This window comes from Anabrus simplex, chromosome 5 (assembly GCF_040414725.1).
Source record: "Anabrus simplex isolate iqAnaSimp1 chromosome 5, ASM4041472v1, whole genome shotgun sequence".
In the NCBI taxonomy this organism is placed as follows: Eukaryota; Metazoa; Arthropoda; class Insecta; order Orthoptera; family Tettigoniidae; genus Anabrus; species Anabrus simplex.
Genome location: NC_090269.1, coordinates 297365723 through 297437811, shown reverse-complemented (window position 1 = coordinate 297437811; position 72089 = coordinate 297365723). Strand labels below are relative to the sequence as shown.

At 41.2% G+C, this 72089-nt stretch overlaps 1 protein-coding gene across 1 annotated transcript; it reads left to right on the top strand.

Annotated features, from left to right (window-relative positions):
• The first annotated feature begins 12696 nt into the window (after window positions 1–12696).
• On the top strand, window positions 12697–67349 carry LOC136874503 (phenoloxidase-activating factor 2). Its single transcript, XM_068227819.1, has 5 exons — window positions 12697–12899; window positions 20964–21233; window positions 43484–43749; window positions 59919–60082; window positions 66891–67349. The coding sequence occupies exons 1-5, from the start codon at window positions 12697–12699 to the stop codon at window positions 67107–67109; spliced, it is 1122 nt and encodes a 373-aa protein (XP_068083920.1). The 3' UTR covers window positions 67110–67349.
• Window positions 67350–72089: the final 4740 nt, after the last annotated feature.

Genomic DNA, 72089 nt, shown 5'->3' with positions numbered 1-72089 from the left:
TATTTATTGAAAATGTGGAATCCTTATTTCTAATTTTTGTAAAAGTTAAACATTAGTGAAATTAATTACACCTGGTCTAGCAGACGACTACGAAAAGTTCTGTGAGAGTAACCTACCACTTGGACATCACACTCTTCGGAGGGAAAGGTTTCGCAGATTTCGCTGATCACCCTAAGACCGACTTTTGGATCTATCTGTTAGATCAGCCCAGAGACTGCAAATGGCACCACCAAAGGTTATGCAGTTATAGGAAAAACCACAAAAACCAATTACAGGAAGAGGAGTGAGGTAGATTGCTATTGCTTTCCTCACCGGGCCAGATAGTGCTGTTGTAGCATGACTGAACCTATGAGCGACACCTCTCAAAACCCTCAGATGTATTGGTCGTGCTCCGAATGTCATTACTCAGCACTGCCCATACCCTAGCAGTTTCCATATTGTCACAGCCATGAATGAGCCTGGGACTTTGGTAGAAGCTACAATTTTCTCCGGCCTGTGCCAAGAGATGGATGCGAAAGTACTTCATCCATCAAGAAATGACAGCAGGTAAACCTTTTGGGTAATAGCCATAAAATATACATACATACTGTACTAGGAACAAGTGTGTTTAGCCGCTGATACTAGCTTGAAGAGCATGGAGTGTTTCCAAGGGGTAAGCATTGGAGTTGGTACAGAGAGGGGTATTAGTTCATTGAATTGATATTCTTTTGAAAATCTGGTTTTATTTTTCATTTCAACCAAATTCATATAACCTTTTACACAAGTTGAGTTGACGCGTTGTAGCAGGCTGGAACCTACGGACTCCGGGACGATTAATGGGCTCAGTCTAGAGAGGGACCAAGCCCGTCCATGATGTGAAGTTCTGGACGTTAGAATATTTCTCGAATTTCTGGAGGATCTGGAAGTTCCAGCTGCACACGTTGTGGGGTTCGATCTCACACGAGAATACTGAGAGGTGAGTGGTGACAATCACACAAGTCCCCCGTATGGTATTCAGCTCACTTGTATCACTGTCGAATAAATTAATGTTCGCTTTAAATACTGCATAGATTCATTGTAAGTGGGATACGTTAAATGCTAATGAAATTGACACTTGAATCTTTGACTGAAACACCTCGTTGAATCACAAGTTTCAACAAATTGACACTTGAAAAGAAAACAGTTGAACTGTGTAACTGATCACCCGTTGCATGTCAGCCGAATTGATACTTGGGAAATGTATGTACAAATTTACAATGTCAAGTTCGCGACGGAAGTCCACTGATATTAGCACGACAGTCTGAAATATTCTATTAGTTCGCTAACCTGTATTATCACTGCTTTTACCTGACTGCGTCGTCATTTTCATGATTGAAACACAATTTGAACGTAATATTTACAGTTCGTGCAAGTTCAGGACATATTAGCTTGTCTAATGGCACTCGGAGAATGTTCAACACTGTCTATAAATAATTATTGAAGTATATATAAGTATGTATATAAATACTGATTAAAGTTAAACTGCACTTGAAGAATGATTGACACCGTCTGTGATTAATTATTAAGAAGAATAAACTATAAACTTAAATGTGGTACTGAAAATTCTATGTTCTCTCGGAACTTCACGAGAAGAAAACACAAGTTCAAATATGACATTTGCATTATATGTTCCAACAGTCAAAACACAAGTTCAAATGTAACACTCGGAGGAAATATTCTCTGTTCCCACAGTCTGTAAAGAAAACAAAATTTCAGTATGACACTTGGAGAAATTGTAACACTTGGAAAAATACTATGTTAGTAGAGGAGCTACAGCGTTCCCACAGCGGGCCAATCAGAGGCCGCGGAGCGTTTCACTTGACTACTGACGTCATAGCGCGGGAAATTGGAATATTGGCGTAAAATTTGAATTTTGGCGGGAGATTTGAATTTTGGCGCGAAATTTGAATTTATACACAAAGCCACGTGCTTTTTGACAGCTGTCATCCTCCATCTTTAAACAACAACTCATCGCTAACCTCAGTACTGCCATATTAACGGCACTAAACCTCATAGTTGCCACCTTAGGCACGTGGAGGAGGTCAATTTGAAAAATTCCTCGTGGTCTTGACAGCTGTCAACGACCATCTTTAAACCAAGCCACGTGCTCTTCAAAGCCACGTCCTTTTTTGACAGCGGCCATCTTGCATCGCTACCCTCAGTGCTGCCATCTTTGCGGCACTAAACCTCATCCTTATGCACGTGGTGGCGGGCAATTTGAAAAATTCCACGTGCTCTGGTTTGTAAACAAAGAAACGTGATTTGACAGCTGTCATCCGCCATCTTGCATCGCTAACCTCAGTGCTGCTATCTTGACGGGGCAAAATTCTCATGGATGCCACCTTAGGCACGTGGGAGCGCGAAATGTTGAAATTCCACGGCTCTTATATTAGGTTAACCTAAGTAAATGGTTATGCTTCATTGACTTCGGGGGAGTACTCCTCTCTCCTTAGAGGTCTACCGCCGTAGCGATGTCTCCTCTACAAAAAAGATTGCCTTGGGGGGCCAGGGCACGGCCGCCTCTTACGAGGCAAGCAAGGATGCATTGTCTTACACTCGTATTTATACCTAGAGAATGCTTAGATAAACATGTGCGTGCGCACCTCCTACTCTCTACTGAGGCGAGCAGTGGGAAATGAGTCAACATATTTTTTGCAGAGTCAGCACCCGAGGTCTAGTAGTGTAGCAGTGCAGGATCCAATGCAAGATCACTGAACTCTATTGCAGTAGGTGAGCAATGTCGATTTTTGGATTTTGCATAAGAGCGCGAGCCTATCCTTACAGTCATCATCTTGAGGGGCGTAACCTCACTTTAACGGCTAGTTGCCATTCCCGACGCCTAAGAGAGCAAGCCTAACCTCACATCCGCCATATCGAAGGTGCTATCCTTAGTTTTACGGCAAGATGCCCTTCCCGACGCCAATTGCACAAGATGGCGGCTATTCACAGCTCCTTATGAGACGGCCTAGGGACGCTTGCACAAGAAGGCTGCTGCTCTTATGAGACTCCCTAGGGACACTTGCACAAGATGGCGGCTATACACAGGCTTATATGGGGAAAGCTAGCCTAGAGGCTACTGCACAAGATGGCGGCTGCTCTTATGAGACGGCTTAAGGGCGCTTGCGCAAGATGGCTGCCAGCCAAGCTCATTGACTACGTAACATCGCCACGTGCTCTTATTTGTAAACAAAGCCACGTGCTTTTTGGACAGCCACGTGGTTTTTTGACAGCTGTCATCCGACATCTTGCAAGGGTGCTTGCGAAAGATGGCTGCTTCTCTTATGAGACGCTCTAGGGACGCTTGCGCAAGATGGCGGCTATACACAGGCTTATACGAAGCTAGCTTAGAGGCTACTGCACAAGATAGCGGCTGCTGTTATGAAAATCCTTATGCATGCGCTGAAGGGCAATTTGAAAAATTCCACGTGCTCTTGTTTGTAAACAATGCCATGTGCTTTTGACAGCGGCCATCTTTAATCAACAGTGCATCGTTCTGCCATCTTTAGCTACTAACTTAGGTACGTCGTGTTGGGCAATTTGAAAAATTCCACGTGCTTTTTGTTAGCGGCCATCTTTATTCAACAGAACACCATGCTGCCATCTTTAGCTACTACCTTTGAAATGTGGTGACGGGCAATTTGAAAAATTCCACGTGCTTTTTTTGACAGCGACCATCTTTAAACACAACTTCAGTGCTGGCAGGGGATAAATCCACATGCCTACAAACTTAGGCATGTATTGGCGGGCAATTTGAAAAAAGCCACGTGCTATGTGACAGCTGTCAGTCACTATCTTTAACTACACGCACATGGCTTACTGCTATCTTGACGGAAATAAACTTTATAGCGCGGGACTTAGCCACGCCGCAAGCAAGCAAGCAAGCTGCCCTTCTCAACTTACTGCGATCTTATAGCAAGCTACCCTTCTCAACATACTATTAACTTAGTTTTTAAAACCAAGATTGTGTTAGAAATGCCTGCTATGGGCGATTGCACAAGATGGCGGCTATACATGAGCTCGTATGAGACGGCCTAGGGGGCGATTGTGCAAGATTGCGGATCCTCCTCCTCCTCAGCCTCCGTCAAGGCATAGCTCTATCGAACAAGTTTAAACATGCATCGCACAGGCAAGAGTGTGCATGTGTTTTAACCTGCAGTGATGACGTCATCATAGATATGCACGTTTAAACCTGTTCTTTGGCAAGATTGTGCACGTGTTGTAGCGATGACGTCATCAGAGTTGTGCATGTTTAGACTTGCAGATCACAAAAGACGTGATTGAAACACAACACGACTAGAATCGAACACTGTAGTCGATGTCGTTCTCCTCCTCCTCCTCCTCCTCCTCCTCCTCCTCCTCCTCCTCCTCCTCCTCCTCCTCCTCCTACTCCTCCTCCTACAGAACGCTAGTGCTATAAGAAATACATTGCTTACATTTAAGTCCCTAGCAGTCAACCAAATTATCGGGTAAACATGTAACTTGAAAATTTACTTCGGAAAAATACTATTTCAATCTGCTAGCATGGGTTTAGCTCATTCGGAAAGTGAAATTAAACAGAACGCCTAGTGCCATAAGAAATACATTGGTTACATTTAAGCCCCTAGCATGTAAGATCTATTTTGATTACAATTGCAAACATATTTCGTAACCCCCCTGTTGCATCCTCGTTGATGTTCGCAATGCAGAATTCTGTGGTTAAAAAAATGGCTGCATGTACAATACTCTTTACGTCTGTAAACGTGAGTATCTTTTTCTCTGTATCCCCTACTTCTTTTGCTGTTTGCATATTCATTTGAATTCCATGTTATGTTAATAAACCTATTTTTTATTGTGAGTATATGCCTTTTCTACTTCCTTTCATAAGTTTAAGAGGCACGAATTCAGTTCCTGGTAGTCTCTGGCCTGTTCCGACCGGTCGACGAGGTAAGTATTTTGTGTGCGTTAGGGTTGGGTGGCGGTGTAGATTTGAGCCCCCTTCACAGTCTCTTCACTTCTCTGTTGTAATATAGAATCTCTTTGCCTTTCCTTGCCACATTTAAAGGTACATACCTGTTTTCACATTCCTCAACAAGTCCTTTAACCTCATTCCACATACTGGTTACATTTACATTTTTATTTACCATTTTCACTGATTATAATCATCTTTTTAAAACTCCCTCATGCCTGTTTTATCAACCATATAATACCACCTAATAGTCCTACCGGTACTTTTACAACTTTCCTTTTCATCCCATTTATTTTTAACAATGACAAAAACAGATTTATAGTCAATTATGCCATCTGTTACTTCAGTTTATAGAGCCATTGGTATCTGGTTTCACCAGCACCACGTTCAGAGTATTCTTCCTTCTAGTTGGTTCCATCACTTTCTGATTCAGCTGTCCTTCCCAGATTAATTTATTTATCATTATTGGCCATGCTTCCTGTCATTCAGATTAGCTTCCCAATTGACATTTGGTAAACCGAGGTCACCTGCTACAATCACGTTCCTATCCGTGTCGTTTCCCACATAACTGATTGCCGGTATACTGTCCTGTGATGGTTTCATTGCCACCATTCTGTATACCATAGTTTTCTAGGATGGCTTTTGCATCCTGAAACAGGATCTGGCATTATTTTTTCCTTCATCACATAATATTTATTTAAAAATCCTATATTCTTTAAAAATCGAATATTTCTTCTTTTATGCACATACACCAATCCATACATACATTGTTTTGTTAGGAGAAGTGTTGCCTTGAATAAGTTTTCTAAATTTGTTTATTAATGCAAACTCCTGGCAACTCTGCATAATCACACTGACAGCTTAGAGTTGAGAACACTGCACAACACGGCAGGTTTTGCTGATTATCTCCAAACTGTTGCAGTGCTTTGTGCACTTCAGTCGGCGTATTAACCGTATATATCCATGGGAGCTGTGGCGGTGGGCTCTCAGGAGCACATGAGCACGTGAACACCAACTTCTAATGCATATTCACGCATTCATGGATAATTCAAAATTGTTTCCTTTGTTTCTGCCTGATTTCATCAATCGATCGAAAGTATTCGACTTTTATCGAAGCTCCGTTACACTGATAGCTATTCGCCTCTACTGACAATGCAGCGAGCACATTGGAGATTTTGCTACGAGCCTGAAGACTATACGCATGCGCATGGAGACGACCTCATAGTTTATACACAGATATCTGTGAGTGACAGAGGTGTGAGTGACCTCAATAGGAACAAGGCGCCTGGAATTGATAATATTCCCTCTGAATTACTGACTGCCTTAGGAGAAACCAGCATGGCAAGGTTATTTCATTTAGTGTGCAAGATGTATGAGACAGGAGAAGTCCCATCCGATTTTCGGCAGAATGTTGTTATACCTATTCCCAAGAAAGCCGGTGCTGACAGGTGTGAAAACTACCGCACCATTAGTTTAGTATCTCATGCCTGCAAAATTTTAACACGTATTATTTACAGAAGAATGGAAAAACAAGTTGAAGCTGAGTTGGGAGAAGATCAATTTGGCTTCAGAAGAAATTTAGGAACACGTGAAGCAATCTTGACTTTACGTCTGATCTTAGAGGATCGAATCAAGAAGGACAAGCCCACGTAGATGGCATTCGTAGATCTAGAAAAGGCATTCGATAATGTTGATTGGACCACGCTATTTATGATTCTGAAGATGATAGGGATCAGATACCGAGAACGAAGAATTATCTACAACCTGTATAAAAATCAGTTTGCAGTGATAAGAATCGAGGGCTTGAAAAAGAAGCAGCAATCCAGAAAGGAGTGAGGCAAGGCTGCAGTTTGTTCCCTCTCCTTTTCAATGTTTACATAGAACAGGCAATAAAGGAAATCGAAGAGAAATTTGGAAAGGGAATCACAGTCCAAGGAGAGGAAATCAAAACCTTGAGATTTGCCGATGATATTGTTATTTTATCTGAGACTGCAGAAGATCTCGAGAAGTTGCTGAATGGCATGGATGAAGTCTTGTTTAAGGAGTACAAGATGAAAATAAATAAGTCCAAAACAAAAGTAATGGAGTGCAGTCGAACGAAGGCAGGTGATGTAGGAAATATTAGATTATGAAATGAAGTCTTAAAGGAAGTACATGAATATTGTTACTTGGGTAGTAAAATAACTAACGATGGCAGAAGTAAGGAAGACATAAAATTTAGATTAGCACAAGCAAGGAAGAGCTTTCTTAAGAAAAGAAATTTGCTCACTTCAAACATTGATATCGGAATTAGAAAGATATTGCTGAAGAATTTCGTGTGGAGGGTGGCATTGTATGGAAGTGAAACATGGACGATAACTAGCTCAGAAAGAAAAAGAATAGAAGCTTTTGAAATGTGGTGTTACAGAAGAATGCTGAAGGTGAGATGGATAGATCGAATCACGAATGAAGAGATACTGAATCGAATTGGTGAGAGGAGATCGATTTGGCTAAATTTGACGAGAAGAAGTGATAGAATGATAGGACACAACTTAAGACACCCAGGACTTGTTCAGTTGGTTTTTGAAGGAAGTGTAGGTGGTAAGAACGGTAGGGGTAGACCAAGGTATGAATATGACAAGCAGATTAGAGCAGATGTAGGATGCCATAGTTACGTAGAAATGAAAAGGTTAGCACAGGATAGGGTGGCATGGAGAGCTGCATCAAACCAGTCTATGGACTGATGAGTCAAACAACAACATCTCCATAAGCGAGGAGCACGGTAAGGTATGTGCCTTTCAGTCTACAATTAGCCTCAAACAAGTGATAGTATTACAGTTGACCACAAGGGTCCGCCACCTCCCCTGTTACTGTTGGCTACAGCTCTCAGAAGTTACTATTGCATTACATCGCTGGAAGATTTCGCTAGTAGGTAATTCTGAATACACGGGAAGAAGTTTGCTTTACATTGTGGGTGGAGAACCGTTTCAATTTGAGTACTGGTAAATGTGGTAATTGCACGCACTATTTTTATGCTTGTTGTCATACTTAGGTGAACTTCGTGCTATGTAAATGCAAGAATAGTGTTCGCATCTTTTAATATTCGCTACAATACAGCATTGTAGCAGAGTTGCTGTGGATTTTACTTTTACCGAGCTAAGTATTGAACCTGCCAACTTCTTCTTATTCTTCTTCTTCTGCTTCTAATTATTTTATCGTCCAGGGTTGGCTTTTCCCTCGGACTTAGCGAGGGATCCCACCTCTACCGCCTCAAGGGCAGTGTCCTGGAGCTTCGGGTCGGGGGATACAGCTGGGGAGAATGACCAGTACCTCGCCCAGGCGGCCTCACCTGCTATACTGAACAGGGGCCTTGGTGGGGGATGGGAAGATTGGAAGGGATAGACAAGGAAGAGGGAAGGAAGCGGCCGTGGCCTTAAGGTAGGTACCATCCCGGCATTTGCCTGGAGGAGAAGTGGGAAACCACGGAAAACCACTTCCAGGATGGCTGAGGTGGGAATCGAACCCACCTCTACTCAGTTGACCTCCCGAGGCTGAGTGGACCCCGTTCTAGCCCTCGTACCACTTTTCAAATTTCGTGGCAGAGCCGCGAATCGAACCCGGACCTCCGGGAGTGGCAGCTAATCACGCTAACCACCACACAACAGAGGCGGGCACCTGCCAACTTGGGGTCAGAAATCCGTCTGAGCCACTCATTCCGGCAGTAGTAATTTTAGTTTTGTTGTGCACTCACTGACTAGTCTCGGAATAATGTATCCTCGGTTGTAGGGGTTCTACCAAATTATGAGTTGAGAAGCAACCATACAAGGAACTTTTAGTGAAATGATTTAAGTTATTTTGTACTGATTTCCATTTTACTTTGGTATATTTGAGACGTGAACACACATTTTGTTCTGAACCCCCTGAAAATTTTGTCACGAGCCGCCATGCATGAGAGTCTTACGTATTCAGTTCGATTTTGCAAGGAAACCTGATGTGACACAGGGAATCTGACTTCGGTTCCGGATTCAGCATGCCTGAAATATACATAATTGATCACAATTTGAACTTTACGCAATGATCAGAAAGTTTAAATTTGCAGGCTAGTGTTCTCTAATCAAATACTTCCACATCAGAGTCAGTGCTACCCTTTCTAGGTCTGTACACCTCAAAACTGTTAAGTTGCCTATTATCTTTAGAGATGAGTCTTACACTAAGAATTTCATGCCTCTCATCCTTAACTTGTTCGTGGCTTACAAATTGTTCTTTCTGAATACCCCCTCCCCACTACCCCTCTTATCCTGTCTACGAAAAACACTCCAGTTCGGCAAGAACATTTTTACATTCATAATATCACTTCTCAGCCATGGTAAATATATTTCTTAGATTAGTTTTTTATCAGTTATAATTGTTTTATGTGGCTATTACTAGCCTGGTGCAGTTCTTGTTTGGAAGACCGTCTGATGAGTGTGGGCGGTGCCTGCCGTGTAAGCCTATAGGAGATTTTCTTTGTTTGTTACTGTTTTAATGTTGCACCGAATAAGTCAGGTCTTGTTGAGACGATGGGAAGGAACCTTCTGTGGCCTTAATTATAGTGCCTGGTATGAAAATGGTGAAACCATGGAAAACCATCTTCAAGGCTGCCAATGGTGGAGCTCGAACCCATTATCTCGTGAAAAGATTGTTGGTTACAAGGATAATGTCGAGATAGAGGAAGAGACTAAGGCCAAAGAAGTAATAAAATGTACATATGATAACAATGACATTTACAATAAGACACAAAAGTTGAAAACTAGAAAAGCGGCTGGAATTGATCAGATTTCTGGGGATATACTAAAGACAATGGGTTGGAATATAGTACCATATCTGAAGTACTTATTTGATTATTGTTTGGTCGAAGGAGCTATACCAGATGAATGGAGAGTTGCTATAGTAGCCCCTGTGTATAAAGGCAAGGGTGATAGACATAAAGCTGAAAATTACAGGCCAGTAAGTTTGACATGCATTGTATGTAAGCTTTAGGAAGGCATTCTTTCTGATTATATTAGACATGTTTGTGAAATTAATAACTGGTTCGATAGAAGGCAATTCGGTTTTAGGAAAGGTTATTCCACTGAAGCTCAACTTGTAGGATTCCAGCAAGATATAGCAGATATCTTGGATTCTGGAGGTCAGATGGACTGTATCGCGATTGACATGTCTAAAGCATTTGATAGGGTGGATCATGGGAGACTACTGGCAAAAATGAGTGCAATTGGACTAGACAAAAGAGTGACTGAATGGGTTGCTATATTTCTAGAAAATAGATCTCAGAGAGTTAGAGTAGGTGAAGCTTTGTCTGACCCTGTAATAGTTGAGAGGGGTGTTCCTCAGGGCAGTGTTATCGGACCTTTATGTTTTCTTATATATATAAATGATATGAGTAAAGGAGTGGAATCGGAGGTAAGGCTTTTTGCGGATGATGTTATTCTCTATAGAGTGATAAATAAGTTACAAGATTGTGAGCAACTGCAACGTGACCTCGAAAATGTTGTGAGATGGACAGCAGGCAATGGTATGTTGATAAACGGGGTTAAAAGTCAGGTTGTGAGTTTCACAAATAGGAAAAGACCTCTCAGTTTTAATTACTGCGTTGATGGGGTGAAAGTTCCTTTTGGGGATCGTTGTAAGTATCTAGGTGTTAATATAAGGAAAGATCTTCACTGGGGTAATCACATAAATGGGATTGTAAATAAAGGGTATCGATCTCTGCACATGGTTATGAGGGTGTTTAGGGGTTGTAGTAAGGATGTAAAGGAGAGTGCATATAAGTCTCTGGTAAGACCCCAACTAGAGTATGGTTCCAGTGTATGGGACCCTCACCAGGATTACCTGATTCAAGAACTGGAAAAAATCCAAAGAAAAGCAGCTCGATTTGTTCTGGGTGATTTCCGACAAAAGAGTAGCGTTACAAAAATGTTGCAATGTTTGGGTTGGGAAGAATTGAGAGAAAGAAGAAGAGCTGCTCGACTAAGTGGTATGTTCCGAGCTGTCAGCGGAGAGATGGCGTGGAATGACATTAGTAGACGAATAGGTTTGAATGGCGTTTATAAAAGTAGGAAAGATCACAATATGAAGATAAAGTTGGAATTCAAGAGGACAAACTGGGGCAAATATTCATTTATAGGAAGGGGAGTTAGGGATTGGAATAATTTACCAAGGGAGATGTTCAATAAATTTCCAGTTTCTTTGAAATCATTTCGGAAAAGGCTAGGAAAGCAACAGATAGGGAATCTGCCACCTGGGCGACTGCCCTAAATGCAGGTCAGTATTGATTGATTGTGAATGCAAGTTCACAGCTACGTGACTCGAATAATGTGTAGCTAGCTCACTTGGTGTATACGAGACCGTATGTAAGTGTAAAGGACGGTAGATCTGTGTGTGCATTTCAGGAAAGTTGTGAAAATACGCTGTCTCCGAGCCACGGGAATTAACCGTTTACAATTAAAATCACATGACTAGCCGTAAATCGAACAAGGGAAACTGAGTCCCGAAACCCAAGACACTGAGCAGTCACCCACGGAGCCGGACATGATGATGATGATGATGATGTGGTGGTGGTAAGAAACATATCATAAAGTGACGTTGGTGGCAAATGATATGGCCAAATAGCGTGAATCCTCAGGGGCTCTTGTTGAACTAGTCACTGCTTCCACTGACTTGTGTAAGTAAAAAATTTCTTATCCTCTCCCTCTCTCTTGATTAACTTGTGTTCTCCTCCAGTTCCAATGATATTAAGTTTACAAGGCTTCATTTTCATGCCCATAGTGACCTTTAACAGACACTTTCATTTTTCAAAAGTTCTCGCATTTTCGGTTTTGATCAGAGTCAAGAGGAGATGGTTATCTAATTGTACCTTCCCTTAAAATTACAATACTACTACTACTACTACTACTACTACAGATCGGTTGAAGGGGTGTGTGTTATAGTTACAAAATGACGATGGAACACAATGAAGGTGCTTGTGCGTGTATGGTACGCGCATTCAGGACTCGTCATTATAAGGGCACTGATGAAAGTGAATTATTTTGTTGATATTCAAATTGCAGAACACTACAAGGTCTTATCTTAAAATACAGATCAAGAACAAAACGATCAAGGCCAATAGCGAATGGTATGTTCAGTTTACAATCTAAAATCCAACTTTCGAGGCTTCTTGGAAAATAGATTCAACAGGACTCTTCGTTCTAGTCTCTGAATGCTTATTGTTTATTGTGAGATTGTTTATTTTTTTTTTGTAAAATTTCCAGGGGGGGGGGCGTTGTAACCCCCAGTAAGCTCCCGTTGGCTACGCCCCTGAATAACTACCACCTCAGTAGCGTCATATGTTCTCTGTAACTAGTTCGATCCATGCTGAGATCTGTTGCATATGGAAAGTGTTCTAAAAGCGACAATTCTGAGCCGCTGACGTCCGCTGCGATAAAGAACTTCTGTAAAGTATACTGTAATTCTGACACAATGACGTATTTAAAGTCTATAGCAAGTGAAGAGATGTTAGTCAAAATATTATTTTCACGACAGTAAAAATGATCTTCCTCTCGGTTTAATACTCATTCTTATTAGTATCAATATTTTCGTGGCTATACTTCTTGTAAGCTTGAAGCTTCCGCTTCCATGCTCGGTTTAGGTATCTTATCTCGGTTTGTAAGGCGATAGCCACTAATTAAAATATCCTGCAATAATGACAGCCCGATATTACAGTACAGTATTACAGAATGATGACTAGTAATCGGCAGTGGTACGTGTTTTTCCTGATCTCAATCAAACTAATCTTGGCCCAGCCACCGGCAGATCTCAGAGACACCTCCAGCTATAGCCGTTGTGAGTGTCCGAGACCGACAAAAGGGCGGTGTGAATGTGTCGAGCCTGGACTGTGTAATGAAGATGGTGTCCTCATCACCAAGGGCTTCATCCAGTGGAGGTAATGGTCGCCATCCAGCCCAGAACATATTTCATATTTCTACTGGTATGTAAGCCTGTCTTCGACAGCAGTAGCGTACGCAGAATTTCGTCGGTTGGGGGAGGGGTCATTTTTAAGTCTAGTTATTTCAGTGCAATTCACGGATATTTTAATTAGGTTTCGGAATGTATATTTACAGCTTATGCCCATCTGTGGAGTGCGATAGAAATTTAGCTTATGTTGATATTTTCCTTCTCCCAAACTCTCTTCATCTGGGCACTGAACATTTCCTCCGTTCTTCATTCCATGATTTATTAGTCCTGGTATTTATTTTCTCAGCAAAATGATCGTCATTGACAGATTTTTTTGAACTGGAGTCAATCTTGAACAATTTCTTGTGGGATGCCAATTTCCTGACGGTCTTTTTTAATTTCACTAAGCCAATTGTTCTTGACTTTCATTGAGAGAGCAAGGTCGAGAATCCTTTTGGTGAGCATGTTATTGTTCATTCTGAGATTGTGGTCAGAGAACTTTAACCGCCTTTTACTCATGGTGTTGGTGATCTTTTACTCATGGTGTTGGTGATCTTTTACTCATGGTGTTGGTGATCTTTTACTCATGGTGTTGGTGATCTTTTACTCATGGTGTTGGTGATCTTTTACTCATGGTGTTGGTGATCTTTTCGGAATGCTGATAAAGCTCCCGAGACTTCCGTTTCATTCAGATTCCCTCTGAGTAGTCTGGACCAAAGAATTTTCTCAATATTTTCCTCTCCTGTTTCTCTATGTTTTTAATAAGTGATCTGCCTCCAATCATCAAGGTTTCGGAGGCGCATAGTGCTTCAAGTTTGATACTTGAATTGTATTGTCTTAGCTTTCGCAATGTAAAACTATAAAAAATATTATTATTATTATTATTATTATTATTATTATTATTATTATTATTATTATTATTATACTTTTGTTATCCCTATTACATAAAGCCAGAAGGCTAACTGATTCACTCATTTACTGAGAGTAATGTTTACCCACTTCTAGAAACTTGAAATTCGGCCAACTAATAATTATTACTTAATTATTGGCTAAGGAAAAATTCCAAAAAGTTGAAATTATAAATAAACAAAAATTATCGGGCGCAAACTTTTAGATGTGCTAGAAAATTGAAATTTGGCAAAATTATAGCTTTTAGCCTGTAACCGAAGGAGAAATTCCAATATGTTCAAATGTTTAACTTTTTACCTCCGAAAAATATAGACATGTTGATGAAATTTTCATGACTGTGCAGACCATAGTTTCAAGGCATTTTGTGACTAAACGGTAATTTGTATCGCAAAACGGACAACAGATTCGCTATCCATCATGAAGAGATCTACAACTTTGTTCCTATGACTTTTAGTTGTATCTCGATCCCTTATGCCTTAGATAGAGTTGTATTTTCCGATTTAACGTCAATTTTGTACATGATTAATTTTACTGTTTGGCATTGACTTATATGACTGATAGAATCATGAAATTCGGCAGGCTCATTGGCACGTTCCTGGGCCTATGCAAGCCAAATTTCATGATTGTAGCTGCCGTATATGCATGGAGAATTAAAGTAATATGTGGAAACTGTACTCAGATTTCAGCCAAATCTAAGATTCTAAACCAATCTAAGGTGTACCCGATGGAGATAATACAAAACGTCAACGAACTAAAATTGTAGACCGTTTCATCCTCGATATACCTCCCATTGGGTGAGGAAAGTAATTTCTTGTGAAACTTGTGGTAAACGTGCGACATGTACCCCAGATCGAAACGTTTACCCCCATCAATGCTATAAATCACCAACATGCGAGAAAATGTCGTAGGACCAAACACGTAGGTCATTAAAAGGGCCATCTGGTGGCGCAGTCCGTTTGTTGATACGACGCACAGTGTGTCGAATCCCATATCTAGGTGGAAAAAATTCACTGTCGCAAATCAAAGCGAAACCTGGCTCATTCGATAGTGAATAAACCAGATGGTGACCTTCAGTCTTTCTTTCCGCTTTCTGGTGCGTACGAGGGTGGGGACAGGTGCTGAAACGTCTTCCTGGCAGTTATCAACTCAGTTGATAGGAGGTGTCAGAGTGAACCGAACGTTGTGTTTCTAGTGATTTCAAGGAGGTGTTGTATTCTGTGGCTCATGGAATAGTAAAAAGAGGTATGTGTTCTCACTTTCAAACATAATACAAGCGTTCTGCACTAAATAAATTATTTACAGTGCGTTGTAAAAGGAAGTAGTTGTAGAAAATTAGATTGTTTTTAGGATTTGCTCAAAAAAAAACTTTATGAGTGCCTCATAGAGCCACTTTACTTTAAACGTCATTCGATGGGAAATTTAATGTAGATTCAGGATCTGTAGTGGTTTGGTTGCGCACGAATGTGCATGATGGTTTATTTTCTTATTTTCAGTGACTATGTGAGCGTTACCGCGAGAAGAATATTTCAACGCGTGGCGGTCATGTCGTAAAGAGGGGCTTTCCGAAGTCATATTTCAATATGTTATGGATAAATTAGAGCCTACAACTCTTACTGATAATCAATTTCAGGAGCTAAGAAACAAAATTAAATTGATATCCCGTAATATTAACAAAACTGGGAGAGTGCACGAGAGAAATTCGGTGATTGGTTTAATGTGACGGATTTCATCGTGTTAAGTGAACAAGAACACATTGATCCAGCGCATGATCCGAAAACAAGTTGTGTCCCTAACAAAGCCGGCCGTCACTCTAAGGAATTTAAGGACTCTTCCGTAAACACGAAGAAGCAAAATGTTTGTGATATTACCGAATCGCGTAGTTTGGACGAAGTCGCGTTTGCTGCTGAAGATTATTTTCGATCAAGCGGGAAAAGATGAAGGCTTAATAAAAAGATATCATGTATTACTAGCTGCTCTTTCTTCTGGCTCTGAAATAAATGTGAATATATTCAAAGAATTTGGTGCGCAAACTGCGGTTTTGTGTGTTAAACTATATCCATGGTATTATATGCCCGTAACTGCATAACATTTTAGTACACATTACTCAAGTAATTAAACATTTTCTTGTGCCAATAGGAACTTTATCTGAAGAAGCTCAAGAAGCTAGAAATAAAGATTGTCGGAGGTTTCGTGAACTTCATACTCAAAAATATAGCAGGAATTCAACGAATAGAGACTTGCTTAAGATGTTGTTGATTACATCAAATCCCTTAATAAACAAGTACCGAACAATGCCACGTAAAACTTCTGATAATCTACCTATGGAAGCTATTGAGTTACTTACTGACTCCCAAGATCCTTTCACATCAAATGAAGAAGACCAGTATAGCAACGACTACGATTTTCTGGACTCTACAGACGAATCAGGGGACGAATGAACATTGGACATGTTGTTATTATGAACGGGATGAGATTGATGAGACAATTACTTGTAAATACTGTAATATGATCCTTTCACGTCTTCTACGAAATGTTTCTGAGTATAATGTTGACTTTTCATATAGAAATATTATATATATCTATAGATATATATATAATATTGTTTTCGTGTGTAAGGTGTGTTTCACTAAAACAACGTCATTAACAGGACTCGAAAATGAAATTTTGTTATAAAGAAATACTCTTATGGTTTTGACGAATATATTTTTATTTAAAAAATATATGTTATTTTTTGTTCATATTTCGTTGTTCTATGTTTAATACCAATTTAAAATACGTTTTCAATCTGGAAGAATTTACATACAGTGCCTTCGTATATTCCCTCAAATAAGGTGTAACAAGAATACTGGACTGAAATTCTCATTGTTATTCATATAATATCCAGTTTTAAATAGTATGTTTACCACTGTTATAAACTATAATATACACATATAAATCGTATTTTTTCTCCCGTAAATGGACGATTCTTTTGTTGCTTTCGGTCATTTTTTAAACCTCCCCTTGCCCCTCACCCCTATATATTTACCCCCGAACATCGTACACTTTAGACGATGCCAGATATGAATTCAGCGACCTCGAAAACGGTATAGTGCCAACTTTTAATAGGATCCCAACACTATTAACGACGTTGTTAATTTTTTCCACCTAGAACGGGGATTCGGCACACTGTGCGACGTACCGTTTCCCGCCGGGAAAGGTGTTGAACAACAACATAATAAACCTCACCATCTTGTTTCTATAACGAATTGTTTAACAATTGATTCACCTACTCAATTAGGGAATTCTAAATAACTTCTTAGGATGGCGATCTGACTATACAGAAACATTAATTTTTGATCTTATAATCCTCCTAAAGAATGATTTGTTTTACAAATTTTGGCATAGCAAAGTCTTTTTACATTTTTTTTCCTTAACGTCGCACCGTCGTATTTCGAGGATGGGATAGGAAAGGACTCGAAGTTTGAAGGAAGTGACCAAGGCCTTAATTAAGGTACAGCTCCAGCATTAGCCTGGTGTGAAAATGGGAGACTAAGGAAACCATCTTCAGGGCTGCCAGCAGTGGGGCTCGAACCCACTACCTCCCAAATGCAAGCTGATAGCTACGTGACCCAAACCGTGTGACCACTTGCTCAGTATGTCAAAGTCTATATAATTAAGGTACACTTCCGGCCAAAAGTTTCCGGACAAAACATATGTACCCGCACGAATATGTTTAATGATTGTGTAATGAAATGAAATGGCGTATGGCTTTAGTGCCGGGAGTGTGCGAGGACATGTTCGGCTCGCCAGGTGCAGGTCTTTTGATTCGACTCCCGTAGGCGACCTGCACATCGTGATGAGGAAGAAACGATAATGAAGACGACACATACACCCAGCCCTCGAGCCAGCGAAATTAACCAATGATGGTTAAAATTCCCGACCCTGCCGGAAATCGAACCCGGGACCGCTGTGACCAAAGGCCAGCACGCTAACCATTTAGCCATGGAGCTGGACATTGTGTGATGACAGAATGCATTACTGTAACCAAGTTTCGAAGGTTTTCGGGCAACGGCGAGGAGTATATATTCGGAGTTCACCATCGGAAAGGATGTATCCTGCTGTATAACACCTACAGGGAAACATGGAGGGGCTCTGTGATGGTTTGGGGTTGTTTCACATTCAGTGGAGTTGGTAGACTCCAGCGAATTCAAGGAACACTGGACAAAAACGGCTACCATTCAGTCCTATCTCGTTATGCTCTTCCGCCTGGACAGCAACGTGGGTTTGTGCTCCAACAAGACAATGACCCTAGACACACGTCTCGCTATTGCATGAATTATCTGCAAAACAAACAAAACTCTGGGAATTGTTTTTAAAGGAATGCCCTCCCCAGTTCCCGGACTTAAAACCAATTGAGCTGCTGTATGAGGAGTTGGATCGGCAAGTCCGGAAAGAGTGTCCTTCTTCATCGGAAAAGCTGTGGGACATCTTGCAGAATGCATGGCAAAGTATACCTTCATCAGTGTTAGAAAAACTTGTTCTGAGAATGCCGAGAATAGTTAACAGTGTACTTGCAGCAAAACGGGGTTTCTTTGATGAGAAGGGAGTTTGATGTGTTCTGGTGATCTGTATTGTCTATTTCTTGCTCAGATGTAATGTAAAACATAGTTTTATTGCAAAATATTACTTTTAGGTTATATATTTTTCAATTCCTTACGTTCGTATATTTTTTCCTTTTAATCTCATTCGGTTCTTTTACAGTTCAGAGCTTGACCGGAAACTTTCTTTTTTGCTGGTGGCTTTACGTCGCACCGACACAGATAAGTCTTATGGCGACGATGGGATAGGAAAGGGCTAGGAACTGGAAGGAAGCGGCCGTTGCCTTAATTAAGGTGTGAAAATGGGAAACCACGGGAAACCATCTTCAGGGCTGCCGACAGTGGGATTCGAACCCACTATCTCTCGGATGCAAACTCACAGCTGCGCGCCCCCAACCGCACGGCTAACTCGCCCGTTGCCGTAAACTATTTTCTTTTTGCTATTTGCTTTACGTCGCACCGACACAGATCGGTCTTATGGCGACGATGGGACAGGAACGGCCTAGGAATGGGAAAGAAGCGGCCGTGGCCTTAATTAAGGTACAACCCCAGCATTTGCCTGGTATTAGAATGGGAAACCACGGAAAACCATCACCAGGGCTGCCGACAGTGGGATTCGAGCCCACTATCTCTCGCATGCTAGGTCACAGCCCATAAACTTTCCTTGTTTTGCTATTTGCTTTACATCGCACCGACACAGATCGGTCTTATGGCGACGATGGGACAGGAACGGCCTAGGAATGGGAAAGAAGCGGCCGTGGCCTTAATTAAGGTACAGTCCCATCATTTGCCTGGTGTGAAAATGGGAAACCACGAAAAACAATCTTCAGGGCTGCCGACAGTGGGATTCGAACCCACTATCTCCCGGATGCGAGCTCACATCTGCGCGCCCCTAACCGCACGGGCAACTCGCCCGGTCCCAAAACTTTTGGCTGGCAGGGTACATACATTCGAGTATTCGTGTATTGAAATCACTTGTTCACATTCGGGTTTACAGCTCCGGAAGTAAAGTGGGATCCAAATGGTTGAGGTACTCTTTGGTTGGAAATGGGCGATAAGCGAGAAAATATGACACTCGATGGGCCTCATTTAATACGCGGAGCGGAAGTAGGCATAAAATGAAAAGACTATTTTGAGATATATGATTTGATTTGTGGTTAATAACTCCATTCAACAGCAAAGGAGGTTCGTACAGAGTCATGCCTTCCACACCTAAGTGATCGTTACAACATTCCATCGGCAACAGTGGCCTTAATTAAGGTATAGCCCCAGTATTTGCCTGGTGTGAAAATGGTAAAGCACTGAAAACCATCTTCAGGGCTACCGACAGTGGGGTTTGAACCTACTATCTCCCGGATGCGAGCTCACAGCTGCGCGCCCCTAACCGCACGGTCAACTCGCCCGGTGGACCCAGCTGTATATACAGTCAAACTCGGCGACGTAGAAGTGAGGGGTCTCAAGATCGGTATAAGAGGGACAGTCTCCAAGAAGACGATAGAACTGATGAAGACCTTCAACATCACGACCAAGGAGTTCATCGACTGGGGGCTGAAAGCGCTCAGGGGTTCTCTTTTGATACTCAGACACCACTTACATTCGCCAGACTGAGATATAATTTACGTATTTTTTATCTTTAAACGGAAATGTTTGTGTATTCTTTATCTTAGACAGCCTCCGAGTGGAGGAAGATTTTGAAAATAAAAATAAAATATCACTTATAGTTTGCTAGAAACAGTCTACGATACACCGGCACAGTCACCTCTGTACAGGCCATGAAGGGGTGGCAGGTAAAGGCTTCCACTATCCGTAACCTCGGCACATGATGGGGTAGAGTGGTTAGTTCTACGCCCGGCCGCCTTTGCCCCCAGGAATTAATCTGGTACTCCTTTCTGGTGTGGACTGAGTGAACCTCAGGGCCATTAGCACCTCCGGAAGTGGAAATATCGTTTCTTAAATGTTTCGACTTCTTGACGGGGAATCGAACCCACGTCCTTTCGGGTGAACCAAGCACGCCTTTACCGCTTCGGCCAGGCAGCCCCTGAAAGACATCCTAGGCCTCGCAAAAAATATTCTTGACCAATGCAGGTATAATAACAATGATGAAAGAGGAACCGGGTACAAGTGAGTAGTCTATAAGCACTGCTACAGTTGCTTACCCCATGGTTGCCACCCACGTTACCAAATTAAAAACCCTCTTAGTCTCCTGTTACGACTGGCGTTAAATATCATGTTTCAGTTCACAGTGAAAGGCAGATCTGACGAGGATCTAGTCAACATTCGGGTTGAGAACTCAGTCAACAATTCAACCAAGCAACACACAAACACACAACATCTACTTCTTTACAGTTTTAATGATCTACAAATAATTTCACTGGAACGTTTTCAACCATCTTTTTATTGGTCGTCTTCACAAATTGAACTTACAACTTGAGTTCACGGGCAAGGAACCCTTAAATGTTCCTGAACCGCAAGTCAGTTGCTGAGAATGACTGTTCAAAAACGGTTGAAAGCGCTCCAACAATGTAATATGTGTAATAATTCTTTAATACATTATATGTGTTTCACAGGTCTTTGGAAAGACCGACAACTTGTCCTCTTAACGAGGTATGCTGTAAAGTTCCTGACGATGACTATGACGAAATTCGATCACCCGTTGCTCAGTGCGGTCAGAAGGGGCCATTCCTGAGGGCACTTCTGAACAAAGAAACGACGCAGGAAGGCGAGTACCCCTGGATGGCTGCCATCTTCACGCTTCAAGATGGCAACTGGACGTTCAGGTGTGGAGCTTCCATAGTGCACAGACGGTTGGTTCTGACAGCAGCCCAATGCGTAAATGAGTAAGTACTATAATGCCGCATTTGGTTATACGCCTAATATTATAAGTCAGATGGCAATTTGCATCAGTAGGGACATCACTCGGGTTCTGAGGGCAGGACTATGAACCCACACGTGCCTGCCTGCATGGCTGTCAGTTTGATTAGGTTGACTTATCAACCTCAAAAGTAAATGTGTAATTTTTTAAAATCATTTTGCAAATGTTGGAGTGCACTCAGCATCAATTGTGCGCGTTAAATCCTGTGTTTATGTCTATTTTTATGAAGGTTAAGTTTCCTAAATTAATATAAATAATTTTATGTTTAATGCTATTTTAAGGAACCTGAATGTTTTGCTCAAGCGTGTATCACCAAATTATGTTCCCAGCAAGGTTTTCCAGCACCTTCACATCCTGTTGTCCATCTGTTCATATTACCTTTAGTAGTCCTTGTTTTGGGTATTTTGTTTACCGTTTTATCTTTTATTGTTTTTATGTGTATGATGTTACCACACGGGACAAGAGAGAAGAGAAATCCACAGCAACAGATGACGCAAACCTTTGACGTAATAACGCAATGCTAGAAATCGCACAGGAATATACATCAGAGGACATTAATAATGCCAATGATACAGGCATATTTTATCATCTTCTTCCTAAGAAAACCTTAGCCTTGAAAGGAGAGAAATGTAGCGGTGGCAAAGAAACCAAACAACGTTTGACTGTTCTTCTTCGCGTTAACCAGACAGGAACTCAGAAACTCGGACCCTTGGTTCTAGGAAGTCTAAAAACGTAGGTGCTTCTAGAAGTGTTTAAAGATATATTTCAAGCATGTGAAAATATAAAATTATTTAACATTTCTGCCTACAGAGCTAAGCCTAAAAATCTGTTATCAGCCCGGAAGCTGGTAGTATCCTCAAATGTTATGCGGTTATAGAGAAACGGAAGAAACTGATGGTGGCGTCAAAATGAGGCGTACTAGACAAGGCGAGGAATGAGGTAGTTTGTTATTACTTTCCACTCTGGGCCAGAAAGTGCTATTGCAGTACAACCGGTCCTATGAGTAACATCCGGACGCACTTGTCGTGCTTCATATGTCATTACTAAGGTTCAGATGTTAAAGAAAAGTCACATTTTTTTCCTGAGCTCATTTTATCCGAAATCTGAAAAATAACTGTGAATGACGGGTTCCTGATCCCGTTCAAAGCAATTTTATGTTGCATATAAATGCATACTCCGGCCATTTTTATTGCTTTGGTTATATTTTTTCTCATTTTAGTGATAGAAGATCATGTTTGGTCATATTTTTCTCATTTTAGTGATAGAGGATCATGTTTGGTCATATTTTGAGCGTTTTAGTGATAGAGGATCATGTTTGGTCATATTTTTCTGATTTTAGTGATAGAAGATCATGTTTGGTCATATTTTTCTCATTTTAGTGATAGAGGATCATGTTTGGTCATATTTTTCTCATTTTAGTGATAGAGGATCATGTTTGGTCATATTTTTCTCAGTTTAGTGATAGAAGATCATTTTTGGTCATATTTTTTCATTTTAGTGATAGAGGATCATGTTTGGTTATATTTTTCTCATTTTAGTGATAGAGGATCATATTTGGTCATATTTTTCTGATTTTAGTGATAGAAGATCATGTTTGGTCATATTTTTCTCAGTTTAGTGATAGAAGATCATGTTTGGTCATATTTTTCTGATTTTAGTGATAGAAGATCATGTTTGGTCATATTTTTCTCATTTTAGTCATAGAAGATTATGTTTGTCATATTTTTCTCATTTTAGTGATAGAAGATCATGTTTGTCATATTTTTCTCATTTTAGTGATAGAAGATCATGGGTTGGTTATATTTTGAGCATTTTTGTTTAAAATGAGGTGTTGTTTTTAACAATGTCCATGTTATCTGCGTCGATTTTCGAACGCAGCATTTTGAAGTACTGTAGTAGGTTTTTTTCTTTTACTTTTTTTCCGAAATAAATTGCTATCAGGTTTAGAAGACATGATTTCAAGAAAGATATTCTGCACACACGCACGCCGACAGATACCAAAAAGCATGTTTATACTCCGTTTTCTTGGTTCCTTTTTAGGAAAAAACAGTGAGAACTGCGACTCAGGGCTACGATACTCAATGAATGTTTTCAGTTTTAAATTACGTACTGTAGCTCTGTCAGTCTGCAAGATTAAACGTGTCTGTATTATTATCGCTAATCACTTTTTGACACGCTTAAAGATAGCAATACTCTAATACACGCTGCCTATGCCTACAATGTTTAAATCATATTTTAGCTTTCTAGGTCATATTTATCAAGTTTTTAGGGCATATTTAGTTGGTTTTTATGTCACATTTAGCTAGTTTTTAGGTCATTTTAGCTCGTTTTAAGGGCATATTTAGCTAATTTTTGGGCATAGTTATCTAGTTTTTTGGGCATATTTGCTTGCATCTTTTGTACTCCTCACCCTAGTCATTACTCAGTATGACCTATACCTCAGCTGCTTCCACATTGTCACAGCCATAAATGAGACTGAGACTTCGGTGGAAGCTATATTTTGCTCTGGTTTTTAATTAATTTACGTCACACCAACAGATATTTGTCTTATGCCGACGATGAGACAGGAAAGGGCTTGAAGTGGGAAGGAAGCGGCCGTGGCTTTAATTAAGTACATCCCTAGCATTTGCCTGGTGTGAAAATGGGAAACTACAGAAAACCATCTTAAGGGCTGCCGACAGTGGGGTTCGAACCCACTATCTCCCGAATACAAGCTCACAGTTGCTCGACCCTAACCGCACGGTCAACTTGCTCGGTGAAAGTTTTAATATTTATGCTCATACAGAATCTGAAGATAATCGTGAGAAATATGTGCCACGACTAAAGACTGAAGAATAATCTCAGTTGTCTCATTTCTTAAACACAAGATGGAGAACGGAATTTTAGTGACCACTATGTTTGTTTTTCTGCGCGGAAGGAGGTGGTTTCGACTCCCTGTCGGGCAGTCGAAAAAGCTGGAAACGAGATTTCCACTTCTAGAAAGGCTCATGACGCTGAGGTTCACTCAGCCGACAATAAAACTGAGTACCAGATTAATTCCTGCGGCAACGGCCCAAGCATAGAGCTAATCACTGCCAAGGTTGCAGAAAATGGAATCCTTTACCTTCCACTCCTTCAAGGTCATTCGTGGTCTCTTCGGAGATGGCTTAGCCTTATTTGATGTTTGAGGTTATGCCGACTCGTTATTTGCACGATGCCAATCCCGTATTGTACGGATAGCGTGCCTGCCTCTTACCCGAAGACCCTGGGATCGATTCCCGACCAGTTAAGAATGTTCACTCTGGACTGAAGGCTTAGGCCCACGAGAACACTTGAGCAGTTGTCTGATACGAGAGGCAGCGGCCCAATAATCAAAGTTAACGAATCTGGCTAACGATGCTGTCACGCTGACCAAGTACCATGTCTGTCCTCTTCTTTAATAAGCACCGAGATAGCGATAAAAAGCCCAGGCCCCTCTACATTTTTCTCAATCGTTTGGAAAGTTTGATGTGAATCCTTTACGTTGAGTTCGAACCTTACTGTCGGCAGCCCTAAAGGTAGTTTCCCGTGGTTTCCATTTTCACGTCAGGCAAATGCTCAGACTGTACCTTATTAAGGCCTCGGTCGCTTCCTTCCAACTCTTAGCCCTCTGCTATGCCATCGTCGCGATAAGACCTATCTGTGTCGGTGCGACGTAAACCAAAAAATACAAAAATCTTTACGTTGCAAGCTTAAGTCTATATCTGATCAACCTCCACTAGAATTAACGTTGTTATTACAATCAAATAATATATAAGTCATTCAAACTGAAATAAAAATTTAATTTATACATCAATTTCGAAAATATTATGACCCTCAATTAGCAATCTACAGTGAGCTGGACAGGAGTTTTGATATTCAGATGATATATCATCATCATCATCATCTGTTTACCCTCCAGGTTCGGCTTTTCCCTCGGACTCAGCGAGGGATCCCACCTCTACCGCCGCAAGGGCAGTGTCCCGGAGCTTCAGACTCTTGGTCGGGGGATACAACTGGGGAGAATGACCAGTACCTCGCCCAGGCGGCCTCACCTGCTATGCTGAACAGTGGCCTTGTGGAGGGATGGGAAGATTGGAAGGGATAGGCAAGGAAGAGGGAAGGAAACGGCCGTGGCCTTAAGTTAGGTACCATCCCGGCATTCGCCTGGAGGAGAAGTGGGAAACCACGGAAAACCACTTCCAGGATGGCTGAGGTGGGAATCGAACCCACCTCTACTCAGTTGACCTCCCGAGGCTGAGTGGACCCCGTTCCAGCCCTCGTACCACTTTTCAAATTTCGTGGCAGAGCCGGGAATCGAACCCGGACCTCCGGGGATGGCAGCTAATCACGCTAACCACTACACCACAGAGACGGACCAGATGATATATGCAAATAAGAAATAGTATTATCGGATTAACAATTCTTTGGTTTAAAGGTAAAAGTCACTAAGTGCACTTCTTTCTTTTTACAAGTTGCTTTACATCGCACCGGCACAGATAGGTCTTATAGCGACGATAGGACGGTAAAAGGCTAGGAGTGGGAAGGAAGCAGCCGTGGCCTTAATTAAGGTACAGCCCCAGCATTTGCCTCGCGTGAAAATTGGAAACTACGAAAAACCAGGCCTGCCGACAGTGGGGTTCGAACCCACTATCTCCCGAATACTGGATACTGGCTGCACTTAAGCGACTGCAGCTATCGAGCTCGTTGAAGTGCACTTTTAGCTGAAGTTGAGTTATATTATGTGGTTTCAGATCAAACTATCATCAAGAGGCCACCAAATATATAGGAAGGCCCCAACACACTTTTTTTTTTATTTTAGAAGAAATCACCAACTGCATTTCTGGTTCAGTTATGGCCATGAAAGTCTATTTATTTCAGGACTATGAAAATATCACTTAGTGAGTTTTATCTCTAAAAGAACAAAATAGTCATATTTAAATCCTTTAGCGCAACTATATAATAATAATAATAATAATAATAATAATAATAATAATAATAATAATAATAATAATAATAATAATAATAATAATAATTCATACCGGGCCGATCGTGTCAGGAGCAAATTTGGATCCTAAAGGTAATACGTCAGCACCCGAGGTCTAGTAGTGTAGCAATGCAGGTTCCAATGCAAGGTCATTGACCCCTACTATAGTAGGTGAGCAATGTCGAATTGCGGATTTGTGTAAGAGAGCGAGCCTAACCTGACAGTCGCTGTCATGAGGGACCTAACCTTACTTTAACGGCTAATTGCCCTTCCCGACACCTAAGAGAGCGAGCCTAACCTCACATCCGCCATCTTGAAGGGACTGTCCTTAGTTTTACGGCAAGATGCCCTTCCCGACGCCAATTGCACAAGATGGCGGCTATACACAGCTCCTCTGTGTCGGTGTGACGCAAAACAAATAGAGATAAGTAGTAATCTGTATGTCCTATCACACCACTAAATCTTGTGTAGCACACTTCAAAGACAAATATTCAGAATTCGCGAAATTTAGGCAAAATACCAATTCTCGGGAAATGATGCCGGACCTCCCCCGAAATTACGTTACTAGATACGTGTCTGGTAGTTGGTCGTAGGGAGTGTTGGTGGTGGTGGTGATAATTATTGTTTTAAGAAGAAGTACAACTAGGCAACTATTCTCTATATAACACTAATCAGAGGAAAAATGGAAGGCATTCGACACTTCAAAAAATGAAGGTATCGGCCATAGTAAGACAAGGGCCACGAATGGGGTGAACTTGAAAGACTCCCTAGGCCTCCAATGCTCTAATACCGTCGGAGTCGGAAAAGAACAAGAGTTGACCAAGTGAGGTCGGATAGGTTAGATGAAAGTGAGGAGCCTGGCACAAGTAAGTGGAAGCAATGTCAGGACTCAGCTAACGGTCCCGTGGTCACCAACCCACGTTCCCAAGTTCAGAGCCCCTGGGGCCCCTTTTTTAGGGGATACTGTCGGTATTATTCTATTTCCCCCACCCTCAGGGTGTTTGGTCGTAGGGAGCCACATTCAGCGATGCAAATATTCCTACAGTTAGGCAGACATGTAGCACTGGTGAAAGGGAGTGTTGTAGTGATGACAAATCAAAATGTTAACGTAATAACGAGAAAAATCCATACATGCTTACCTAACAGAATACCATAATCGTTCTGGACCATTCGCAAATAATTCTTGTAATCGTCCGGTTCATTTTCTCCCAGGTGTTGTATCAGGCGCATATGACTAAAGCTGTCTCGCTCTCTTATCCATTATTTCATCCATTTCGATTGTTTTTTTTTTTTGCACGATTTAACATGCAGCGAAATGCACATTCCAACAAACGCAACAGCAAATTTCCTTTTCCTCTGGACACTTTCTGCTTCGATGTCCATCGCACAGTTCTAAACACGGCAGATCCGATCGGCAAGGATTTCAAACTAGTTTGAAAGGCCAACGGATGAGGCTTGGTCTGCCGAGAAGTCACGGATCATTCAATTAACGGGAGGGTCTGGACTGTTCACAGATCATGTTGCACAACATGACAGGCTTGGCGTCACAGTTGATGACTAGCAGCAGGCTTGCCTGGTTTCTGAAGGTCTAGCCTGACAGGCGGCCCATCGGACCTGGCCCCTAAGGCGAGGTCTGCCAAAAAATCCTTCCGTTTATGGTCAGCGAATGTCGCATGCGAGGAATCGGTTCCATGATGACGTCATCAGAGTGCTGGACGCACTCACTAGAGTGAGTCGTCTGTGTATAAGCGGGGTGAATTCGAACGTGCAATATTTACTATTTCTTTTGTATGCGGTATAATATGATATAACACCCATTTAAATTAAATGTCATATTGGTTGTTATCAATGAATTATGCCACATAATAATGAAATAACAATTTAACCTGATAGTCTGGAAATAACATTACACATTCGACACTGGGTGTAGCAATCGACGTTGTTATTTATGCTTATACTGTGTTCTGCTTCTAATACAGTTCTCAAATATCGCTAGTATAAACGTATAAATCTATTAAATGAAGTCACATTTCTAATACGTGCACAACTTGTTTGGGAGCGAAGCTGTCCTCCGTTACATTTAATTTGCAACGAACATTTCATACTACTACTACTAAATATTATGAGAAACTGTTAGAATTACTATTTTTGTTTTCATAACTGCTTAACACTATCTAAGGTTGTCTCTTTAGTACAGTTGTATTTTGTTGAATTACTAGTATTACGGTGTATTATGTCATATTCCTCGTACAAGTTTTGATTTATTGACAATCGATACCATTTGATTCATTTCAAACAGAGAATCATATATCCTGATTAAATTACTTGTTTGTAAAACAAAATGCACTCACATTACAGAACATATTCGTGTTGCATGTCTTTACGTATCTGCATCGTAGATGGTACTACTAGTTCCACGGAATCGATTCCGGAATCGCGTACCCGATTCCCCAGGCATATGGAATCGACTCTTCGCGATTCCAGTCGCAACCCATCACTAGAGTGTTGAAGTGTGCACGTTTTCAAATGTAGCACGGTCAGGAGTTAATAGCCCGAATGTTAAGAAGACGAGGGCTAACGTGTGATTCATACCTCATGTGATTACATCGGGGAGAGTGAACATATGAACAATCTTTGACGCTTCACCCTCACTATAGTTCAACGTTGACATCAGATGTGAGGGTCAAATGTATACCCACTGAACAAAAAGAAAGAAAACCGAGCTCAATAGCTGCAGTCGCTTAAGTGCGGCCAGTATCCAGTATTCGGGAGATAGTAGGTTCGAACCCCACTGTCGGCAGCCCTGAAAATGGTTTTCCGTGGTTTCCCATTTTCACACCAGGCAAATGCTGGGGCTGTACCTTAATTAAGGCCACGGCCGCTTCCTTCCAACTCCTAGCCTTTCCTGTCCCATCGTCACCGTAAGACCTATCTGTGTCGGTGCGACGTAAAGCAACTAGCAAGAAAAAAAGAAAAAAGAAAGAAAAAATGAGCGCATGGTATTTTACGTTCCCCATATTTAATATTCATCAGCCTTAATTTTAATTTTTATCAAAATATAATTCCCCCCCCCCCCCCCCCCAAGTAGAGACAAACCTTGTGGATACCGCAACAGGTATTGTATAAAGAGGTTCAATAGTTTCTGAAAAACTGTACTTGTGAGTAACTATAACATAATATCCGCTCATACTTTTTTTGAGTCGCTATACGATTGTACACCGATCTAGAAAACCAACGGATAACGGGCGAGAGGATTCGTTGTGCCCACCACACGACACCTTGTAATCTGCAGACCTTCGGGCTAAACAGCGGACGCTTGGCAGGCCATGGCCATGGGATTTCAGGGTTTATACGATTGTACAAACCCCTTACTTAGTTCTGTACAACATAGTGGAGGACATGTTGCAGAATATGTCTCGAGAAACCCCAGTGAGATATCAGTCATATGCAGACCTTGTCTTCTCGACCTTCCGGATACTAATTCCTAAAGGCACCACATTTGAAAACGTACACCGCGTATGGACAAACCCCGAACAACTTAGTAAGTAACCCGCAAAGCCAACAGACATCACGTGGTTTGGAACAAACCTGTAGATGAAGGCACAGATGGACATTGAATGCCGTGACGACTGCTGACCACCGAAGTTGGACGAATTAATACTGATTTCCCGCAGTGCCATATTTTGGAGTTTGTGCGAAGGTCGTTTCATGAACAAGTAAAAAGCCAATGCATGATGTACACACTTCAATACTCCTTTTCGCCAGTGATACATGTCTGACTGTGGAAATAATTGCACGGCTGAATGTGCTTACCTACGATCAACTATGTATGCGACGAAAATGGAAGTAGTTCCAATTCAACAAAGCAACTTAGTGCCGCTGCTTTTGTGCTCATTAAATAATAGCTGCAAGTCTTTCTATGACAGGAGAAAATGCTTACGTTCGCACCTCTTCAAGGGTATGAATTACAAAAACCGTCGACGTTTTCTGGATGTACCGTATTAAGTACGTAACCAGAATTATAAAGGTTAAGAGCTCACTTTATGTGACAGTATCATCTTCAAGAGAATGAATACTAAAAAGTGTCAAGATTCAGTTCTCTATGTACGTAACCAGAACTACTAAAAGTAACAGCCTTAAACTCAGTCGACGTCAGTAGGGCAAGAAGAATTTATACTGCTAGGTTCCAAGCTGCTTCCTTCACCAGGATTACTTGATTCAAGGACTGGGAAAAATCCAAAGAAAAGCAGCTCGATTTGTTCTGGGTGGTTGCCGACAAAAGAGTAGGGTAACAAATATATTGCGAAGTTTGGTCTGGGAAGGCTTGGGAGAAAGAAGACGAACTGCTCGACTAAGTGGTATATTCCAAGCTGTCAGCGGTGAGATGGCGTGGAATGACATTGGTAGACGAATACGTGTGAGTGGTGTCTTTAAAAGTAGGAAAGATCACAATATGAACATAAAGTTGGAATTCGAGAGGACAAATTGGGGCTAATATTCATTTATAGGAAGCGGAGTTAGGGATTGGATTAACCTACCAAGGGAGATGGTCAATAAATTTCCAATTTCTTTGAAATCATTTAAGGCAAGACTAGGAAAGCAACAGATAGGGGATCTGCCACCAGGGTGACTGCCCTAAATGCAGATCAGTATTGATTGATTGTTAACCATCTGATAGAGAAGAGCGTTCACATTACCTGAATTTTTAGGGGAAAGGTAAGAAGGCAAGCCTACTGTATGTGCTTGTGTGCAAGCGAGACGGACTGAGTAGATTATGAGAGACAGAAATATATTGTTACGTGCCCGCCTTGTGGTAGCCCCTTTCGGTTCTTTCTAGAAGCGGCTAGTGATTCACACGACCGGGGAGCTCCCAGCTGGGCTGGGGTGCGGGGCCAACCTTATCGTGTAATGTTCTCTTCGGCCGGTTAACTCGTGAGTTTCTCGGATGTGTAACGAGAATATTCCCTCTGTAGCCACATCACGAATATTGCCGTCCACATCACCCGAGCTATAAAAAGGAGACTAACGGCGGACAGTCAGTGTGGGACTCGGTGGTGGAGTCAGTGTGGGACTCAGGGTTGGAGTCAATGTTGGACACGGTGTTGGAGTCGGAGTTGGAATCGGTGTGTTGGGGTTCGGTGGCTGGGCTGCGGCGACGGGGTGTTGGCTGTCGCCAGTGTTCCAGCGAGGTTTGAATGAGCGGTTGGTTGTTACGGCGAAGTGTAATTGGGACAGCGTTAATGGTCATTTTGTGAGGAGTAATGCCATGCTCTTTAGCATTGTTTAACTGTTGCTTTGTAGTTCTTCACGTATGGACTGTAAATTACTGGATACAAACCAAGAAACGGTGATCGTGTGTTGTGTGGCCTGGTGTTCAAACCCAGCTGTCTGCACGCACCTGCAGTTGGGGGTAACTGGACTGGTGAGCGCAACTGAAAGGCCTGTCAATCTGACTTATAGCATCCTTCAGATGAAGACTCTCCAGCTGGAGTCCTGCTGTGAGGGACTTATAAATAGGCAGCAATTAGTGAGTGTGGTCATTCATGGTTGAATAATTGTCTGGACATTTATTGGGCCATCCTGAAATAAATTAGAGTAATAAAATAACATATATATTGTGCCCTTTTCAAGGCAACAACTGCGGTGAACTTCTTCCTTCTTCTGTGCGCCGGCTGCTCCTGTAATAAATGACATTTAAATGATACTCACCGCTGCATGTAGACTCTTCTTCCTCAGTCGCGGACCGTCCGATGGTATCCCCGAAGATAGGCCACACGTCGATCAGGGAGTGAGGAAATGAAAAGATGGGGTAAACTAACTATAAATGACTGTACCCAAAGACTGAATCAAAATTTAAATAACAAACTGATTTATTGAATAAAGTGCAGAGTGCCAAAATGAAAGTAAACTAAACTGGTGAAAGAAAAGTAAAGTGAAATTAAATTAAAATTGAGAAAATTAACGATCTGCCTTACAATAACTCAATTCACTGCTTAATAAAGCTGACTGAAGGTCAATTAAAATTCTTATATTCCAAATTCCGTTGACACAGTCTTCAAGTTGATAACGTGAATAAATTCAAAACACTGGTCAGAAAATACCATCTTATTTGAAATACAGAATTGTACTACGTAGAAAATGTCTCTCAAAATAAAATTAATGTAGTTGAATAATTAATTAATTAATTAGTTACGTCATCAAATCAACACTGACTCAGAGGTGTTTATCAAACATTTAACACATGTGACACAGTTGGGAAACACCCAACTTTAAAAAAAATATGGACTGCACTAACCAAGTGTAACAAATAAGGAATAATTCAAAGAAAACAGCCATGGACATCGTACTTCATTTACCACGTAACCACTATCACATTCAAACTACTCGTGGTTGAAAAGGAAATTATTGACACATGAACCTGAGTGTTACAATCACTCATTTAATTATTTAAACTTCACTTGCATGACTGTGATAGCCTGGACCTCTTTAAAAAAGGTAAAATAATGATTAGGCCAAGTGCCTCATGTTTACATTTCAAATGAAAGAGATCCTTGTACATTAAAATTTACTTAATTTGCCGCTGACTGCATTTCATTATGAACTCATTATTTGTGGTACCACCACTAGATGGAGGCAGATGCAATCTTATTTTACCTCATTCATTGCGGCAGTTATTATACAACTGGTTTATTAAAGATCGCTTCATTTCCTTAATTTAAAATGTAGTGGATTTTCAAGGTTTGGTAATTACTGAATGCCTGGTATGAGCATACCACTACTATGGTTTTGACTGTGACCTAATCGATGATCTCTTATCCTAACACATGAAATCTTATTTACATAATTAAATCTGTTAATGGAGAAACACTACTCCAACAAAAGAAAACACAGAAATCAAAACTAGCCTAACAACCTATCTATTTACATCAAATCAAATATAAATAATTCACATTCGATCACATCCTATAAATAAACGGTAATAAAAGGTACACTCAGAAAGAAAAACAAATAAACAAAACTAGATCCCAACATCGCTGCCTACTGAAAATTAATAAGGATAAAATGCGCAAAATATCAGAATCTACAGAAAATTATACCCCGCTACGAGTAGCAAAATATTGTGAATTTGACGGCAATCTCTAACCTCAGACGATAAATGTCTGGCCACGACACTATTTAACCATTATGGACAATAATTACTGCTATTCCATGTCATTCATGACACTACATGACTATCAAAATACACATTGACTCGTCGCTCTGCTCACATGTACTACGGCTAGCATATTTGCCGAGCATCTACTTTCCCTGGAATTATTTGAAACACAATACAGGCTTCTGCCTACAATCATAACCCATGTCGTAACGTATTTAACACTCTTGGTTAAATTATTCATCTGTCAATTCTATTTACTCATCATTAATCTCGACGTAGTACCTCATAATGCAGCCTCGCTCGTATCCGGCGGGCGAAATATCTGTCGTGCACATTTCTATTTCTTACGACAGTTCATGACATGGTCCAAATATCACATTTCCATTATTAACGTAGCTCATCAGGGATATTACTCACTTAGCTCGATCTCTAGATCATTCTCTGCTTCACATATCACAAAATATCAGAGCTGACTCATCAATGGCTTCCTGGGACTACCTGTTTACTAAAATGACGAGATTGCTCCTCAAAACACAGTTATTGAAAGATGTGTAACCGCAACTACACAGAAACAAGTACTCGCGTCCACCAACATCGTCGCAAAATACACGGGATAAGAACTACCGGAAACGGTCATCTGAAGGATGATTCCACAACATACAACAAACTGAATGCGCAAAATAGCAAAATAAGCATTAAAATCAACAAGGCGGCGTCTACAAGATCACAACTCCAACAGAAATGTCGCTCAAAACTAAAGTTATAATAACATGATTATTATTATAATTATAAATCGGCATTACACTCATTGAGATCAAATAATATAGCATCCTAAACTGTCAAAGTGACATACTACAGAATAGTCCATAACAATACGCAAACACATCTACATAAAGGAAGTGCGCAAATAACCCTAGCTGAAAGTGCAACATTATTATTATTATTATTATTATTATTATTATTATTGTTATTATTATTATTATAATGATTATTAAAATGTGAATTATTTACAATCCTACCTAACAGTCTAAGCTACATTTGATCATCGATTAGGCACGGTCCTACACATTTATTTACATTATTTTATTGATGCTCATACCTGGGTGATGGAGGCATGTTGGATCACCCTCCGGGCTCCGTCATGGTGAATTAGAATTCCATCTTGAAGCTGATGTGGTATTCCAAATTTTCACACACGCAAACTTGATACATTTTTATCATGGCGTTACACACGCTTACATTAACATAAACACTCGCATTTTCTCGCACTCCAGTGAAGATTAGACGATGGCACTGCATAGACTCCTGACGTGAAGTCGAAAGTTTCCTCTCCGCTACCTGCCTGAAAGAACACCTGCTAATCTCCACACCGCTCTCTCAGTTGTTTACTTACAGCTTACCGATCGTTCACCCCTTCGGAACATAACAGTTTGCTCAAGGTCTTTACTATTGCGGCCTTCATTAAAGAAAAGTCATTCTCCTCCCTGTCTGCTTTAACTAGTTTCTCCCCGCAAACATTCGCTTGCCAAAACAGTTTATTGTAAGTGGTAAAAGGAAGCTAAAGTACAGTTTCCAATCTTGTGGAGAAATTTATGCTGATCGTCCTTCAAAATGAAGAATAAAATAGCTTTCCAACAAATGTCAAACTACACGTGGATTAGAAAGGTTTTATGCAGCTACGCTGAAACATGGACTTGTCCCTCTCGATTCGTAGTGTGAGTTCATTTAAGCCAAGTGTTGAAAGTGTAGCTATTGCCTGTTATCTCTGCATAAATTCAAAGTAAAGGAAAGTTTGTTAAAGTGTTCATTTCTGAAATGTTACTCTCCCAAGTAAAAATACATGGCTCACTCAGAATGCCAACAAGTGTCTCTGATCGCTTTCTTACCAGCCAAAAGTAAAGTTCAAAGCTGACTAACTGAATTAGCTGACACACTCTAAACACACTGAAGATTCAACTAACCCACGAACACAGGATACACAGTGAAACACACAGTCACACCGTCACACACACTGAAGATTCACCACCCTGCTCGCTGGTTATGTAATGAGTTCTCCCCCCACCTTGAAAATAGTTCTGTGGAAGGGATGTGGCGTAGTGATCTAGCACTTGGGAGCGCTTTATCATACATCCGTAGGTTAAAGTTTCAAAATTTATGTACAAAATCTTCCTAGTTACGGTCTGACTTACTTGTTATATTGCGCCGTGGGTTACGATCACAGGATAATCCACACGACGGCGCGCGTCACCGGCGTTATTTTCTTCCAGCGAATGGCTCCTTCCCGCCATGACTGTTCATTTCCTGGGCGATACTACTCTTCCGTGTGAAGTTAAAATTTTATTAATTAGGCACTAATTAACCACACCTTCGCACTGATAAATTTTCAAATATTATTAGGAAGTCAGGACACTGTTTTTCACCACTACTCCGGGCTTCAAATAGCGAAATACTGACTATAGATTCCCGCTATGACAGAACATTCAAATTTAGAAATTTGTGATTGGCTGAGACTTTCGCGCTCTTCGTAGCGTGGATGCTTCCATTTCCTCCCAAGGGTTGGTGGGTGTTATCGTTGTCTCTTTGTCCTTCTAAGTAGGTCAGGCCTCAACGCGTGATTTTCTCGTGAGAACCAAGTAGAAAGTTGTCACTCCTAGGCGGTACCATAAAATTTATTGGATGCAGTACTCAGGGCGGTTTACAAGTTGCTCGTGCTCTAAGAAGAGTTTCGAGGATTTTCCTTGCCGACAGACTGGCGCCAGGAAGTTCCTTTGTGACTGCTAGCTCTCACAGCCTACTGTAGTATTCGATATGCGAAATATTCAACTTTTAATTTGTAAATTAATTACGTAAATTCGCTTATGGGTGCAATATGCGAATTTTCTTATTATTTAAATAATTTCTGTAAATCTTTCGGCTATTTCATGATATTTAAACAGAACTACATTCAAGATCGAATAAGTATGCACAATTTGGACTTCCAAGCTCATCGGGAAGTTAGTAAAAATCCTTGGACAGAAAGCATAATGGATTTTATATAGATGGACTGGGACACATATTCGACATTATAACGATCTCCTTATTTTTATTCACCTATTCACCTATTTAGGTGAAAACCACATATCGTTATCCTGAACTGGTCAGAAAACATTTGAAGTAAAAATCATAGGTGGGCATTCAGTCTGCACAAACACCTAACTCGAATTTGAAGTCCAATTCCATGACTAAGTGGTCAAAGTCTCGGCCTTAAGGCCTCGGGCACCAATTTTCGATTCCCAGCTCGGTTGTGGGACTTTAATTTCAAACAGTTAATTCCTTGGACTCGGAGACTAGTGTTAGTGCTGTCCTTAACATTCCTGTAACCCTAACATGCAACACTATCTTCCTCCACAATAACACGTAGTTTCATATACACGCCTGAGGCTACCCATCCTTATCCGAGGGCCTGCCTTACAAGGCTGTGACAGCCATATGCAATTATTATTATTATTATTATTATTATTATTATTATTATTATTATTATTATTATTATTATCCTGATCACAGCCACGGGTCTTTCAGGTTTATGTGGAACAAGGACGTAACTTTACATTTCAAAAATTCTACATTTATTAGTCAGAATTCGAGCTGTGGCCAACTTAATGAGAATTCAGTAACAATCTCATTCAGCTATCATGCCCCAGTTATTTTTCTTCTTAATATTATTGAAGGTGCTCAAATACGTCGGCGTCGTGTCGGTTAATTTACAGGCACGTAAATGAACTCCTGTGGTACAGAGTTCCGGCACCTGAAATCTCCAAAAGAAACGTAAAATTAGTTAGTGGGACGTAAAAAACCACGAGCAATATTATTGTTATTATGATTATTATTATTTATTTATTTATTTATTTATTTATTTATTTATTTATTTCTTAAACTTTTTACCCTCCAAGGTTGGTTTCCCCTCGGACTCGGTGAAGGATCCCACCTCTACCGTCTCAAGGGCAGTGTCCTGGAGCGTGAGACTTTGGGTCGAAAGGATAAAACTGGGGAGGAGGACCAGTACCCCGCCCAGTAGGCCTCTCCTCCGGTGGGTGGCAGCTAATCACGCTAACCACTACACCACAGAGGTGGACTATTATTATTATTATTATTATTATTATTATTATTATTATTATTATTATTATTATTATTATTATTATTATTATTATTATCGGCCCCATTTAGCACACTTCAATACGTACAATCAACCGCATCTAATTTGGCTGTCGCAGAAGAGGACTTTCTTTCAAAATCCTTTTGTTTGAAATGCGATGAACATATTGTACAGGTGGTAGGATTCCAAGTATCATCTCAATCCTCTAGATTCAACCCCCCTAAAGACCATTTAAAAAATTAATATAAGCATAGCAGTATATTTCCAAAGATGAGTTCGAGCGGTCGATGAAATTTTGAGTTTCAAAACTCTGCAAGTTACATAGAACGAGGTACTTGAAAATCGCTTTTAAATTCAAAATCCTCTATATCCACCACCAGTTACTTTCAAAAGCCTCCATGTATATCAATCAATGAGAAATTCGAGATATATTGGGAAGTAACGATGACGTCACTTGTTTATCAGTGCAGCCAACACTTGCGATCTTCTCTTACCATAGATTTTCGTATACTAATGGACCCGAATGAAGACAAAACAATATGATTGTCAGACGATAAATTGAAAGTATTCGCGGGGATTTTGATTAAAGGAGAAAGGACACATTTTCCGTTCCTTTTACCTAGGTCAAGAGAATTCTGAAGCAGTATGTTGGCAACATGCGTTACTCTGATAGTAGGTGGCTTCCTAGTGCATTAAGGAGAAAGTGATTCGTTGTCCATTTCCTTGGCATCATTTATTGAAAAGTGAGTGACGAAACTTTTCTTGTTGCTAAAGCAGCTCCAGGAAGAGGGCGAAAAAGATTGCGGCAGGTGGATACTTGGAAAAGATCTAGTAAAAAGCGAGAATGGTGAGTGATGTTTAGCGATTTTAGAGCTTATGAGCGGCAGTTTTTCTGTTGATCTCACAATTAACAGTTTGTTGTTCTGTATAAAGTGGAATAATATCTCATATTAATATGGAGTATTATTATTTCTTTCAGATACAGTGTCAGTTTTCCACCTGAAAACCCAAAATGCTAGCACAATAGCAAAGCATTAGAGTGTTCTACGCTGCAGATTGAGGGTGTCAGAGAATTTAATCGTGCATTTTACATACCACAAAATAAATTAGAGCAGGGCAATTTCATAATCAAGCACTGCACTACTTAAAAACCAAAGAGGAGGAGAATTTCAGAAGATTCAAAACGAACCCTACCGTTCACGTACCATGTGCGGAAGAAAACTTGTGGTTCACTCATTCCTGTGCCTCGTTACGCATTTATCAACATTTTGGGGTTGAAAAAGGATCGTGTTCAAGGTGTTATTAGGAGATCACATATTAGTGGAGGTCAAGTTGCAAGGGAAAACAGGGGAGGGGACAGAAGAAGTGTTAAAAGTACAAGTCATAGAGAAGCTGTAGGCAAATACATAGAGTCCATGAAGTACAGAGCCTCACTAATGCCGGAACAGGGAAAGTGATTGTAAGTTATATTTGTCCCCAGAATAAAATATTTAAAATCTTTGGCGAATTTACAACACAGCTGTTGAAAGTGAACCTAAGGTTAAGGAGTGTTTTTCCGTCAAGTAATCTGTACAAATTACAATACTGGTTTTGGAAGTCCCAGAACATATGTTTGTTCTGTGTGCCTGGAATTGGGAGAAATACTGCAGGTAGAAACAAATACTAGTGAAAAGCAAAAACTTATGACACAGAAAAGAATTCATAAATTGAAAGCAAGTTCATTCAATGATAAGTTACGCGAGTAAAGACAGAGACTTTCGATTGCCTCTTATGACTGTCAAAATAATATGTTACCGCCGAAACTACCTGATCAGGCTGCTTATTTTAGCAGACAGTATAATTTTTACAATTTTACTATTGTAAGTGGCAGTTCTAAGATTCCTTTATCAAAAAAGAACGTCCATTGCTACTGTTGGAATGAGAGTGATCGTCCGAAAGGTTTGAATGAAATAGCTAGGTGTATTTATCATAGACTTAAACATATAGACATACAGGGAATAGATACAGTTAGGTTAGTAGCAGATGGCTGCGGAGAGCAAAATAAAAATTCAATGTAATTGCTATGGCTAGCAAATGGTTCTATTCGGACTCTCGTTATAATTTAGCCATTGTAGAAATTATTTTTCCGGTTGTTGGACATTCGTTCATTCCCCTAGATAGGATCTTTGGACGAATAGAAAAGTATTAAAGAAGAAAGAAGTTGTTGTGGAGCCCACCACCCATGAGAACATTATCAGTGATCGTGGTACCCTGCACAAGCTAGGAAGTGATGATGTGTAAGTGGAAGTCAGAAGCAACTGAATGTTTCAAAACCACACGATCTTGACACTTCAAATTCAACCAGTCTAAAAGATTCTACATACCAAAAACAGGAACGATATCAAAATTTGAAGAGGGTATGCATATAAAATAGATCTGGGTGTTTCTAAATATACAGGGTGTTAGGTGTATACGTGCAGATATTTCTTGTAGCAATAGAGAACGATGTGACGAACCACTATATATCAAACTTTTAGTAATCCGCGGAAGTTATTTTCGAGAGCAAAGGGATACGATGTTTTTAGAATAGGTAGTATGCCTTGTTCTGTGAATGAATAGCTTTCCGTTGATAACAGGCAAGTCACGCGCCATCCGTGCCAAACCGGTTTCTGTTTATGTTTCAGAGCAAATATATACTACTGTAACAGCTGAACGCTAATGCAATGCCACGAGATGTTACGTAATATACTTGCCAAACTGGTTTTATGTTTACGAGCAACTGAACTACGATAACAGCTGAAGGCTGCTACCGGTGTACGTACCTACATTTCGTGCTTCCTGCCGAGCTGTATGGCTCAGACGGTTGAGGTGCTGGCCTTTTGACTCCAACCTCCCAGGTTCGAACCTGGCCCAGTCCGGTGGTATTTAAATGTGCTCAAATACGTCACACTCATGCCGGTAGATTTAGTGACACGTAAATAGAACCCCTGCGGGGCTAAATTCCGGCACCTCATCATCTCCGAAAACCGTAAACGTAACGCAAATACCATTATTATCATTATTATTATTATTATTGACTACTCGCCAATAATGTCTGCCCAGAAAATACTTCTCATCGTTTATAACTATGGATCTCGTCAGTTGTATAATGTCCTAAATATGATGATTTTCAAAATTGGCTTTACGTCGCACCGTCACAGATAGGTCTTATGGTGACGATGGGAAAGAAAAGGTGTAGACGTGAGAAGGAAGCGTTCGTGGCCTTAATAAGGGTTCAGCTCCAGCATTTTCCTGATGTGAAAATGGGAAACCACGGAGAACCATCTTCAGGGCTCTCGACAGTGGAGTTTGAACCCAGTATCTCCCCAATGATAGTTCACAATTTCGCGCCCCTAAACGCACGACCAACGTATTCCAAGCTCTAATGCTGGGCTGAGTACCTCGGACGATAGGGCGCTGGTATTCTGATCCCATCTTGGCAGGTTCGATGGAGGCTCAGTTCGGTGGTATTTGAAGATGCTAAAATACGCCTGTCTCGTGTCTGTAGGTTTATTTCCATTAAAAACGTACCGCGGTAAAAAAATCTGGTATTTCAGCGTCTCCGAAAACCGTGAAAATTAGTTAGTACAACGTAAAAACATTATTATTATTATGATGTTGATGATTATTATTATTATTAGTAGTAGTAATATTATTATTACGGAAGTTCTAATTAAACGGGTCCATTACAGTCATCATTTTACCTATCGGCACTTACTGTCCAGTACTAAGCCTTCTGTCCGCCTCTGTGGTGTAGTGGTTAGTGTGATTAGCTGCCACCCCCGAAGGCTCGGGTTCGATTTCCAGCTCTGACACGAAATTTGAAAAGTGGTACGAGGGCTGGAAGAGGGTCCACTAAGCCTCGGGAGCTCAAATGAGTAGAGGTGGTTCGATTCCCACCTCAGCCATCATCCTGAAAGTGGTGTCCCATAGTTTCCCACTTCTCCAGGCAAATGCCGGGATGGTACCTAACTTAAGGCCACGGCCGCTTCCTTCCCTCTTCCTTGTCTATCCCTTCCAATCTTCCCATCCCCCGCAAGGCCCCTGTTCAGCATAGCAGATGAGGCCGTCTGTGTGAGGTACTGGTCATTCTCCCCAGTTGTATCCCCGACCCAATCTCTCACGCTCCAGGACACTGCCCTTGAGGCGGTAGAGGTGGGGTCCCTTGCTAAGTCCCATGAAAAACCAACCCTGGAGGGCAAACAGATTAGGAAAAAGAAGAATAAGACTTCTATTACAAATGCCCGGCGGCAATTCCACAGTAGGTCTTTTTCCTTCGAGTAATGTTCACGCATGGATGCAACTACAGTTTTTGAAATGTTTCTCTTTAATAATAATTTCACTGAATATGTATAGCCTTTTCTTTCAGTGTCCATCGTCCTTTCATTGACATAAAATATTTATGAATAAGCATAGACAACCCGCATGGTCTATCGTCAGAAATTCATCGCAGACTGTCGCAATAACAGCACAGAAATGTTGCGCCCATTTTTCATTTACTTATTAACTATTTCCTTTCATTTTGTCAGCTTGGGTCACTGATTAATGCCACTGACGTCTTATAAATCACACACAACTACACAACACTTGATTTTCATGCATGTGCTGGTACGGATCTTCGACGTCAACGTAAGGATTCTGTGTACTTTTCACACAGGCTACCCTAGACCGGTTTTCGAGCACAGCAAGTGGCCTGGCAGGTGAGTCAACCTCTCCTACTTGCCAAGCCTTTAGGGGAAGTGCACAACATGTGTTGGCCTGCGATAAGAAACAGGTTCAACAAACTCTATACTCTGCTACTGTACTTGGACTACGCGTGGACAGAATGACATCACCGGCGTATCCAGCTACGGCCGTTCAAAACACATTGGGTCCTGAAATATTTGGTTCAGTTATGGGCAAACTAATAGGACAAGGTAAAAAGTACATAGCATATATTGTGAGATGTCTTTTTCTTTGCCGACTAGCTTAATATCTGCACGTATACCCCTAACACCCTGTATAAGATAAAAGTGGAAAACTGTTACTGATATAAATCCTACTCGTATTGTCCATGGTAATATCGCACTGAACTACAACAGAGTATCAGATGTGGGCAAGCTGCTTGCAAAACACTATGGACAAAATTGGAGAGATATTGCGAGCCTCACATTCTGTAGTAAACTAGCAAGAGTTGCTCAAGAGCAGTATGCTAGCGCAGAATGTGATGAACATTGTGACTGTGAAAATTTGAATGAAGTTCCAATAATAATTGCGTAATATGCTGCTCAATTACTTCACTTCAGTTTGTAATAGACTGCAAGAAGTATTATTAATGTGCTTATAGATACATTGTTGACTGTGATTTAGAAGTCTGTATTCATGATTACTAGGCCAAGAATGAAAAACAGTTGTCTAAAATGTGATTCAGTGATCTTATATTGTTTTAACATCATTTTCACGATAAAAGCTGAAGTAAAGTAAGTTTCAAAATGCTCCATATCTAGTAGTATTCATGATCATGAGTTTCAAAATCCCCTATGTTAGTATTTGAGATTCAAAACCCCTACGTTCATGTTGATACTGATTTGAATGAGTATTATTATCTTTTAATGTATTTTTATATTACTTATAATTGTTTTTTATATTACTTATAATTGCTTCTGGATCATCTTTGCATGTTTAGATAATACACATTGTTCAATACCATTTAAATAATAACCTGTCAAAGAAAAAGTCACTTCTTGAACAATTTATGGAAGTGGATACCGGTATAGAGGATTTTGAATCTGGAGAATCCAATTCTCTTTGGCCACTGGCTATCCACACTTTACGAATAATCTCATATTTCGAGAATGTATAAAATGAAACATATTTTTGCCGGCCAATTTTATATTTCGAAGCCCATTATGTGAAGCAAATTCAATACAAAATGTATATTTGTAGATTTCAGGATAACGAGAACGGTCTTAAGGTTCGTGCTGGTCTGTGGGATCTGCAAGGCAAGAAGTTTCAGGAGGCAGAAGTCGATGAGATCATCCTCTATCCGAAGTATTCCAGCAATTATCTCATGAATGATATTGCTCTTCTGCTGACCAGCCAGACTTTCCGCATTGGTCTTCGTGTAGGCAAAGTCTGCTTGCCAAACGAGAGAGGCATGTTTCCTCCAGGAGCAAACTGTATCGCTACTGGCTGGGGCAGAAACAAATACGGTGAGTGAAGGAAATTCATCAACTTTCTTTTTCATTTGCTTCAATTTGCAATAGTTTATATTTTAATAATCTCATAACTATTTAGCTTAATTAACTGTAATCCCCACGGTATCCTCTGCCTATCATAAGAGGCGAAAAAAGGGTGTAAACGCGTCAGGGGTTGAATGGTTGCGTCCACGTGGACCGTAACTGAGTCCGGTTTTACATAGTTGTAGATCTTCCTATGGTAGGTAGCATATTGCGAGGCAATTTATTTCCATTTCCTGCTTTCTCGAGGAAGCGCTTCGACATCTTCACAGTAGAAGCTCAACATATGTTCCGCTCGAGCAACTCTTCATCGCCATGTGATCTGCTGTTTGGCGTTTGGTGAAATCCATCTCATTGCTATCTTTGGAATTCTGTTATCTTCCATGTACCCAGCCATTTGGAGTCTACTGCGTCCAACGACATTATGATGCACTTCTCCGCGGTACCTCTTTGTTGGCAACATGATCGAAATATCATCAAGATTCGACAAAGACACCAGTGTTGGAAAACCGCTAGCCGTTTAGTGATGCTTTCTGGTGCCTTCTAAGTCCCGCATGCGTAAACAGCTGTTGGAATCTCAATGGAGGTGAAAAGACAAAGTTTGATATCCAGTTATATGGACGATGAGGCCAAGATCTTGCTCATCTCCCAGAGAAAAGGCTGCCGTCTTTCCAGTATGGTACCTAAAATACACCTCTGCATCTTAATTCCGGGCTTTACGACTGTGCAGTTATGTGAATCTCTCTACTTCGTCCAGTCGCTGAGATCCGAGTAGAATTCCGAGTGCAGCAGCCATGAAGTTCACGTACATGATCTTCCACTTCTCGGCATTTATCATGAGACCCAACTTATTTACTCCTTTAACCAGAACATCCGCAGCACTTTTCAACTTCGCTTCGTCTTCTTCAAACGCCACCGGCGAAATATAAATCTGCAAGGGGGCTTGTTTTGACCACGGACACTTCCGCCGGTACGTTCCTTTGCTTGTCACATGATGTCGTGGAGGACCACAAGGAAGGAGAATGGAGATAATGGACAGCCTTCTCTGCCCCCTGTGGAAATCTTGAAAAGTCCGCGAGACTGTTGTCAGTCATCACCCAGCAACTCAATTACAGGTATAATATTGAACATGCTAATAAATCTTAGTGATGCACCGTATATATGCAGAATCTGCCAAAGAGATTCTCTATGGATAATATCAAAAAATTCGTTGAAGTCCACAAAATTGACGGCAAGTGGATGTCTGTATTCAACGCTCTGATTTTTGATGTTAGGAAAGTGAATATTTGCTCATTACGGGATCTTCCACATCGGAATCTTGCTTCTTCGTCTCGCTACCGCTGTTCAAGAGCATTTCAAAGCCGCCGAAGGAGAACAACACAAAACACATTACCGAAGACTGAGAGGAGGGAAACACCTAGCCAGCTGCTGCACTCCGAGATGTTGCCTTTCTTGGGAAGTTCGACGATGGCACTTCTTTACCAGTCTTGTGGAACTATTTCATCCTGCCAGCACCTATCGAAGAGCTTTGTTAGCTCTTTTGCGACAGGCTGATAACCACATTTTAAGATGTCTGCAGATATCTCGTCTAAGCCTGCTGCCTTGTTTGTTCTTTCGGATTTGGATCGCAACCTTTACTTCGTCAGTGGGTATTGCTTCCATTTGATTGTGCTAGACTCCGCACTTTTAAGGAGCACTCCCATACATAAGAGCAATATATGTTTTCCCTTAGGAGTTGCTCAAGGGAGGCCAATAGTTCCTTATTTTCAGGAACGGAAATGTTGATTTTCTTGGTCATTTCGACAAGAAGTTTATAAAATAATAATCGTCTTCAGACAACATTGCGGTGAGGATTAAATAGGATATGAGAGAGAGTCGACATCTCACATTGTTGAATCGCACCTAATGACATGGAACGAACGATCGATTAACAAAATATCTTCTTTCTTTCTTAATCCGTTTACCTTCCAGTGTTGGTTTTCCTTCGGGTCAGCGAGGTAGCCCACTTCTACCGCCTCAAGGGCAGTGTCCTGGAGCGTGAAACTTTGGGTCTAGGGGTACAGTTGCCCAGGGGGCCCTCACCTGTTATGCTGAACAGGGGCCTTTTGGGGGATGGGAAGATAGGAAGGGATCGAAAAGGAAGAGGGAAGGAAGCGGCCGTGGCCTTCAGTAACATCCCGGCATTTGCCTGGAGGAGAAGTGGGAAATCACGTAAAGCCACTTCCAGGATGGCTGAAGGGGGAATAGAACCTCCCTCTTCTCAGTTGACCTTCCGAGGCTGAGTGGACCCCGTTCCAGCACTCGTACCATTTTTCGAATTTCGTGGTAGAGCCGGGAATCGAACCAGGACCTCCTGGGGTGGCAGCTAATCACACTAACTACTACACAACAGAGGCGGACAACAAAATACCTACACTTCAATAATATTAGGTTAACTGGAATGTATAATTAATCATCATTCTACCTTCTCAGTTCTATGGAGTCAAATACTGGCCGGTGTCGAAACAGCACGAGCAAGCAGACACTGCACCCAAAACTGTCTCTGCACTCAGCCCAGGAAAGAGGTGGGTCCAAGGACGGCCCAGAAACGCGTGAATGAATTACCCTCACGAGGATATGCGGCCACCACGCTACAACAGCAGAATGCGTCAAATGAAGGGTGAGGTGCAGAATGGCGAAATTCGCATCCTGACGGGAAACATCGCTAAGAAGAAGAAGAAGAAGAAGAAGAAGAAGAAGATTTTACCTTTACACTTGCCTATTGTTCGTTTTATATTATTGCGGTGTACAGTGAGGAGATTTGTTCTGGCCTAGATAATGAAGTTATGTTCACACAATGAAAGGTAAATGGAAAACAGAAGAGGGTGATACCAGAACATATAATGGACCACGTGTGTTTTATTAACTGGACGGTTCTTTATTTTTTTTATCCTTGAGCCTCGTAATCAATTATAGATTTTCCATATTGCTAGTATCACATACTACTATCAGTCGTTCAACCAGTGTAATAATGAGGATACATGCCTCTTAATTATAGAGTATTATATCTTTCATCGTTCGGTCTGCAAACCCCTGTTATTTAACTATGTGTCTCTACGATACTTTATTTGAAACTGTGGCTCTCTGGTTCCGTTTAGTTCCATACCTACTATCTTATGTCCGGCTCCATGGCTCCAGGCTTGGGAATTATAACCATCATTGGTTAATTCCGCTGGCACGGGCACTGGGTTTATGTCTCGTCTTTATCATAATTTCCATCACGACGCGCAAGTCGCCTATGGGTGTCAAATCAAAAGACCTGCACCTGGCGAGCCGAACATGTTCTCGGACACTCCCGGCACGAAATGCCATACGCCATTTAATTTCATTTTATTATCTTATATTCGTTTATAGAAAGGGGAGTTATTTTTTTTTGCTAGGGGCTTTACGTCGCACCGACACAGATAGGTCTTATGGCGACAATGGGATAGGAAAGGCCTAGGAGTTGGAAGGAAGCGGCCGTGGCTTTAATTAAGGTACAGCCCCAGCATTTGCCTGGTGTGAAAATGGGAAACCACGGAAAACCATTTTCAGGGCTGCCGATAGTGGGATTCGAACCTACTATCTCCCGGATGCAAGCTCACAGCCGCGCGCCTCTACGCGTGCGGCCAACTCGCCCGGTAAAGGGGAGTTAGGGACTGGAATAACTTACCAAGGGAGATGTTCAATAAATTTCCAATTTCTTTGCAATCATTTAAGAAAAAGGCTAGCAAAACAACAGATAGGGAATCTGCAACCTGGGCGATTGCCCTAAATGCTGATCAGTAGAGATTGATTGATTGATTGATTGATTGATTGATTGATTGATTGATTGATTGATTGATTGATTGATCTTTAAATTATTAAAAACTGAGCCTAACCATTGCCATCTTGGTCTCCCTCTACTTCCACTCCTAGACTGAGTCCAATATTCTCCTCGGTAACCTACCGTCATCTATTTGCCTCACATGATCCCACCACCTAAGCCAGTTCATATACACAGTTTCATCCATCGAGTTCATTCCTTAACCTTTCGCCTCATTCCTAGTACCCTCCTGCCATTGTTTCCACCAGTTTATACCAGTTATCATTTTCGTTTTTCTCCAAATATATTACTTCCAATTTATGAATAAGATATCATTGGCCCACCCAGCATTTACTCCCCTACAGTAAAGCCACTCTGAAAAGCTACTGATGTAGAGATAGTTTCATCCGAGAGCTCCCCTGCTTCTTACAGAGTACCTTTGATCGCAACTACGAGCTAACTGTATTAGCTCTGCTGCACTTTATTTCGATCTCACTTACTATACTACACATTCTAAATATCTGAAGTGATCCGCCTGTTCTAGTTTCATATTTTCAATTGGACATTCTGTCCTCTTAGCTTTCTTCCCGACTGGCATAGCCGAAGTCCTCGAAATGCTCACTTTATTATCATACTCGCTGCACCCCTTTTCAAGCTTCAAGACCATAGATTTCAAGTTCTCAGCACAATCTTCCATTAAGACAAAGTCGTCGGCTTGGATCGAATTGCTTATCACATTTCCAATCAAGTGAATCCCTCTCTGACATTTTATAACCTTCGAGTAAATAATCCACGTAAATTCTTAGCTGTCCGCCTCTGTGGTTTAGTGGTTAGCGTGATTAGCTGCCACCCCCGGAGGCCCGGGTTCGATTCCCGGCTCTGCCACGAAATTTGAAAAGTGGTACGAGGGCTGGAACGGGGTCCACTCAGCCTCGGGAGGTCAACTGAGTAGAGGTGGGTTCGATTCCCACCTCAGCCATCCTGGAAGTGGTTTTCCGTGGTTTCCCACTTCTCCTCCAGGCGAATGCCGGGATGGTACCTAACTTAAGGCCACGGCCGCTTCCTTCCCTCTTCCTTGCCTATCCCTTCCAATCTTCCCATCCCTCCACAAGGCCCCTGTTCAGCATAGCAGGTGAGGCCGCCTGGGCGAGGTACTGGTCATACTCCCCAGTTGTATCCCCCGACCAAGAGTCTGAAGCTCCAGGACACTACCCTTGAGGCGGTAGAGGTGGGATCCCTCGCTGAGTCCGAGGGAAAAACCGAACCTGGAGGGTAAACAGATGATGATGATGATGATGAAATTCTTAGCTTGTGCATGCTGTATAAACTATATTATGGTCTTACCACATAACAAGGAACCTACTTGAGAGTGAAGTCGGCAATGCTTTGTCTGGTTATGACCACTCGGAAGCACTAGCACTAACAATGATGAGAGCAATACATTTGTTGCTAATGACTCACCATGGACATAGACAAATGACTCCAAATTAATGTAAGGGAGGTGCAGATAGCACCCATCTATGTAAGGTACTTGCTACGCTTCACACACACACAAAATCATAGACCTTTATGTTCAAAACAAATGTTTAACTTGCGCCAGGAGAAGCGAATAAAACCATGTCTCGTCACAGTGATCATAAATGTTCATACAGCAGGATCAAAGGGGAACTGTTGAGTGCTGTAAAGCGTTCGGGACGATCAGCCTGCGTAGCGTTGCGGTTAGTGTTATTAGATTCCGTCCTCGGGGCCCGGGTTCGAATCCCGATACTGGCAGAAGTTTAAGCGTGGCAGAAGAGCTGGTATGTGGTTGAATCGGTACATGCATCTCAGCTCCATTGGGGATGTGTGTGGAAAGAGCTGCACTATCTCGGGATGAGGACACGAGTTTACTTTTGCCGGCATGTATAGATAATCATATTGGTATAACATGGTGACAACAACGGATGGAAAGATATGTCATGCAATCGAGTGCGAGCCAGTCTGTTATGAAGTTTATAGTGAAAATGGTTATCATTTAAGGAATAGCTGCAGACAGTGCGGAAGAATGTTTTGTAGGCACCAAAGAAACGAACATTTACAGGCTAAATTTGCCCAGTGGTTCCATATGGGTCCGTCTCTGTGGTATAGTGGTTAGCGTGATTAGCTGCCACCCCCGGAGGGCCGGGTTCGATTCCCGCCTCTGCCATGAAATTTGAAACGTGGTACGAGGGCTGGAACGGGGTCCACTCAGCCTCGGGAGGTCAGCTGAGTAGAGGTGGGTTAGATTCCCACCTCAGCCAACCTCGAAGTGGTTTTCCGTGGTTTTTCATTTTACACCAGGCAAATGCTGGCGCTTTACCTTAATTAAGACCACGGCCACATCCTTCCCATTCCTAGGCCTTTCTTGTCCAATCGTCGCCATAAGACCTATCTGTGTCAGTGCGACGTAAAACAAATAGCAAAGGAAAACAATAATAAGGCCACGGCCAATTCCTTCCCTCTTCCTTGCCTGTCCCTTCCAATCTCCCCATTCCTCCATAAGGCCCCTGTTCAGCATAACAAGTGAGGCCGCCTGGGTGAGGTACTGGTCCTTCTGATCAGTTGTATCCCCAACCCAACGTCTCACGCTCCAGGACACTGCCCTTGAGGCGGTAGAGGTTGGATCCCTCGCTGAGTCCGAGGGAAATAACCGACCCTGGAGTGTGAACATATTAAGAAACAAAGGACGGTTCCATATGGTATCGATTTCAATATAACACGCATTGTAGGTGGAATAGCTTGCTTTAAAACGGTATAATTTTACACGCCGACCAGGAATCGAGCGTAAGCAATAGTTCTTGTCACCACTTTATACAAATATGATTATACAGTGTGATTCAACAGCGTCTTACAGTATCGTTTGCTGCAGTCCAACTAACATGCACAGGGTTCATGCAGGTTGTGGATATCCGCGAAGTTAGTGTCTTGGCGGATACACACTCTATGGCAGCGTGGAAAATTTTGCTGATAATTTCTAAATAGTGACGTTTATTGATTTTCACTCTTGTTTTTGCTTGTGCTTGGGCGACCCTTGACGTTGGTATGGGAGAATGGTGATATATGAAGAGCCTTGAGACCATAAAGCCGTAAATTCCACGTAAGTCTAAATGGCTCCTGCACGCAATTAATGGAAGAAACAAAGGTCAATACGTCAGTAGTTGTCGCAAGAGAAAATCCCTCATAAACTTGTGACTGCAGGAGTTCTGGTGCCAGGTGCTAGACCTATTGTATTATGTCAACAGATCTATCCCATTTCAATACCTTGGGTGTAATATACTGTAGTTGATTATTTAAATTATCCGCGGATAACCATTTTGCGGATGCGGATATTATTTTGTATATCCGCATAAAGGTCTAGTTATAGGGGTGCTATTCCCCCGCAGGCGTACTGTATGGTACTAATGTTCAGTGAGCACATTTAGTACACGATTTTGAACCCTAGCTATTCGATTGCATGACGTATCTTTCCATCCGTTCTTGTCATCTCGTTATACTAATATGATTATACATTCCAGCAAAATGAAACGCGTATCTTCATCCCGAGGTAGTGCAGCTCTTTTCAGGCACATCCGTTCGCAAAACATTACGCCTTTAAATCATGTAGCAACGTCCTTTTACCATGTAACTATGTTAATGTGTTGTGCCTCGTAACCGGGTGTAACGAAGAGGGGAATGAATGCATAAAACTAGGTAACAGTGCAGTAATCAATGTCTTAACACCGAACCGGATGGCGAATGTACTCTACTCTCGCCGTACTACCAGAATGTTTCCAGCAGTGTAGCGTAGAGGATGTGGTTACGCGTTCGGCTAGCAATCGACGGAATGTACCACCGGCGGTTCGAGTCCTGCATCGTTCAAATATCTTTGCATCGGTGTGATGTTTGAATACGTAAACACAGGACCACGTTTGCCACATTCAAACAGTAGAATGGCGCTGTTATTCATCTTGTGCCCTGGTCATACTCCGCTGGTTATGGCCTGAATGTACTGTAATCTCTGCTGTCATTCGGCATGCTTACACAGAGGAATACGTTGACATGCTCCTCATTTATGGGGAAGAAGATTCAAACATGTGCGAGGCACTAAGTCTGTACCTGGAATAGTATCCCGACATTCCGCCGTGTTGAAAGACGCCCAGTGCAAGGGCGACTGAACGACAGGTGAACACCAGCCAGCCGTCCGTCTGTCGAATACTGCATGAACATAAATTTTACCCATACCATCTTGAGCTGCACCAAGAGCTGCATGAGCGGGATTTTGAAGCTCGAGTGGAGTTCTGTCGGTGGCTATTAGGCATGCTGGACAATAATGCAGCATTCGTAAACGCATATCTTGTTCTCGGACGAATTGCGCTTCCACAATAATGGGAACGTCAATCGCCACAACATGCACTATTCGAGTCCGGACAATCCTCATTGGGTGCGACAAGTGGCCCACCAAGTAAGATGGGGAGTGAATGTTTGGTGTGGAACCTTGGGGGTTGCCTAATTGGACCTTATTTCTTTGAGGGCCATTGGACGGGCGCACGCTACCATTTTCGGCGTCAGGAACTCCCACTGCTGCTGGAGGATGTGTCCTTGCACGATCGTTTGACGATGTGGTTGCAACAGGATGGAGTTCCACCAGATTCGACTTTGCCCGTTCGTAACCATCTGAACGAGGAACTGCCAGAGAAATGGATACGGCGAGGACGCCCTGTTTCTTGATCCGACAGATCACTGGTTTTAACGCCGTTAGACTTCTTTTAGGGACATTTGAAGAACTGTAACTTTATTAATTGTCTGACTAATTTTACACACATATGTAAAACTACATTTAATATGGGAAATCATATTACTTGCGTTTAACATGAAAATTATGGAAATTAATATTCATTAAATAAAATACACACTCGTCTAACCTTGTACTCACACTTACTTGTTACCTGCTTACTTACACATACGTTATTTGAAGGGCGCCAGCTGTCACTCAGTACAGCAATAATAGAATGAGACTCTTGACCATCTCTAGGGTGTGGGGTAATAAGCTTACTGTTGACAACATACCATATAAGTTCTGGGAAAAGGAGATTGGCGTTCGGTTTCCCCATTAATTTTGAGGTTAAGATATTTTACTGTCAATGAAATGAAACTATGAATTCGTTTGATAGAACAATATATATTCTTTAAATAATATATCAAAAAATAGTGAGTCTTGTTGCGATAAAAGAGATGAGAATATGAAATTATGACTTTGCAACTGACAGAAACTAGGCATGAATTTGAATTCTTCTTGACCGGACATTTAACAATTTATACGAAATATTTCCCTCACTGATTCACTTGACTGTACCTTCAACACTTTGAGTGTAATTACGACGTAATCCATTGCTCTGGTGTTTACTGTAGATGTGTCACGCCTAACGTGGTGATACATCCTTGCGACTGCTTCTTCTCCATATCATCTGACTTCTTTGTAAGTCAATATGGTATGACCTCTTGGCAGGTCCAGGGTTGCCCTCTCTGACTCCTTGGTAAGCCTTGCGTCCGCGTCTTCCACTAAGTGACGGACCAACCATTTGGTCTCACTCTCTCAATGACCAATAATGGCTCACTGAGTCTTCACCATCTCTCGTTCACACTGGTTGGCTGACCAACCAAGGCCTCTTGATCTAGTAGACTACTTCACTGTACTGCATCCGTATAAGTAATGACTGACGCTACAATGTGCACCCACTTTATATAGACTTTGGTTGACACAGCTACGTAATCTCCAAAAATAACAATGACATACTCCCACCTACGCGACAGATATTACATACAGTGGTGAAATAGCCCCGCGGCGATGACACCGTGCGCGCATATTCTAAATAAATACGATGACATAGCCATGGAGTGGCGATGACTTGGCAGAATCGCCACTGGTGTCGCAATATAACAACGTCACTTCCAATCTCTGATATATACAACAATTCTCACTGTACAGGTATTGAGTGTTATACTACACATACGTATATATGTATACATCTAAGTGCAATCTTGCAAGCAACAGGCAATTGCAAAATTGAATAAAACGGATAATTACAATAATAGTACAATATCACAGATAAAATAATAATAATACTGACATAATAATAATAAATAATAATAATAATAATAATAATAATAATAATAATAAAATACAGATAAAATCATAAAAATACAGATATCATCTTGTAACGGGATTTGAACCGTTACAATTCGCCTCCCTCATAAATAAATCGAAGAACAAAGAATCGATTGATTTATGAACAAAATTATATATATAACACTGACACAGATAAACACTTTAAATGAGTATACAACAATAATTTTCTTTTTCAACATCCATACATTTTATAAAATATCACAAATATGAGAATTCTTCTCGCACATTGCCATCGTAGATAACTGTCCAGTGTCCCATTCTCTCTCTTTCTCTCATACAAATCACAAGAGTATAGCACTTGATTTAACACACACAAATAATTTTCAATCAATATACAACATTCTTCTCCTTTTTTTTAATATATCAAAATATTTTGTGAAAATTCACTTATATGAGAACTTTTCTCGCATATGGTTATCGCAGATAACTGTCCAATGTCCTGTTCTCAGTTTTGTCACACAGAACATGACAATGTAGCACTTATTCTTCCAATGCACCAATACGACACTTGGTTCACACGCTAATTCATGTATGTTAATTTTATTTTGCCAGTTTCTTACAAAAATTTAATCATCTTACTCTTATTTCAACAAATCTCACGTGAAATACTTCTTTACATATATAATACTACAAATACCGACAATATCCCCTTCCTGATCTTTTAAGGAATATGCACACTTCCCGATACGGTTCACAATAGTGAAATACCCCTGATACAAAATAATAACTTCAACATATTTCCCGCCTCTGCAGATGATGAAAATGGAACTCTGAGTAGCACTCTGTCACTCAAACTGAATCAATTTTGCCCTTATTAACTTACATATCTCAATAGATCACATCCTCCTTGGCAACAACAATTAAAGGATTAATACTATGGCTACAAGATGGTTCAATTATTCCGTAATCCAGCATAATGTTTATTTGTTCTTAAACGTCACTAGCATTTTTAAGTTGACTGGGGTACTTACCTCCCACAAACGATGAATGGTCATGTACTACAAATTTATGTTCAAATACGTGTTCTTCCTCACTAACCACTAAATACATCTCGATGCTTACCTAACATCGAACCCAATTACTCCTCCTGTAATTCACCCAAATTACCTCACGTCACTGCCTCATACCGACGATCCCTCAGATCCTGGTCGTATAGACACGTAACACACCCAACAACACATTTCCTCTCACTAGGAACAACTTCACTTACCTCTCATATATTTCAAAGAACACACGTCACCAACACACTTACCTCAGACCATCATAATTAACACGTACTTCTTTGCTAGTTTCCTCATAGAACAAACACACACTACCTAAATCAAAGTCTACTCTACTTCCATGATTTGCAACCAAGTCAGCTCCTAAAACAACTGAATACACAAGTTCTGGTACAACAAGGCATGGCTTAAACTTACAATTATCTTCAATTGACTGGTACCGCTATCATTTTATTTACTCACTTTGACTTACCCAACGGCTGTTATAAACTAGTACCTTCTTCACATCACAATTTCCATCATTGGAGTTACTACCTCACTACTTACATCATATTCTCGGTATAACAAGTACTTACATCACTTTAACAGATCACGTCTTACGTCTAACTTACTGCTACTATTAATTACTTCATTATCTACGACTACGGCACTACTTAAATATTTCACTTAACATTACTTAGGTCACAATCACACTGTACTCTTAAATCTACTTTCACTAGACAACTACTTATACTACATCCCTGTTCAACTTCTACCTTCAGCCTGTCCACTTAACTTACCCGATTCCCTGTGAATCTGAAATACTCTGGCTTGATAACGACACCTTGATAACATTCATATTGAGACTATCATAGTCTCTCTGATAACTCAAACCCGTACGCCTCCCATCTTCCGATTCTCTCTGATTACTCCCCTGACCTTCTCTCTCATAACTCAGATACATACGCCTCCCATCTTCCGATTCTCTCAGATTACTCTTCTGATCTTCTCTCTCATAACTCAAATACATACGCCTCCCATCTTCCGATTTTCTCTGATTACTCTCCTGATCTTCTCTCTCACAACTCAAATACATACGCCTCCCATCTTCCGATTCTCTCTGATTACTCTTCTGACCTTCTCTCTCATAACTCAGATTCATACGCCTCCCATCTTCCAATTCTCTCTGATTACTCTTCTGATCACTATCACCATCAACACAACTATTAATCCTCTGCGGATCATGATCACCCCCTCTCCTCTGATACACGGCTAACATTTTCCCCCTTCTCTCTACAATATTACTTTCCCTAGACATCATGCGCTCTCTCTCTCGCGCGCGTAAACATTCTTCCCAAAGCCTGTCAATGAGCACTTTAATCTCTCCTAAATTAGACATATTATTCCAGTATACTCGAAACCATATTCTACTTTCACCGACAAAAACATTCGACAAGATTTCCACCACGTATTCCCATTCATTAATGTTATTCTTCGACTTACTTGCAAATCTTTTCTCAACTACTTTTACAAACTCTATAGGATTAAACTGTTTTCCAGAAAACTTGGTTAAATCACGATCCCTACTGAACAAACCACTCACCACTATCATTTCTCCCGTCATCTCACCTGCAAATTCAAATTCCTGCCGAATCAATCCCTGGCAGTTCACAACTTCTTCTTCTTCTTCTTCTTCTTCTTCCGCTGCTCTTTCAGCATTCTCTTCCACTATTCTCACGTCTTCCTGCAATTCTTCCTCTCTCTCTCTCACCTGTTGTGATAGCATTTCCTGTTCATTCCGTAGTTCAGTGACCTCCACAAGTTTGCTTTCAATTTGTTCAATTCTACTAATCTGTTCCCTCGTATCTTCCCTAACTGCATTGTAAATTTTGTCCAATCTTTTCTCGACTACCTCATGAATTTCTTCCCGATTACTCGAAATCTTATTACTTAACAGTATGATCTTGTTTGTACATGTTCCTTTGACATGCTCAATTTGAGTATGAAAACCGCTCCGACTCAACTCCCTTTCTCCTCTAAGGTCAACACACACTTTATTAAACTTATTTTCTAACTTGTATATTTGACCCGTTACCTCTACTATCTTAGTATCTATTTTAGAATCTAGTGATTCACTTAACCTATCTAATTTCTCATTAATCGCATTAAAACGTTCGTTACAACTACTACTAATTTCTTTCATCTGTTTCATATTATTTTCACCACTAGTATCAATCTTTTCCTCCATTTTTCTACAGCTACCAATCACTTCTTCCATCTGTTTATTATTATTTTCATTACTACCAATTAATTCTTTCATCTCTTTCTTATTATTTTCACTACTACCACCAATTATTTCTTCCATTTTATTACTTAGAGAGTTAATCTGTTTATTACAATTTTCATTATTATTACTAATTAATTCTTTCATCTCTTTCTTATTCTTTTCACTACTACTACTAAAGAATTCTTTCATCTCTTCCATCTCCTTCTTATTATTTTCACTAATCTTTTCACTGAGCTTCTTATTTTCATTACTGAACTCGGTAAATCTGGCCATCAGCAAATTTAAAATATCTTGGTTCATTCCCCCCGCGATTTCTTTTTGAGTTTCAGTATGCTTCTCAATTTCTGCACTTTCCTGAATTATCTCAGAACCTTCCATCGTGCTCACCTGCTCCCTATTTTCAATCTCACCTTGGATGTCCGCAGAAGCAATGACTTCGTCGTCACATGACTTGTTATTGTCTTCCTTGTCCATCTTTGGTTCACTAGTGATAGTACGCGATCTCAAATTAATTTCCCTCTTCAAATCCCTTGACATATCCCCAAAATACAAATATATATCACAAAGTTACACTCCTAACATTTACCGGTAATAATTCCGTTGGCTTAAATTTGCATACTCCTCCCAAAATGAACCTATGATATGCTGTCATTCAGACCAAATTCTGAATTTCTTCGTGCCCCACGTTGGGCGCCAATTTGTAACTTTCCTAATTGTCTGACTAATTTTACACACATATGTAAAACTACATTTAATATGGGAAATCATATTACTTGCGTTTAACATGAAAATTATGGAAATTAATATTCATTAAATAAAATACACACTCGTCTAACCTTGTACTCACACTTACTTGTTACCTGCTTACTTACACATACGTTATTTGAAGGGCGCCAGCTGTCACTCAGTACAGCAATAATAGAATGAGACTCTTGACCATCTCTAGGGTGTGGGGTAATAAGCTTACTGTTGACAACATACCATATAAGTTCTGGGAAAAGGAGATTGGCGTTCGGTTTCCCCATTAATTTTGAGGTTAAGATATTTTACTGTCAATGAAATGAAACTATGAATTCGTTTGATAGAACAATATATATTCTTTAAATAATATATCAAAAAATAGTGAGTCTTGTTGCGATAAAAGAGATGAGAATATGAAATTATGACATTGCAACTGACAGAAACTAGGCATGAATTTGAATTCTTCTTGACCGGACATTTAACAATTTATACGAAATATTTCCCTCACTGATTCACTTGACTGTACCTTCAACACTTTGAGTGTAATTACGACGTAATCCATTGCTCTGGTGTTTACTGTAGATGTGTCACGCCTAACGTGGCGATACATCCTTGCGACTGCTTCTTCTCCATATCATCTGACTTCTTTGTAAGTCAATATGGTATGACCTCTTGGCAGGTCCAGGGTTGCCCTCTCTGACTCCTTGGTAAGCCTTGCGTCCGCGTCTTCCACTAAGTGACGGACCAACCATTTGGTCTCACTCTCTCAATGACCAATAATGGCTCACTGAGTCTTCACCATCTCTCGTTCACACTGGTTGGCTGACCAACCAAGGCCTCTTGATCTAGTAGACTACTTCACTGTACTGCATCCTTATAAGTAATGACTGACGCTACAATGTGCACCCACCTTATATAGACTTTGGTTGACACAGCTACGTAATCTCCAAAAATAACAATGACATACTCCCACCTACGCGACAGATATTACATACAGTGGTGAAATAGCCCCGCGGCGATGACACCGTGCGCGCATATTCTAAATAAATACGATGACATAGCCATGGAGTGGCGATGACTTGGCAGAATCGCCACTGGTGTCGCAATATAACAACGTCACTTCCAATCTCTGATATATACAACAATTCTCACTGTACAGGTATTGAGTGTTATACTACACATACGTATATATGTATACATCTAAGTGCAATCTTGCAAGCAACAGGCAATTGCAAAATTGAATAAAACGGATAATTACAATAATAGTACAATATCACAGATAAAATAATAATAATACTGACATAATAATAAATAATAATAATAATAATAATAATAATAATAATAATAATAATAATAAAATACAGATAAAATCATAAAAATACAGATATCATCTTGTAACGGGATTTGAACCGTTACAGAACGTCGTTTTCACGCAAGCGCCGGAAAACCACGACCAGCTCCGGCAACTCATCACGGACGCTTGCCGAGCAATTACACCTGGAATGCTTCAGCGCGCAGACGATCTGTTGGACACCGGGTCCGAATGTGCATCAAATTGAGCATTTGCTGCGATAAAGCATTGTCAGGGCAGTTGTGTTCCTATTATTTCCGGTCTGTATGTGTCCGGCCTGCTAACTAATCAGCCCTTCTTAGGGCCACAAACACATTCATTCACACATAATTTGCATGCAAGCGGGTATTGAACTCACATTGCGTGTGGTAAATATTAAACAAATATTTCGAAAATTTGTAATCTTCGCCCCGGACTCGAAACTCCTACCTGACATGCAAGCCCACTCCGCCACGCCTTTACCAACCACACTATGGTTCAGTACGGCATACTGGGCAGCTTATAGTAAATCTTAGGTTTACTGCGGTCACACTATCAATTTAGTGTTTCGCTGGCGTGTTAGGTTCATATGATCCAGAAGGCACACGCGAGTATAATATTACGGCTTGCTATCATGGTGAGGCGGTAGATACCAAGATATCCGGTTGTGTTGTCTGAGCATACCGGCAGGACAGGTGTTTTCAGGAGGGTATGAATTTTGTGGGTTGCATAAAACTACATTGGAAGGGGTGGCTGAATCACAGAAATAATTATTGTGTTTACCTATTTATTCCCAGGTGATAGAGGAGAGCTACAGACCACACTGAAGCAGATCGAAGTGCCCATTGTTCCACATAATGTCTGCCAGAGCAGACTGAGGAAGACATATCTCGGTCACTTCTTTGAGCTCGACAAGAGCTATATATGCGCTGGTGGAAACGACAAGAGAGACATGTGTAAGGTAAGGTTCTAGTCTGTTTAAAAATATTTTTAGTAGAACATGTTTTTGAGGACCATCTTTTTACTACCCCATCGAAGTGTTCACAATTTTATGCCAGTCGAACGTATTATATTTTTCATACTGATTTGATCTTTCTCATGCTACTGCATGATAATAATAATAATAATAATAATAATAATAATAATAATAATAATAATAATAAAAAATGTTAAAAGACCTGTCGAATTATACCAAACCTTTAATCGTAAACTTTATGTCCAAATACTTCAAAGCACTTCCCAAAAGGAAGAGATCACGGAGCTCTCCTAATAATAATAATATTATGGGTTTACGGCCAATTTAACTAATGCAGCTAGGACGAAAAGCCAGCACCCTAACCATTTAGGCATTCCCCTATGATTGGGGTCGGTAGAATAACATCCACGGTATCCCCTGCCTGTCGTAAAAGGTGACTAAAGGCGACCACGGGACTCTCAGCTGAGTCCTGGCATTGCTTCCACTTATTTGTGCCAGAATCTTCACTTTCATCTATCCTATCCGACCTCCCTTGGTGAATTCTTGTTCTTTTCCGATCGCGACGGTATTAGAGCATTCAAGGCCTAAAGAGTCTTCCATTTCCATGCCCTTCGTGGCCCTTGTCTTTCCTTGGCCGGCACCTTCATTTCTCGGAATGTCTGGTCCCTTCCAATGTTTTCTCACTGATATTGTTAATAGAGCAAGGTTGCCCAGTTGTACTTCCTCTTAAAAATAATCGCCACCATCACCATCTAACCATTTAGGTATGAAGCCTAACATAATAATGTCTGTTAGGTCATCAGCCCAGAGGCTGGTTGAATCCTCAAATAACACCAGCAAAGGCTATGCGGTTACCGGGAAGCCGCAACAACGGATGGCAGCGCCAAAATGAGGCGTACTAGGCAAGATGAAGAATGAGGTTCTTATTGCTTTCCTCACTGGGCCATAAAGTTCTATTGCAGCACGATTGACCCTACGAGCAACGCCGTTCATCACAATCAGATGCATTTGTTGTGCTCTGAATAACTCAGCACCACACATACCTCAGCAGCTTCCACATTGTCACAGCCATGGACAAGACTGAACTTAAGTGGAAGCTACATTCTGCTCTGGCCTGTGCCAAGAGACAGATGCTAATGTACTCCATCCATCAAGAAATGGCATCATACAGGCAAATAAAAATTAAAGAAATAATAAAAATGAAATATTAAATTTGTAGTTCCAACACAAAAAAGGCAAAAAAGCTATTTTAAAAAATAAAACGCAGTATTTACCTTAACTCCATTCGTCATCGTCACTGTGTGTTAGGTGAATCACAAATCCATCTTGGTTGCTATCCGCGTCCTGTTTCTTGTACTTTTCTTCTATCTTAATGGTGTATCAAACACAAGCAGACCAGCTCTCGGGACCGGTTGTTTCAGCTCCTTCGCGCAGAAGTTGACTCAAAGTTGGGGTAACATTGTTTTATCTAACACAGGGCCTCTCAAACGCCCAAAATCTCACGCGTGCAAACTAAGGCGCAGAGTACCTGTGCACAGTGCATCGGTCCCACTCGGATCAGCTCGGGCCAAGGCTTCGTCTCTGTGCTACTCGGCTAAACTCGGTTCAACTCGGGTCAACTCGGGCCCGGATTTGGAGCGCTACGGAGCAAGTGAGGAAGAGGGAGACAGGCGGAGTGAGCGAGACAGGCAGGGGGAAAGAGAGAGACAGCGCTATTGCTCCAAATCGAGGAGTGGGGGGTCTGCACTCTGGTCAACCAAGCGAAGTCGTCTTTTGCGCCGTGCACAGTGCATGCACCAGGTTTTTGCACCCTGAGAGGCCCTGATCTAACACCATATGACCTTGCCGCGGTGGAGCGGCTTGTGCGTGCCAGTGAAGCAAATAGTCGAGCCAAAGGTGCAACCATATTGGATGGGTATCTGTCGAGAGACCATACTAACGAATGGTTCATCGAAAGGGGGGTAGCAGTCTTTCGGAAGTTGCAAGGACGGCAGTCTAGATGATTGATATGGCCTTGTATTAATACTTAACATAGCTTAGCTCTTTTGATACTGCTACACGGCTGAAAGCATGGCGAAACTACAGCCGTAACTAACCTCCGACAACATGCAACTCTCTCTGTAAGAATGATGTATTACTGATTATGGCTTCCTGCCGGGTAAAATATTCCGAGTGTAAAATAGTCCCCTGTTCGGATCGCTGGGTGCGGAATCAACACAAAACCAAACAGAGGAAATGCAGGAGTTGATTTAATAATGAATAAAAAAATAGGGCAGCGGGTAAGCTACTACAACCAGCATAGTGAAAGGATCATTGTTGTCAAAATAGACAGCAAGCCGACGCTCATCACAATAGTGCTTACTATTTCAGCGGATGATGAACAAATCGAAAGAATATTTGGAAAGATATAAGATTTAATACAATATGTAAAACGTGACGAGAAATGATTTAATTGTGATGGCAGACTGGAATGCAGTGGTAGACCAAGGAAGAGAAGGTAATAGAGTAGAATAATTCGAATTGGGACAAAGGAATAAAAGAGGGAATCGACTGGTTGAATTCTGTATCGATCATAATTTAGTCCTTGCTAATACTTGGTTCAAACACTACAAACGACGGCTGTATACGTGGACGAGAACTGGAGACACTGGGAGATTTAATTATGATTAGGCAGAGATTGAGAAACCAATCAATGGATAACTCAGAAGATACTAGACCTGATTGATGAACGACAAAAGTACAAGAATTCAAAAAATGAGGAGGGCAGAAAAGAATACAGGCGATTAATATGTGAAGTGGATAGAAAGTGCAGGACATCTAAAGAATAATGGCTGAAGGAGAAGTGCAAAGATCGTAAAGGTTGTAGGAAAGGAAAGTCAAGGAAAAACTTTTAGTGAAAGGAAAACTAGGTGTATGGATATTAAGAGCTCAGATGGAAAACCACTTCTATGAAGAAAAGACATGGCATAAAGATGGCAGGAACATATCCAACAGTTGTATCAAGGTAAAGGCGTAGATGATATGGTTCTGGAACAAGAAGAGGCTGTCGATGCAGATGAAATGGGAGACCCAATTTTGAGGTCAGAATTCGATAAAACTTTGAGAGACCTAAATAGAGAAAAGGCACCTGGAATTTATGACATTCCCTCTGAATTACTGACTGCTTTAAACAAACCAGCACGTCGAAGATATTCCATTTAGTGTGTAAGATGTATGATACAGGAGAACTGTCATTCGATTTTGGTCAGAATTTTGTTATACCTGTTCAGAAGAAAGCCGGTGCTGACAAGTGTGAAAGCTGTCGACCCATTAGTTTAACATCACACACCTGTAAAATTTTTACCGGTATTATTTACAGAAGAATATAAAGACAAGTTGAAACTGAATTGGGAGAAGGCCAGTTTGGCTTCAGAAGAAATGAAGGAACACGTGAAGCAATCCTGACTTTACGTCTGATCCTAGAGGACCGAATAGAGAAGGGCAAGCTCATGTACATGGCATTCGTAGATCTAGAAAAGGCATTCGATAATGTTGATTGGACCAAACTATTTGAGATTATGAAGGTAATCGGGATCAACTACCGAGAAAGAGGAATTATTTACAATCTGTACAAAAATCTGTCTGCAGTGATAAGAATCAGGCTATGGAAAAGAAGCAGCGATACAGAAAAGAGTGAGGCAAGGCTGCAGTTTGTGCCCCTTCTTGTTAATGCGGTAAAGGAAATCAAAGAAGAATTTGGACAGGGAATCACGATCTAAGGAGAGGAAATTAAAACCCTGAGATTTTTCAGAGGATATTGTTATTTTATCTGAATCTGCAGAAGATCTGTAGAAATTGCTGAATGGCATGGACAGGGCCTTAGGGAAGGAGGACAAGATGAAAATAAGTAATTCTAAAATAAAAGGAATGGAGTGCAGTCGAACGACCTCAAGTAATGTAGGAAATATTAGATTAGAAAATTAAGTATTAAAGGAAGTAGATAAATATTGTCATTTGGGTATTAAATTAACTAACGACGGCAGAAATAAGGAGGATATAAAATGCAAACTGGTGCAAGCATGGAAGGCCTTTCTTAACAAAATAAATGTCCTCATTTCGAAAATTGATGTAGGAATTAGAATGATGTTTTTGAAGACTTTCGTCTGGAGTGTGGCATTATATGGAAGTGGACCTCAACTAGCTCAGAAAGAGAATCGGAGCTTTGAAATGTGGTGTTACATAAGAATGCTGAAAGTGTGACGGGTAGATCGAATTAAGAAATGAAGAGATACTGAATCTAATTGGCGAAGGGAGATCGATTTGGCTAAATTTGATGAGAAGGAGAGATAGAATGAGAGGACACATCCTTAAGACACCCAGGATTTGTTCAGTTCGTTTTTGAGGGAAGTGTTGACATAAGAGCGGTAGAGGTAGATCAAGGTTTGAATATGATAAACAGATTAGATCAGATGTAGGATGCAGTAGTTACATAGAAATAAAGCGGTTAGCACAGGCTAGGGTGGCATGGAGGGCTGCATAAATCCAGTCTATGGACTGATGAATCAAACAAGAACAAGAATAACAACAACATGACTGCAGTTGATCCCAGATCATTTTTATGGGGTTTAAAATACAGGGATATGGAGAGACTCGCAACATTTCGTGTCTGCGTGAGGCTGCGATCTCCTCTGCAGCGTACCTTTTACTTATATTAGCTGATTTGAATTCCTGCAACAAAAGCTGATTTGAATTCCTGCAACCAAACTTCATTGATGGGTATAGGTTTGGGCACGGGAAAGTTATTGAACTCCATAAACTTAATAATGCCCTGTTCGTGGAAGGAAACCGAATCAGCTGCCGCGAATGGTGGCTTACGCTGTCCATCACAATTACACATTTTCGGTCACGTGGTAGGTTCTTTAAAAAGTGGGACTTAAAAAAACCACTTGAGCTGTCATTTCGTTATGGCTATCAGCTTCGCAGTCTCCAACGTTTTTAGGGGACATATAAAGACAACTCTCTACCAATCCCTCACTGCCCCCCAGAATGCAACACCATTGCCTCGCGATGTTGGTGCCTTCAGTATACAATTACAAGTTTCATAGTCCACCCTTTCTTCACATTGTCATGAGTGTCATGTCAAGATTCATCTACATTAGGTAGACAACTCTGCATCCCTCGAAGCGCAACTTCCGGAGACGGTTTATGAATTTATATCGTCAAGCTACTATTCTAGCAGATTCCATTACAGTCTGTTTCTTTTTCTTCAGAATGCGGAAAAAACCCAGGTTTTATTAGCAGCTCTCGTACAGTGGGCTTTTCATAAGGAAAGCCAACACAATTTTCAAATGTTTTAATAGTTACTGTACGGTTGGTGACATATTTAGTAAACAATTTACACATGTCGCGTCGCACCGAGTCATAGCAAAAATCATCAATTTTGTTAAAAATAACACTGTTCTTACCACACATTTTCGGAGCTGTAGGACCTTTTTTTTTGTTATTTGCTTTACGTCGCACCGACACAGATAAGTCTTATGGCGACGATGGGGCAGGAAGGGGCTAGGAGTGGGAAGGAAGCGGCCGTGGCCTTAATTAAGGTACAGCCCCAGCATTTGCCTGGTGTGAAAATGGGAAACCACGGAAAACCATCTTCAGGGCTGCCGACAGTGGGATTCGAACCCACGATCTCCCGAATACTGGATACCGGTACTGGACGCACTTAAGCGACTGCAGCTATCGAGCTCGGTAGCTGTAGGACCTCTTTGTACGATTATCCTAATAATTTTCCTGTCAAGTTTCAAAATTTCAGCTGTCTCCGAAACATAACCCTTGCCTACGTTGTTCTTCGTATCACGTTCATATGTGTTTACATACCAGCCGTTGACTTTGCTTACTTAAAGCGTTAGTCGCCGTTCTTTTCTTCGCATAAATACTACTTAGCCTACTACACGACTGAGTTATCTCTCGCAGGCACGCAGCCACTGCTACACGATCGAGTATCACTGCTACTGGTGCTCAGTTGAGGATCGTTTGCGTGCACTGGTTGATTTAATTCAAGATTTTCCGGTGCGTTAATTTCCAATTAAAAAAAAAATTGTTGCCTTTTTAATGTCAAACTAACACATCGAAGGTTTCGGCGACGGAAGGATGGAAAAGGGATAGGAGTGGGAACATAGAGGCCATGGCGTTAATTAAGGTACAGTCCCAGCATTTGTCTGGTGCGAAAATGGGAACCACGGAAAACTTCTTTAGGGCTGCCGACAGTGGGATTCGAACTCACTATTTTCCGAATGCAAGCTCACAGCTGCGCGACCCTAACCGCACGGCCAACTCGCTCGGTAAATTTCCAGGTTTGATTGCCGCGGCCTCCACGGTTTTGCATGAAGCTAACTGAAAAGCAATACACTTCACACATATTAATTAGTAAAATAAATATTTCAAGACGTTCGAACAGATAACAAAGCACGCGCGAATTATCTGAGCTGAAAAAGAAAGAAGAGACTGACGTCTATTGTAATAGGTGTAATAGGTGTATGGGCGAAATAGCTGAAGGTTTATGTTGAGGAATGGGAACTTTTTTAAAGTCCACTACTGTTATAAAATCAACCCCTGCTAGTCAAGCAAGGGCCCAGGAGATCAAACGTATGCCGAACTGTTTGAGAGGAGATGGGTATCCGTTGCCCGTCTCAACTATACCATAGCAATGAAACTTTCTACGCTGGGCTCTATTAAGTTGTTAGTTTTAAACTACCCATGTGACACTGCTATGTCATTTATACTAATGATGGTGAATTGGTCTCTTCTTTTGTAGGGAGACGCTGGTGGTCCTTTGGTCTGTGAACGGGATGGCTCCTATTACCAGGCTGGAGTTGTGTCCTGGGGAGTCGGGTGCGGGCTGGGTAAACTGCCTGGAGTCTACTCTGATGTAAGTCTCTTCAGCGAATGGATTCGCAAGACTATTGAAGAACGAGGAGGTGACGACGACGACGAAGATGAAGAAGAAAAAGAAGAAGAAGATTACGAGGAATAGGAGAAAAAGATGATGGTGAAGGAGAAAATAGTAATGAACTTAGATATTTAGAAGTCTGCTAAATATAAATCTGTAGATAATGCAATATTGTACAAAATGAGACACACTTGATAGAAATTATAGACACTGCTTTCATATCTGCTTGTAATTCGTCAGCTCAATCTAGTTTTATCAATTTTATTGTTGAAACGGTGATAAAAGTTGATATTTTGTACAAACTAAGCAAATAAATCTTACGGAAGCAAATTAATCACGCCTTTTACAACGTTTACGAAGTAAATAATAATAACAATAATAATAATAATAATAATAATAATAAATAATAACAATAAAACCAAACTCCATGGCACAGTAGCCTCGAAGGGCCATGACTTACCAAGCGACCTCTTCTCAGCTCAAAGGCCTGCAGGCTATGAGGTGTCGTGTGGTCGGCACGACGAATCCTCTCGGCCGTCATTCTTGGCTTTCTAGATGAGGGCCGCTATCTCGGACCCTGAGCCAGCCCCCAGATCCAGGTAAAAATCCCTGAGCTCTCCAGGAATCGAATCCATAACCTCCGGGTAATAGTCAGACACACTACCCTTACACCATAGGGCAGGCAAATAATAATAATAATAATAATAATAATAATAATAATAATAATAATAATAATAATAATAATAATAATAATAATAATAATGTGAAATAGATATTAATTCAGCAATTTTTATTTCCTTGTCTACTTTCTTCTAGCTCCTGTCGCCCCGACTCAGAGAGCTCTTATGACAACGATTGGAAAGGGCTAGAACTGGGAAGTAATAGACCATGGCCTCAATTAATTTACTGCCCCAGCATTTACCTGGTGTAGAAACGGGGAACTGTGGGTAACATCTTCAGGACTGCCGGCAGGGGGATATAACTGGAGTCCTCCAGAACCTGGCTTAGACTCGGTTCGACTTCGACGAACATGATGTGACGTTACATATTGTGCCTATAAATCTGAAATTAGTTCTATGAGCTATTCTAATACTAAATTACTCAAATATTGCACATTTTCATTGTGTTTACGAACATACTTATATCAATGACTAGTGTATAGTAATTGAAACAATTATTCTCTCAGTCCTAAAGGCAATTAAAGCAGAAAACACACCATGCGGCATGACTAAGTTGTTGTTGTTTTTGGTACGATTCTAAATCAAACAAGGGAAACTAGAAAAGAGACATTTCACATTGACAGAAAAGACCTAACGTAAGCAGGCTCGGCGTGGTATTTTTTATTCGTGAATGGAATAGAGGCGTAGAGTGCCGGCCTGGTAGACATGGTCGTTAAGGCGTCAACTCTATATTGTCTCACACCATGGTTAGCCTGCTTGGGTACCGTTGGTGAAAAAAAAAAACGCCATCAGAATGCTGCCCGACGGAACAGAAGATGTGGTGGTATACAATTTCCTTCACGTCGCACCGACACGGGCAGAGATAGGAGACGGCTAACAGCGGGAAGGAAGTGACCGTGGCCTCTATTAAGGTAGGCCTATAGCCCCAGCACTTGCCTGGTATGAAAATCGGAAGCCACGGAAAATCATCTTCAGGGCTGCTGACAATGGATTTCGAACCCACTACAGTATCTCCCGAATGGAAGGCGACAGCTACGTGACGCAAAGCGCTCAGCTACTCGTTCGGTAATTCAGTTCCAATCTTATCAGGAGTAAGGGTACATGACCTTGTTGGTGGTGATTCTTCCGTCGGATGGTGACATTAAGCGTTGATTAGACCCGTTGCAGTTATTTAACAGGAGTACTGTAGGCTATGTGACGATACCGGGTTTCACTCTCTCCCTACCTCATTATCAACATCATCATACTACATCTAGATGCGGAGATCACCAATGGGCGTCAAATACTGTAGAAAGACGTGCACCAGGCCAGCCAGGCCATACGATAAATAAATAAGTATGGAGAGGTGTACTGCTTCACAGAAACGTTTGGCGGTTTGCCTATATAGTCGGGCGTCAGACTATTTTATTTAACCCAATCGCATCCTTTGACGACCCTAGCTCGCGAAAGTTATTCGTGGCATATGAATCCAATGACGAGCTCACCTCGTGGCGATGTACTGCTGTATATCAATACATGTAATTCAGTTACTAACTCACAGACGCCACTTGTATGCATTCTGAGCTGAAGTTTAGACATGTGGCTTCGGTTATATCCCGCGCTCTAGGTTATCACATACTTCTGGAACAAGAGATAAAATAATCTTTGTTCATCTTATTTCGCTCACGTCAGTTGCAATCATGGCATCAAGCAGATGTGTTGGTGTTGATGAAGATGGAATACGAAAGCTAATACATTAATAAGATATGAAGACTTTAAATGTATAATGGGCCAAGCGACAAAAAAGAGTTATTGATAAAAATGAGATTTTCTGTGTAACTTGTTTCATACTCTCAGCATGCAATTTTAAAAATTGTATTAGATAAAGTAACCATTATATATAATTATCAGCCGGGCTGAGTGACTCAGACGGTTGAAGCGCTGGCCTTCTGACCCCAACTTGGCAGGTTCGATTCTGGTTCACTCCGGTGGTATTTGAAGGTGTTCAAATACGTCGGCCTCGTGTCGGTAGATTTACTGGCACGTAAAAGAACTCCTGTGGGGCTACATTGAGGCACCTCGGCGTCTCCGAAAACCGTAAAATTAGTTAGTGGGACGTAGAGCCAAACACGGTATTGTTATTATTACACATTTATCATGGTAGTTTTTACTAAGCACACATACAAAAACATGTAAAAATATTTAAAGTGTACTGTAGTATGAAATGTGGCTTTGTTTTACACGACTACGAAATATAATGGGCTATGTTATGAGTAGAACATATTGGATGGAAATGAATAAAAATATAAACAGATTATTTTCTGCTACATACAAGCACAACTTAATAAACTACGGTATACTTTAAATTAATCATTAATTAACTGCTTATAAAAACAAACAAAGTAAATTACTTGCAGTAATTTTATATTTACTGCGCCATTATTCTGCTAAATGTATAAATCAAATATAATATGACTGCAGAAGGTTTTTTTTTTAAAAAAAAGGTTTACTTTTATCCTTCATATCCCACAAGTCCCTCTTCTTCTCAGTTGAGCCGGGTTGAGTGGCTCAGACGGTTGAGGCGCTGGCCTTCTGACTCCAACTTGGCAGGTTCGATCCTGGATCAGTCCGGTGGTATTTGAAGGTGCTCAAATACGTCAGCCTCGTGTCGCTAGTTTTACTGGCACGTAAAAGAACTCCTGCGGGACTAAATTCCGGCACCTCGGCGTCTCCAAAAACCGTAAAAGAGTAGTTAGTGGGACGTAAGGCAAATAACATTATTATTATTACTTCTCAGTTGAAAGTCTGCTGATGCTATTCAGAGGCTGCAGAAAGGAGGCAATATTGTTCCAACTGACTTTCTTCCTGAAAACCTCACACTCGGCCCGCTGTGTTTAAAAATAACTGAAAGTTGTGCGAGTCATCACTATTCCAGGTTCGTCCTTAGACAATCTGACCCACTGAGTTGTTACAGGAGTTTCTTTACAAGCAGTTTTAAAGTCATGGAAGACAGATGGATCCATACAACATATAGATGGGAAATTCTTGAGGAAACAATAACTTTCACCAGATCGAATTTACTCGACAGTTACATTCACAGTTACGTTTTTCAATTTGACAACACTGTTTAGGAACGTGTGTCCTGAAACTAATTGTTTTATAACAATATTATCATGGTAGTCGCCCTTGTGGTGTAGTAGTGATTAGTGTGATTAGCTGCCACCGCCGGAGACCCGGGTTCGATTTCAGGCTCTGCCACGAAATTTGAAAAGTGATACGAGGGCTGGAACGGTGTCCACTCAGCTTCGGGAGTTCAACTTAGTAGAGTGGGGTTCGATTCCCACCTCAGCCATCCCAGAAGTGGTTTTCCGTGGTTTGCCACTTCTCTTCCAGGCAAATGCCAGGATGGTACCTAAGTTAAGGCCACGGTCACTTCCTTCCCTCTTCCTTACAACCTTACAACCTTTTATCACTCCTCTCCTGATTTGGTCTTCCTTTTGAATGTCATAAATATCAATCAGTATCAAAAAACCAACATTATTATTAATCAATAATCCCGAATGGATGATGATAATAATAGTAGCCTACGTTTGACCTCAATATATCAATCTATATATTTACCGGGCGAGTTGGCCATGCGCTTAGGGACGCGAAGCTGTGAGCTTGCATCTGGGAGATAGTGGGTTCGAACCCCACTGTCGGCAGCCCTAAAGGTGGTTTTCCGTGGTTTTCCATTTTCACGCCAGGCAAATGCTGGAGCTGTATCTTAATTAAGGCCGCGGCCGCTTACTTCCCATTCCTAGGCCTTTCCTGTCCCATCGTCGCCATAATACCTGTGTCGTTGCGACGTAAAGCAAAACTGTAAGAAAACAACTCCGATATATTTAAAACAGAAGGCCATTTTGGGGGCAGTCTGCCTGCGCTTCCCTATTGAACCGATTTCCGTAATTATTTTCTAAATTACCGTTGTATCAAACGGAATCCACTCAGCCTCGGGAGGTCACCTGTGTAAAGGTGGGTTCGACTCTCACCTCAGCAATCCTCGAAGTGGTTTTCCGTGGTTTCCCACTCCTCCTCCAGGCAGGTGCCGGGATGGTACCTAACTTCAGGCCACGGCCGCTTCCTTCCTTCCTTCCTTCTTCCCTGTGAATCCATTCTAAACTTCCCCCACCCCCATAAGGCCCCTGTTGAGCATAGCAGGTGAGGCCGCCTGGGCGAGGTACCGGTCCTCCTTCCTATTTGTATCCCCCGACCCAAAGTCTGACGCTCTGAGTCCGAGGGAAAAACCGACCCTGGAGGGTAAACAGATTAGGAAAGAACGAATGAATGAAAGAAAGAAGGAAAGAAAGAAAGAAAGACCATTTTATCACCACAACGTTTTTTGACTGATTATTGAGTTTATGTA

Excerpts from the sequence above, each read along its gene's own strand:
- LOC136874503 (XM_068227819.1), top strand. The coding sequence starts at position 12,697 with ATGACTAGTAATCGGCAGTGGTACGTGTTTTTCCTGATCTCAATCAAA. Across the intron at positions 21,234-43,483 it reads GCAGCCCAATGCGTAAATGA|ATTTCAGGATAACGAGAACG; the intron begins GTAAGTACTATA and ends GTATATTTGTAG. Across the intron at positions 43,750-59,918 it reads CTGGGGCAGAAACAAATACG|GTGATAGAGGAGAGCTACAG; the intron begins GTGAGTGAAGGA and ends ATTTATTCCCAG.